Source organism: Erigeron canadensis, chromosome 3, assembly GCF_010389155.1.
Source record: "Erigeron canadensis isolate Cc75 chromosome 3, C_canadensis_v1, whole genome shotgun sequence".
Lineage (NCBI taxonomy): Eukaryota > Viridiplantae > Streptophyta > Magnoliopsida > Asterales > Asteraceae > Erigeron > Erigeron canadensis.
In genome coordinates, this window is record NC_057763.1 from 5,186,552 (window position 1) to 5,249,185 (window position 62,634).

At 32.7% G+C, this 62,634-nt stretch overlaps 2 protein-coding genes and 1 long non-coding RNA gene across 3 annotated transcripts; 2 read left to right on the forward strand and 1 right to left on the reverse strand.

Annotated features, from left to right (window-relative positions):
* Positions 1 to 25,859: 25,859 nt before the first annotated feature.
* LOC122591412 (protein ANTAGONIST OF LIKE HETEROCHROMATIN PROTEIN 1-like) lies at positions 25,860 to 26,729 on the forward strand. The gene has a single exon (XM_043763683.1). The coding sequence runs from the start codon at positions 25,860 to 25,862 to the stop codon at positions 26,727 to 26,729; it is 870 nt and encodes a 289-aa protein (XP_043619618.1).
* Positions 26,730 to 29,282: 2,553 nt separating this feature from the next.
* Positions 29,283 to 34,290, forward strand: LOC122591146 (subtilisin-like protease SBT2.6). Its single transcript, XM_043763363.1, has 12 exons — positions 29,283 to 29,431; positions 29,628 to 29,680; positions 29,969 to 30,179; positions 30,322 to 30,466; positions 30,595 to 30,989; positions 31,221 to 31,316; positions 31,415 to 31,487; positions 31,563 to 31,848; positions 32,150 to 32,475; positions 32,571 to 32,838; positions 33,016 to 33,297; positions 33,379 to 34,290. Exons 3-12 carry the CDS (start codon positions 30,001 to 30,003, stop codon positions 33,783 to 33,785), a joined length of 2,457 nt encoding a protein of 818 aa, XP_043619298.1. The 5' UTR covers positions 29,283 to 29,431; positions 29,628 to 29,680; positions 29,969 to 30,000; the 3' UTR covers positions 33,786 to 34,290.
* A 6,884-nt stretch (positions 34,291 to 41,174) lies between these two features.
* LOC122590618 lies at positions 41,175 to 44,073 on the reverse strand. Its single transcript, XR_006322561.1, has 3 exons — positions 43,823 to 44,073; positions 41,998 to 42,067; positions 41,175 to 41,306 (listed from the first exon to the last, which is right to left on the reverse strand). It is a non-coding gene; the product is annotated as an uncharacterized LOC122590618 (long non-coding RNA).
* Positions 44,074 to 62,634: the final 18,561 nt, after the last annotated feature.

The window sequence follows — 62,634 nt, forward strand, 5'->3', positions numbered from 1 at the left end:
AACCACCAATATTCATATCCGATCAAGAAATATTCGGTCCGTGGCAATACGTGGTACATGTAGTATCTATAAAATTATTTTGACAAAGGTGGTAAACCGAAGAGCAGTTGTACCTGGGGTTGTTATCACGGAATTGCAAGACATAACTATGTTCACATGCTTTTGTTTAGCTAGCGACAATTGCGGTGCCCCCACACACATGTGCCTACTAAAACAATCATATATACTATACGTTTAGCCGCAGAACGCAGCGACGGTGATGAAAGTGGTGGCAGGTGACGGCTATGGAGGTGACCGTAACGATGATGATATGGTTATTAATGTAAAAGTAATTGATATAAATAAGACAATGTAATTATTTTAAGGGTAATTTATATATTTTAAAAACTTAAAAGTTGAAATAGAAAAAAAAAGTTTATTTTATATAAGAATAAAAGGTAACTAAAAATAAAAAAATACTCTTTGTCCCAAGTTTGTTATTTACATTTCTATTATTTATATTCCAATTAATAATTTAGATGCAAATTTTATCCGCCCCAATTTAAATGTTCAAATTTAAGTTGTTAAGTTTTTCTTCTTTAATTTTGATCGTAAGTATTTTTTGTTTGTGCAACATAATGCCTAGTAAAAGTTATATTAATAAAAAAAAGCATTTAAAGCTCAATATATCTATATAGTTTACATCAAGTATTGTGTAACACAACAAAAATTTACGATCAAAGTTTTGAAAGAAATACTTTAAAAGTCAAAATAAAATATTTAAATTGGTACGAAAGAAGTATTTAATTATATACTTATCCATAAAAAAAAGTTTACTCATATATGATGAGTATCTATAATACAATATAATGGTTGTATTTTTTTAAAAACTTAAATTTATAAAAAAGTAACTTATTTTTATTTAATTCTTAAAAAAGCAATATATTTATATTTTAATTTGATTATTAAAGGCATTATGTTTTCAAATAATAAGCAATTGAGGTAACATTATTAGCTTTTATGTGTTCATATATAAAGTAGATGGGAAATAATATATGTTTAAAAAAAAAACTTATAATACGGAGTAATTCTTTGAACTATAGGTGTATAACATTTTTTGAACAACAGTGGTGTGGACTCAGCGACATGCCTCTTCATCTCCGGTAGAGATCGACCACGTCACCAGCACAGTCAATCTGAGGGCATGATAGGCGGTGGATGTCCCACTAATGTTCTGGAGGAAACTAGTTAATGCTAGAGAAAACCCCCATGCTCCACCTCATTAGCAAAGACTTCCCAATATATATATATATATGAGGACAATCAAATAAAAACAATTTTAAAATAAGAACAAGGTAAGAACAATTAAAAACTAAATTTTGATGCATTAATGTAACATCTCAAGATTTTTGTAAATTAACCCCTTTTGTAGTTTTGACAGTAAAATAATTTCCTAATATTTTATTTTTGGATATGAGGTTAATTTAGTTGGAACTTTAATGGATAATGGGTATTTTACCAACTTAATTTAGTAAAAAACGTGGCTTGATGGGAGGATGTCCAGCCATCCTGTTTGTTGTGAGTCACAATTCCATTTCCACCTAATATCTCTTCTTGAAGCTTTTTTCAATCTAATCCCAACCAAATTTTAATTTTCAAGACACTCTTTAAAGATTAGTAATAGCAATAACCTTCCTATCATCTAAGAAATTGAAAAGTGAAGGTTTGATTGTGGTGGTGGCTGAAAATTAGGAAGAAGAAGGGGAAGAAATTGTGACTTGAATCCTTAAATTTATTCTTCCATTTCCTTAAGATAAATCTTTCTTAACCTAGTTTTGATTCTATTAAGAATTAGGGTTCATGGGAAATCCAATTTAGGGATTTTTAGGTTGGAAGATAATCTTGTTATTATTTTCCCAAATTCTAATTACATTTTGATATATGATTATAGTAAGGCATGAATGGGCTGATTTGAGTTGTTAGTGACCATTATGGTCGAAATCAGAATATGGATCTATGTATGTGTTTGTTAGCGCAAAAGTGAGTATGCAAGTGATGGTATGATGGTATCATTGGCTACATGTGATAGTCTTTTGTGTTTTTGTCTTCCTTAGTATATATACTTGTATGCAAGTTTATTCACTAAGCATTCGCTTACTTTTTATTTGTTTACCATTTTGATAGGTGGTTTCGGAAGAAGGAACCAGTTCTTGTGATTTGAAGTTGTTGACATATTGAAGTTGATAGGAATTTGAAGGTATTTTGACTATTCTTGGAAGAATGGTGTTTGATAGAAACCTAATTCATCCCACCTCATATGGCTCTTGGTACATTTTGTGTCATTTTGTATGAAAGTGTTGTAATGTCATCATTTTAAGTCTTGTAATCCTAAATTTGTAAGTTTGTAGTTGACATTGTGTCAAAAGGGTGCTTTGACAACTTGGGTAATTCGGGCAAGTGACCCATTTGGTTTGGTAAACTATTGGTAAACTTTTGATATGTTCAAGTAAAGGTTGGTTACTCATTTGATGTTGTATTCAGTGTTTTTGGGTCAGTTTGGATGTTAGTAAACTGTTTTGAAAGTTGGAAATCAATATAATGAGTTGCAAGTCATTTGGAGTGTCAAAAATAATGATTTTGCTATGTGATCAAAAGTTGCGCCGCAACTCTTTGTAGGTTCGCCGCAACTTTGGTCTTGTCCATTTTTCTGACCTCTTAGGTTCGCCGCAACTTTGAAGGGGTACACCGCAACTTTTTCTCGTTCAGTATAAAACTCAAATTTTGAAACGATCGTAACTTTCAAACCGTAACTTCGTTTTTAACATTCAAGTTATCCACGAAAACGTGTTGGAGTCTAATTTCTAATGGTAAGGTTCTTTAAAGATGAAACAAGACTTGAGTTATCCAAAAGATGGTTTAAAGTGAAGTGATCAAGTCCCGATTTTTAAAATTAATAAAAAAAAATACCTCTTATTTTGGGTCGATTCGATTCAATTAAAAGTTCATAAACTAACATAATATATAACTAACTATCATTATTTAAGTGTTTAACAAGACATTGGTCTGTCAAAATAAAAAAAATCATGTTTTTTGTTTTGTGCATCCATCTTGGATGCATATTCATTAAAATGATGTATCCAACAAAAAATGTGATTTTTTCGATTTTGACGGGTCAATGTGTTGTTAAATACTTAAATAATGATAATTAGTTATGCAATATGTTGGTTTTATGGAATTTTGATGCATCAAATTATGTTTTTAAGTATTATCATTGTTCTAATTTTAAGAGTGTTCTCAACGGAGTGTTATATATATATAATATAATATAATAATTTAAGTAGCTTTAGCTACAATAAACTTTTTTTTTTTATAATCATTTTAACATCAAACTTTTAGTTTTTTTTTTGTTTTGATCACAAACTTTGAATGTTTTATATTTTGTCCTTTAAATTTTTGATTTTTTTTGCCTTTGACCACAAACTTTGATTTAAATATGTTTTGCCCTTTAAACATTTGAATTTCTTGGCTTTGCCCAAAAATTTTGGTGTTCTTTATATTTTGCCACTTGAAAATCTTTTTAATCTTGGATTTTTTACTTTCTCATATTTCTTTCTTTTGATCACCAACAACTTCATGTCATTGTATACTTCTTATAAGCCAACATCAGAACCAAACTGTATAACATAGTAAGTAAAATTTGCTTTTTTTTTCCTACATGAAAACATCAAATATAGTGAAAAACAAAAACACAAAAAATTATGTTTTCTTTATTATTTTCAATTTTAATTGTTCATTTCATTAAGTGTATTTTCTTTTAACAATCTTGAATTTGTTTTTCCTACATAACTTTTTGGAATAAATTTTTAATTACATTACTTGTAAAATATATCTTTACGTGCTTGTAATTTAAATTTTAAGCATCTTAACTTGAAGGATGTTGCATACTCATGATCAACGACTGATTAATCACAGACTAAGGGATGAGTATAACATATAGTGTAATACTTATGCCATGACCTAAACGCCATCTTTTAAATATTTTTTTACTAGACTTTTTTCACTTTTTGATACGTTTTTATAATGCGCGTTTATCATTATACATCGATCGTCGGTCTTATATACGTTGTAGATTTTAACCATCGTTATGTTTTCCGGGACAATACCCAAGATATAAAAACAAGTTCATAACATTAAGAAGATTATTATTTCCCGTAATGATACATGCATTCATACACATCCAAAACAATCATACACATCCAAAACAATTTCTTAGTTCCATTATTATTTATAAAAGTTGGGAACACAATGGGTCCTAACTTTCTTCGTGCCACATATTTAATTAAATGGGACCTAATAAAAAAAAATTGCATGAGATTCGTTAACGTTTAGTCGGTGTAATAACCAAAAATGGTAGTAACCAACCATAAATTAAATTATCTATATTCCTTTATAAAACAAACTCAACCCTTCTCTCTCAATTTAAAAATCTGATATGTTTAATTTACTCTCCATCTTAATAAATTTTTATTTATATTTTATAAACTATGACTAAAATGTCCTTAAAAAAAGTTCAGCCTCTATCTCACCATCACGTAGAAACAAATAGGAAAAAAAACTCTAATTCACAATTCGTTCCTTCCTCCCCCTTTCACATCCCATCGCAAAAGTTCATCATATTGCCGACCACAATGAAATTACTTTTACGTTAGTAATCACACCGTCACCGCCTCACGCCGTTGCATTGCGCGGACACCAATCTAGTATATATATAACTACTGCTCATACCCGTCCATTGGATAGGTAGTCTTAAGATATATAAATCTTATAATAATTGTGAAATAAAAAGTGTATAACCAATATCACAACTTAATGAATCCGAAAGCTAAAAAAGAAATATATGAAAATTAACTCCATATAAATATTGATTTCAGTTTACCTTTTTTTTTAAAACTTTAGTTAAATAAAAAGAGAAACAAAAAGTGTATGACCAATATCACAACTTAATTAATACGAAAGCTAAAGAAGAAACATATGAAAATTAACTTCATATAAATATTGATTTCATTTTATCTTTTTTTTCCAACTTTAGGTAAATAAAAAGAGAAACAAAAAGTGTAGAGTATATAATTTCAAAAATATATATCAATTCATAAACAAAGACCATCTAAAACGTTTTGATTTCTTCGGGTTGTTCTACTCCGAAACAGTTCATACATGCACAACACAGAGTCGTAAATCATGTTTAACATGTGTTAACTTAAGATTTTCAAGATGAACTAATGTTGTCTTATTTTTTGTTGTTAAATAAGAAATCATAATGAACTTATAATGGAAAACAAATTAAATTAAAAGAGATAATAATAATAATAACATAAGAATTCAATGTTAAATAATAATAATAATAATAATAATAATAATAATAATAATAATAATAATAATAATAATAATAATAATTAAAATGAACAAAGTATATAAATTAAAAAACCTTTTTGTTAGTCGATCGTAGCTTTTTTTTTGCCGTAAGGTTTTTGTTATGGTTATAATAATAATAAAGATTTTTTTTATTAAAGGTCGGTCATTTTCTATTAAATAAATATTAAAAAAATAGAGGATTATTAAGGAGGGAGTATTAGGCTAAAGGGAAGGATTAGGGGTGCCAAGTATACCATCAACCCCATCTTTTAGTTATATATATATATATATATATATATATATATATATATGGGGAAAATAAGAACACCGGGAGAACGCTTAAAAACTACATTTTGATACATTAAAATTACATAAAATTAACATAGTGTAATTATCATTATTTAATTGTTTAACTACACATTGGCCTATCAAAATCGAGAAAATCATGTTTTTTGTTTTATGCATTCATCTTGGATGCATATTCATCAAAATGATACATACAACAAAAAATGTGATTTTTTCAATTTTGACGGATCAATATGTTGTTAATCACTTAAATAATGATAACTAGTGATGCACTATGTTAGTTTTATGGACTTTTAATGCATTAAAATGATGTTTTTAAGTGTTCCCACCGTTTCTTATTTTAAGAGTATTCTTACCGGAGTGTTACCCTATATATATGTATAGGGGCAGGTTATTTAGAATCCACCTTATTTAGAGTCCAAAAAAGGTCCACATTTTGAGAACCCCTTTTTTTGCGAGAACCTTTGAGAACTTATCAAATCTAGCCCAACCGATGATTATTCTTTACATGAAAATTGTTTTTTGATTGTTTTCTGAATAACTTATGTGTAATTTTAAAGTTTATAGTTGTGTGGAGGCATGGATTATCATCCGTTACACAATTATGTGGAGATTTGAATTCTTGATCACATGTGCACGAATATTGCTATGATCACATGTATGCAAGTTGATCACATGTAATCATAGCAATATTCGTGCACATGTGATCAAGAATCCAAATCTCCAAATAATTGTATAACGGATGATAATCCATGCCTCCACACAATTATAAACTTCAAAATTACACATAAGTTATTCAGAAAACAATCAAAAAACAATTTTCGTGTAAAGAATAATCATCGGTTAGGCTTGATTTGAAAAGTTCTCAAAGGTTCTTGCAAAAAAAGGGTTCTCAAAATAACTTTACCCTATATATATATATATATATATAGGGGCAAGTTATTTAGAATCCACCTTATTTAGAGTCCAAAAAAGGTCCATATAACTTACACATGTGTAAGTTAAGCTTACACATATGTAAGGCCGTCCATCTTCTCCAGTGACTTTTCCGGCGAGAATCAGGTTCATTACACACGTGTAAGTCGTGGTGGTGGTGGTGGTGGTGACTTACACATGTGTAAGTCGTGGTGGCGGTAGTCGCCGTCGCCAGAAACTCATGGTGGTGATCGGAGATGATGGTGGTGGTGGTTGAATTTTGGGAAATGGAAGAAAATCTAAGGACCCTTTTTAGACTCCAAATAAGGTGGACTCTAAATAACTTTTCCATATTTATATATATATATTATATATATATATAGGGGTGAGTTATTTATAAGACTTGCGTTAAAAAAGTACAAAAAGTACATGATTAAGTTAACTTACTTTCTTCTTCTTCCTTGAGTCCTAACTAATTAAGGATTTGAGTACATAATTGGAAGGGTTAATTGAAAACTTGTTAAAAGAGTTACTAAACATCTTATGTTTCTAATGTACGTACTTTAACTTGACAATGAAAGATATAAATAGTAACTTTCGAGATGCACCACACGATGATAAGGTGCAGCTCACACAACCACTATTTTAACTCTTCGGGTTAATTTTTGCAAAAAAAATATGTGGAAATTTTGGGAAAAAATTATTGAGAGATTTTAAGTTTCCTTAATCTCTCTTTTGGTATTCTATATAAATACCTATTGTAACCTTGATTAAGATATGAGAAAACCAATTAACCTTATTCATGGAAGTCATCATGGTATCAAAGCTCGACTTTTTTTGCCAAAGGATTCACACAGATGGAAGGGGTTGACTATCATGATACATTTGCTCCGATAGCCAAATTGGTTACTGTTCGGACTCTCTTAGCGGTAGCTATAAAGAAAAATTGGGTCATTCATCAACTTGATGCAAACAATGCATTTTTACATGGGGACTTGGACGAAGAAGTCTACACAAAAATCCCACAAGGTTTTGCTAAGGATGGAGAAACTCGAGTTTGTCGTTTAAGGAAGTCACTTTATGGTTTGAAACAAGCAATTGGTATCACAAATTCACCAATGCTCTTCTTGACCTTGGTTTCAAACAATCAAAGGCTGATCATTCGTTATTCATTCATGGGGAAGGCAGTGACTTTGTTGCGTGTCTTATTTATGTTGATGATGTTATAATAGTGGGTAATACCACAATGAAAATGCAAAAAACAAAGGATGAACTTCACAAAAGATTCAGCATCAAAGACCTTGGTAATCTCAAGTACTTTCTTGGCATTGAGGTTGCTCGTACTAAAGAAGGATTAGTGTTAAATCAACGAAAATATATCCTTGACATCTTGGAAGATTGTGGTTTACGAGGATGCAAACCTAACACTTTTCCTTTTGAGCAAAATTTAAAACATGATCTAGCAAAATCTGAACCAAAGGTTGATGCAGAGAAATATCGTCGCATAGTTGGCAGACTCCTTTATCTTCAAGCAACTAGACCAGACATCACTTATTCAGTTAATGTGCTTAGTCAGTTTGTTGCTGATCTGCGACAACCTCATGAAGACGCAGTTCAACGGGTTCTTTGCTATTTGAAGGCTACAACAGGTCAAGGCATATTGCTTTCAAGAGAAGGTGGTTGTACACTTACTGCTTATTGCGATTCTGATTGGCTTGGGTTGTAACATCCCAACAAGGCGGAATCATGGGGGTTACACCAATAGCACAACATGACATAAAAATTTTGTAGAGCGAAACTAAATACATAAATAAGATTAAATAATCCTTACGAAACATTCCATAATACAGGTATCGGCTCAAACATAAACATAACCCTTGATCGGGAATAATGAATCATCACGGATCCATGAAAAATTCCAAGTCCAAACCTAGCATGCAATGAAACCTCCAAATACATCTTTAATCCATATGCTTACCTGAAAAGTGTACTAAACGCGTCAACATAAGGTTGGTGAGTTCGTAGGGACAAGTGATAGGAAACAAGTGTCGGAATAACAACCGTTTAACCTTGATACGAACATAACTAGATCATTAAATGATCATATAACCTTGAAACCTTGATTTGGATCGATAGACGATCACACAACCTTGAAACCTTGATTGGGTCATTAAATGATCTCATAATTGGGATCGTTAAACGATCACCAAGCCTTGAAACCTTTATTGAATCATTTAATGAACCCTATAACCTTGATACAAACGCATAACAATCATACGACCTTGATATACAATTCAATCGAACACATAACCTTGATAACATAGCCAAACAATCATACAACCTTGATTCACAAAGAAAACGAACACATAGCCTTGATAAACTAGCCAAACAATCATACAACCTTGATTCATAAGCAAACAAACACATAACCTTGATAACATAGCCAAACAATCATACAACCTTGATTCACAAAGAAAACAAACACATAACCTTGATAAACTAGCCAAACGATCATACAACCTTGATTCATAAGCAGAAAAATACATAACCTTGATAACATAGCCAAACAATCATACAACCTTTATTCACAAAGAAAACGAACACATAACCTTGATAAACTAGCCAAACGATCACATAACCTTGATTCACAACTAAACAAACACATAACGATCATACATCCTTGATTGGACCGATAAACGATCCCATAACCATGATTTGATCAATATTTGATCATTTAACCTTGATATGAACATATAACGATCAAACCACTGATGAAACACCATGTACCTACACTTCGTACGACTCTGCATTCAAAGAACCTTCGATGCTTATATATAAGGTCACCCGCAGCCTTCCCACCACATCTCCAATTCTTTGAATGCATCATCGTCTTCCATGTATGTAGTACTATCCTAATCTCAACAAACATTCATAACCACAAGCATAATCAATCGAGTAACAAGTTTATACTTCAATCGAACAATCAATCAATCAATCAATCAACAAACGAACAAGGATGTACACTTTTCAGCCCGAATCTCAATTGAGTAGGGAAGGTTACAAAACTCACTTTGAGCGGCTATGAAAAGTTAAGATTGAGCTACAAGCGTACAATATCCGTCACACATTCACAACCTATAGTTATACATGCATACATATTAATATATGTTCATACATTCATGATTCGAGACTCGTTTGATCATAAGAATCAAAATGATGTTTGTTGGATTGATATGAGATTAAAAGGATGTTAGGAATCGATTTGACAAGGATTAAACGAGTTAAAGACATAAAAGAATAAAGCAGGCAACAACATAGGTAAGAATGATTTGACTAAAAAGTCAAAATTGACCAAGAACATCCAAACCCTAATTCGACACTTGAAATCCGATTATGTGAGGTTCAAGACCCAATTCGACATATAATCAACATGATTGAATATAAACAAACATAACCCCTTTCATAATTTCGTTCCATAACATCACTTTAAACTCAACAATTATTCTTGACCCATTTAACCTCACAAAACCCTAATTCGACCTAGACCTCGATTTGAAGAGTTTTAAGACAAGTTTTGAGCATAATTTGGCATAAGTGATGTGTATGAAACTAACCCATACATTAAAATCATTCCATAACTTCAATTAAGCCTCAAATCCGATTTTGACCTAAATTATCCAAGTTGTAAACCCTAAAATCGACCCGTTAAGCTTTTAAACCAAAAATTTGACTAAGGGTTGTTTAGGTTAGACTTGAAACATTATTATAAACATAAAATGGTGGATTTGAGGTAATTTTTACATACCAAAATTACCTTCAAAGAGTCAAACCCGAATTTGACCCAAAAATGGAGAGTTCTTGCACCTTGAAACTCAAATTTTTGATATGTTGTTAAGAAAGATCATGATGATTATTATTCTAGTTTTAATCTTGCTTAAATTTCAATAAATGTGATAGAATCTAGAGAGAGAGATATATGTGTTTGTGTGTGTTCATGGAAGAGAAGTAGAGAGAGAAAAGGGAAGATATAATGAAATGGGTGGAGGAGGAGGAAGAAAAAAGTAGGAGGGATAAGGTTGGGTGGGATCCATGGGTCAATGGATATGGGTAAATCCATGGACTATCCACATACACATTTCTAGCTTATTTATACCATAATTAGCATCGAACATATAACTAAACAATCAACCGATACACGACAAACACTAAGAACACAAAATTAGCCACACTTCAACTCGATCATTTATTATTAGCCAAATTAGTTAATAAAATCATACGTATAATCACATAGTCAACAAGTCAAATTTCGCAAATGTTACATGGGTGTCCCTACATGGGAAGATCGCGCACGGGATATTTACTCATTTTTGGTGGTGCTCCCATCTCGTGGAAAACAAAGAAACAGTTTGTAGTCTCTCGTTCATCGGCATAAGCAGAGTATAGGTCCATGGCCACCACTCTTAGTGACGTTATTTGGGTTAGATGGCTATTAAGTGAGTTGGGTATTCCTTCTTCGCAACCTACTCCCTTGTATTGTGACAACACTACGGCGAGACATATTGCTAACAAACCAGTGTTTCACGAATGAACCAAGCATGTTGAGATGGACTGTTACTTCGTCTGTGAATGAGTGGATTCCAAAGAAATTGTTCCATGCTCTATTGATTCAACTATGCAGATTGCTGATCTTCTTACCAAAGGACTTGGCACCAAACAACTAGCTTTTTTCCTTGACAAGTTGGGCATTCCTGATCCCCATGCTCCAACTTGAAGGGAGTATTGAGAGATTTTAAGTTTCCTTAAATTTTGGTTTCCTTAATCTCTCTTTTGGTTTTCTATATAAACACTATTGTAACCTTGATTAAGATATGAAAAAACCAATTAACCTCATTCATGGGATTTATCAAAAATAAGTACATCCATCGATACTGAGTTCGACCTAAATCTTATTGGTAATCGGTGACAGATTTAGCAATAAAAATCACATGTGTCTAAAAGTAATTCATCAAATTCAAATGTTTCAAAATGTTTACTTCAAAATCTACATAGATCCAATATTATGGAGAACATATGTCGAAACACAATTGTATGTAGGCACGCGTTTTGGTAACTATACCAATTTCGTTTAAAAAAAAATTCATTTGATACTTTAAGCACATCCTTACTTTCTTATAAGGATGACAATAAACCAGGTTTGAGTTAGGTTTAAGTAATCCCGAGCCGAACTCAATTATAATTTTGGTTCCCAAACTTGTTATCAGGCTTGGCAGGTCCCCCATTCACTTAAATCTACCGTGTTAGTTTTTGGGTTTTCCGATGGGGATCGGGTATCCGATTTTGTTTAAATGATATATTGATATATGATATTATAGATATATGCATATATATATATAGCATATATATATATATGTATATAGGTAAAGGTTCACGTGAGAACCATTTAAATTAGAAGAACCATGGAAACTATTATATTATAACTTGATGTTCATATGTAATAGGTATATATGAACATATTCATTCATATATGAACAACTCAAATTATACTTAATATTATCTATGTTCATATGTGAATGGTTCTCAATTAATCCTTACCCTATATATATATATATATGGGGGTGGAGGGGTGTTATATAGGGGACAAGTAATTAAAAAGTACAAGGGGATCAATTTCCATTGTTCGATCAAGGTTCAGATCAAGCATCTTCCTTCTCTTTCTTCCTTCTTCTCCGACGAGACAACAGTCGCCGCCGCCACCTCCTTCTCCATCGACAGTCACCACCTCCTCCTTCTTCCTTCTTCTTCGGCGAGACAACCGCCGCCACCACCTCCGGCAATCATCGTTCTCGTTTTCTGGTGAATACGGTACGGGCGTTGCCCTTATCCGTTCTAAAGTGGTTGTCATTGTACGCATATGGGAATCGTATGGATTTGATGGGCAGAGATCCAAGAGACGGTGGAGGTTTGATACGATACGGGCTCCGCCCTTACTACCGGCGCCGGCGTCGTGGTTGGGGTGGTCAGAGATGATGGTGGTGACGGTTGTTGTCTCGCCAGAGAAGAAGGAGGTAGCGGGTACTATGTCTAGCCGGGGAAGGAGGAAGAAGGATGGGGAAGACTTGATTTGATCCTTCCAAATTATTTGATTGGGCGGTTATTATGAATCCCCTGGTAAATTTTTTTTCCACCCATCCCCTAATTATCTTTCCTCTATATATGGGTATATATCATATATTTACAAGTAAAAATTATAAAATTTATATATTCTTTTATATTATGTAAATGTATTCAGGTTTGGGAATGGTAATTGAGGTCAGATTTGTTGTCAGTTTGGGTGGGTTTAACTTGAAGATTTGCTAAATACAACCTTAATGATCATAATTAACGTGTACAAATTATACGTTTATTATAAAATTCAAAAAGATAAACTTTTGTTACGCGAAATACAAAATTTTAGACACGTTAATTACTGAACTAGAACCTAAACCTACTATGTTATTATTGGCAATATCATCAAACTCAATTATAGACCCAAGAAATCGAATTTTTATTGACAGTCCACGAATTGCACAACTTGTATTGTAATTAACTAGACAAGAAAGTAAATAAGAAACTAAATAACAACAACAACAACAAGTTCAAATGCAATAAATCTATGCAAGTATAATCATATGTATCATTGACTAAACGATGAATACATGGTTGATATTACAAACTTGACTTATAAGAATACAAATGAACAATGTAAATTGCTAAGTCTAGACACACTAAAAACTTGAACAATTACAATAAAAGTGACGCACACTTTTTCAAGGTGACTAACACACATTGATATGTTGCAGTTGTGTTGCCTTTTATAGAGGAGGATTAGGGCAACATAGCCTTACAATGATAGTGACTCGATGGTGGTTGTCGATCTTCTATTGGCTCGATGTACTTGAAACCAGGAGTCTTTGTCTTCTTTACCAAAACGGGTATGAAAGAGAAAACCCCTGTTTTGGTCCCAACTGTACCTTTGCTATTCAAGGCAAATTAAAGTTGGAAGAACCACCATGTGACTTTTATCTTTATCCGGTTTGAATTCTTCCTGCCATGACAAACATTTGGGCAGCATACAACCCGCTGAAAAGAGTCACTGGACTCGCTGAACACTCGCTGACGACATACGTCAGCGAGCAAGTCTTATCAGCGAATCCAAGACTCAACAGATATATTACCCAAATATAATGGATTTTGGTCTTAATTTCCATCCTTACTTCCTTGTTTACATATTAATTCCAAACTTAACTTGTTTTTTTTCAATGAAGTTGTAAGTTTTTAACCACTTAACTATCTTTTTGAATGTTATAATCCTAAAATTTGATATAATAATCGTTTTAACTATTTAGTTTATATTTTGAACAATTTAATCACCAAACTTTAAAACCATGTTTTTTTAATCACTTAACTTTTTTTCAAAATGATGAAATTACTTAGCTTTAGTCGTTATTACCTCTTAAACCTTCAACAGAACTAGGGTTGACAATATTTCGACCCATAATAACCTGCAATATATAAACCATATGATCTTTTTGACCTCAAATAGACCCATCGAATAATGAATTCAATCACTTAACTTTTATTCAAAATGGTAAAAGTTCTAAACTTTAACCAAGTTGATGTTTTTACCCTTCAATTGAACTAGGGTTGAGAATATTTATATTCGTATTACTCACAATCTGTAAACTCATGTGATATATTTGACCTGAAACCAACCGGTCAACCCCATATATGTTGGTATGAAGTTAAACATGACACGTGAGCTTATACGTTTGTGGGTTATTACGAATCAAATTTTGCCATACGTAGTTCGGTTAAAAAGTTAAAGGAGTAAATACAATCTCTCTAGCTAAAGTTGGTTTTACCATTTTTGATTAACAGTTAAATGATTAAAATGATGATGGTTTCAAAATTAGGTGATTAAATCATCCTAAATAAAAATTTAATGGTTAAAATAATTCTTTTTTATAAATTAAGATTGTATCATCAAAACAATAGGTAAGTACTTAGAACGATTGTTATTGTATTAAAGTTAAATAATTAAAACGTTATTAACCCTTTTCTTTATTTATATGCCATCTCTTTAGAATAAGAGATAGGACTTAAAAAATGTACAACATAAAGTAAGTAAGTAAGTAACTGCCCAGTTAACCGCCTTCTGCGGGTTTTGAGCCCCAATATTTTGATGGTGTATGGGGGAGGTTAAGATGTAGGCAGACCTTACCTCTATTTAAGTAGAGAGGCTGTTTCCAGTTTCTACCTAAATGGTAGAAAAGGCCCTCCAACATTTGCATGAGATGAGGATCGAACCCATGACCACTGTTTAAGAGGCAATGGTGTTTACCACTGATCCAACAATACTGCTTATAAAAAATGTACAACATAGAGGTTACAAAAGTTACACCACATGAGTAATATCTCCTCGGTCGATCAATCTATACAATTATACATGCATATATTAAAACGCTAGACAAATAAAAACCAAAATAGCCATCCTACGTGTTGTAGGAAAATATATTTTATATTTTATATATATATATACTAGATTATTGTTCCGCGTAATACGCGAGATAACATATTTAATTAGTGACAAGTTATCGTTTCACAATATCATACATTGACAACTATAAAAAAAAGATGTTGAAAATAGATTAATTAGTATCATGATGCCAAAGATGTAAATTAATTAGTATCTTGCTGTAATGAGTTAATATGCATATAAGCAAATTTTCATTGAAAACTATCGCATGTACGTTCAAAGTTAATGTATGTTTGTATAAACAATTAGTAACACTTCAAATTATTCTATCAAGTGATAATTTGAAATTCAATATAAACAGATTTGTTTAGCGGAATATAAATAAGAGCTCTATATGGATTTGACTTCTCTTTAATTAGTGTAACTATATTAGTCATTTTTTACAATTTTCACGTAGCTTAATGTTTATATAAATACACACATAAAGAAAATTTAACAAAACAAAAGTAGTTAGCATTTGAACTATTTATGTTTGGGATGAAACCCAGTCTTATCGAAAACCTTCTTAATTATCTACTTTTACAAATTTCGAAAGTGTGATTTATACCCTGATAGATTCCCCAAAGGTTTAAGATCTTGCCAATTGCTCACCTTTTGAAAGTTTACTTTTTGTGTTTATAGTTAACCTTTTGAATTTATAAAATTAATATTACAACAATATATTGAGAGTTCCGGATTATGTACTTACAGCTTTTTTTAGAATTTTTTAAAGTATTTTTGTAAAATCATGGCTGAATTTTGTTATTAATATTAATAATATTTGAAATAAATATTGGGTTTATGTAAGAAATTTAAAAAACTAAAATATTTAGGAAATTAAAATCTTAAACTCTTAATATTTGCTTTAATTAACATCACTTATGTAAAAGCAAATTATTATAATACAATAATCAAGATTTGAAAGTTCATAATATAATCTTATAAGAGACCCTAAATTTCAACATCTAAATTTATTAGGAAAAACATATAATAAATAACTTATTAAAAAGTGTCAAGTAATAAATTTTTCAATTTGATAGGATCATGGAAGCAGCTTCTCTACCTATGGTAGGGGTAAGGCTGTCTACATCACAACCTCCCCCATACACCGTCTAAGACGGTATTGGGACCCAAAATCCGTGGAAAACGGCATTGGGAGTTACTTACTTACTTTAATTTGATAGGATCAACAACATAAGTAAATGTTGATTAAGTGAAATAAAACATTTCAATTGGTTAATACTTATTTAAGAAAATCGTATTTTTGTATATATAAAAGTTAAATTATATTTTCCCGCATATTACGCGAGACAATATAAATACGCGAGATAAACGTATTAAGTTTTAAGAATAACATAATTATTAATTATAGATAAAATATATTAAAATACAATTGTATTGTTATTTAAGTTTTATTTGCATCAAAAATGGCTAGTAAGATATATAAATTTTTGTATAATGACAATGTAATGTTGAATACAACTAATACTGGTGAAGATATATAGTAATATTCAAAATTGCTCTTTAGTATAGTTGGTTTTATAATATGGTTGTTATATATTTGTATAATGACGATATAAAAGTAAATATAAACAAAACACTTTATTTACTTTAATGATTAAATTTTAAACCAACTCATTTAGGTGGGTTGGCCACCATGACATCATTGAGAGTCTCTTATCTTGAGGGACGCATGTTCAATTCTTGACATGGATAAGACTGATAATTATAGCTAATCATCGATGCAAAAAAACTCAACATTGAGGTTTCGTAGGTACCAATTCGGTACACGGGATCAAAGGGTTCTCATCGATCTACCCTATGTTATATATATGTTGCCATGTATGATCTTTATCATCAATCTTGATCATAATCATTAATTATAATCCTAATCACTAATATTTAATTTTCCATTTTCTATATAGGTACAAAGATTATATACATGGTACTACTTTTTTTTTTTATTAATTCACTCTCAAATAAGATTGTTTATTATATTATGTTTATTAATTTTTTTGAAAATTATTTATTATATTATATTTAATAATTATATATCATAAGAAAGATTTTTATGATTTATAAATATTTATGTTTCATTAGTCTTGTTTTTATATATACTTGACGTATATCATATATTCATAAACTATAATTTAATTGTTTCTATCAGTTGTAATCAGACAGTTCTTTATATTACCATAATTGTGAATAATAATGTTACTATCAATTATTGCTTTTATATTTATGTTCTCAATTATCTCGTACAACGTACGAGTTTAATCTAGTATCTAATATATATAGTGAATAACATGCTTTTTCTTTAATTAATAAATTAACAGTTATCTATATTGATTAAATAATAATTAGATAATCTAAAAGACTTTAATGTATATAATATAATTGTAAACAATTTGATAACTTAATAGTACAGTTACAATATGAACTCATACATGCATAAATATATATATATATATATTAGTTCATTATGTTTACACATTACACTGATCGATCGATCTATGGCTTCCTACGTATATATATACTTTATTAAATATACAATATTTAGTTATTTAAAATATAAGGACTAATATTATGTTTTCTTAATATTAGTGATTGAATATTAATGGTGGAAAGTGTAAATTAGTGATTAAAAACAAAAAAAGTGTAAATTATTTAAATTAGATGGACTAATGTTGTGTATACTTAATTTCAAATTTGGTAATGGTACTATTATTTCAATCTAAGGGTTGTAATCAAAAGTTGAAACTCATCTAACAGTCCTTGTTTCTATATGAAAGAATTTAGGACCTTGTTATATATATATATATATATATATATATATATATTCGTAGATATAGGAGAAAGATATTTTGAGACCAACTAAAAAACATCCAAAAAAGGACCATTGATTTTCGTAACTTACACACCACCATCATCATCTACTACGATATACATGACTTTTTTGTAAAAACACTACGACTTTCCGGCGACGGGCCCACCAGAAAATCATGTGTAAGTTAACTTACACATGTGTAACTTACTGTTACACATGTGTAAGTAACTTACACATGTAAAGTCTTGTATATCGTAGTAGATGATGATGGTGTACAAAAATCAATGGTCCTAATTGGTCCTAAAATAAGAGGTGGTTTCAAAATATCTCATCCCTATATATATCTATCTATATATCTATTAAAAGAGTAGTTATCCTAATATTTTAAAACCTCTTTCAGTTTAAAGCTATTTTTAAAAATTGACACATAAACTTTTATTCCATGTGTCATTTTTATAATAATTATCTTATTTAAACATATTTAATGAATTCCATAAATTCTATATATGGCAAAGATATTTTAATAAATTCTCATCAAATATAAATATTAATAAACTATTTTGGGGTTTATGGAATTTGTGTCAAAATTATTTTCAAAAAATAAATTTAATAACCGCACATCGTGCGGGTAAAACACCTAGTATATATATATATCTATAACTTATATATATATATATATATATATATATATATATATAAAGTGTTTGGTAATTAGCAACAGGTTGTCTTTTTAAGTTGCCCTTAAAATTCCTTAATCACATGCTTGACTGTTTACAAAATTTTATAGTATACCGAGTAGTATTTTATTTTATATTTTAATTTTCTTTGTTTCTTCTCTCAACCACTTGATTAACAACCAAAAACTTTTTGAAAAGAGAAAAAGTTGTTAACAATTTTCTTTATGTTCTCACAGCACAACATAATCAATAAAGTAATAGCCACCTGAACAACAAAGATGGTTAGATATACGACGAAATAAAAAAATGCAATATATTTACCATTAAAATAAGTCGTTAACCAAATATTTATGGGTTGAAATTTTTAGCCAATGATGTGATCTTTTAAGAATCCTTATTCTTTTTATCTTTTTCTCAAGAAACTAGCATGTTATCCGCAATGCAGTAGTTATCCTGGCAGCGACAATGTGGTGGTGGATTGACCGTTGGTGGTAGATGAAATGTCGAGTAGTGTAGATAATTGATGTAAAAGGGTTAAGGAGGATTTTTTAAATGTTACAGGGTAGTGTATATAAAAATATTTTAAAAGATGATAAGTAAATATATTACATATTTTCAACACTTCTAAATATAGAATGTTATTCTTTTTATAATATAGTATAGAAGTATAGATAGGCGTGTTACTGTAAAAATATATGAATGTGTAAGGATGTTTGCATGAAAAAATTGAATATTTATAAGAATATGATGTTATTTGATAGGTAAAAATGCCCAAAAAAAAAATTATATTACTGGAAATGGTCTATGTAACTATGCCTAATTTATTTTATCTATTTTTAAGGCAAAAAGTATACAATGGATTACATTCTAACATTTAATTTATTATTTTTTACAAATTGGCACGTCATTAACTTTTTATATACCCGCGGAAGAACCCTATAAAAAAATACATACAATTTACAAAAAAAAAACACTGATATAATAGAAAAAAAAAAACATTTAAGGTTTAAATAATTGGATGAATAAAAAATAAAATAAAAACAGTTACACAAACTAACACTAAAAACATAAATACCTTTCTACATCTTCATTTGTTATGAGAAAACTACAAATCAGACATTTTATTTTTTTTTCTTTGATCACCTTCAAGTATATATATATATATATAGCATAATTATAAAAAAAATTTGTAAATATTTTGTATCTTAATATTATAAAGTAAATATATATTAGTCAATCCTCGGAACAAATTACACCAAGTAACATATATATAAAATTTGTATATAACACGATCATGTTTTAAGTGACAACTTTTATAACATTATCCAATCATCATACACAAAAATATATTCTTTTAGAATATCAATCTCATCTTTAAATATATTTTTGAAGATATTTTTGTGACATGAGCTCACAATTGAAAAGGCTTAAGAAAGAGAATCGAATTGTTAAGAATACAAGAAGATGAATATTATTATTATTCTGGAAAAAAAATTTGAGAAATAAAAAGTTAGATAAAAAAAAAGAGTAACTAATATTGTGTTTTAGTTATTGTTCAAAATAAATAAATAAATAAATAAAAAATTGTGTTTTAGTTTGTGACATGAGCTCACGATTGAAAATGCTTAAGAAAAAGAATCGGCTTGTTAAGAATACAAAAAGATAGATATTATTATTTTGAAAAAAATTTGATAAATAAAAGTTAGATAAAAAAAAAGTGTAATTAATATTGTGTTTTAATTTGTAACATGAGCTCACAATTGAAAAGGCTTAGGAAAAAAAGTCGAATTGTTAAGAATACAGAAAGATGAATATTATTATTTTGAAAAAAATTGGATAAATAAAAAGTTACATAGATAAAAAAAAAATGTAATTAATATTGTGTTTTAGTTTAAGCAAATTAATTAAAGTTGGAGGACTAATATCATCTTCTTTTAAAAATTTAGAAGATGATGTAAGCAATATGATCTAAAGGCGGAGAATAAAGATGAAAATTTAATGAACGGTAAAGATTAATTCATGTTGCCATTTAAAGTTTCTCTTTTAATATATACTAAAGATTATTTTGAGAAAACTCTGTCTCCAAACTAGCATTCTTGCTCATAGTGAGCTAAGGCCTCTCCTTATAAGGAACCACTTCTAAAACTATTCATTACTTCCAGATACACCAAGAACACCCCCTCCTTATAACCCCTACTTCTAACCCACTTCTAACACTATTCATCGATTATTATATTATTTCATTTTTATTTTTCACAAAACTAAACAAACACATTTTATTATAATTAAAACACATTACATTAATAATAAAAAAGAGAGTACTGGAAAATAACATGAAATACATAATAATGATACGATTACTCTTCGTCGTCGTCGTCTTTGATTGACATTTTTCCTAATCCACTGTAAGCCGTTTCATTGGCCCACCACTTGTCGTGTTGTGGGCATTTGACTTCCCACGTTGATTTGTCTTCTCCGCAGTTATCGTGGTACGATTCGGCCCAAGTGCATTGGTCGGTCAACGTGTGACCGACCTTAAAATCATGATCGATCGCCCGCTTCACCCTTTTGCTCTTATCCTGTAGCAAATAAGAATATGTCTCTTCGTGTTTCGAGGCCCTGCGACCTGGTGCTTCTATTTCTTGAACGTGTTGGTCGCATTGTTGTCTCTTCTTCCGTAGTAAACCCAGAACCCCAGAGAGTTCATTTTGAAGGAGGGTGTCCTCTTTGACATCGGCCATGATTCGTGTTTTCATCTCATCTTCGGTGAGACGATGTCGGTGAACGTTCTTATTTGATGATGATGAAGCCATTTGGAATAATGAATGACTTAGCAGATGAAACAAGTTTGTATATTAAACACAAGTGGAATGGTGATGAAACTAGTAAATGCTATGGGTTGGTATCTATAGATGAAACAAGTAGGTAGCCGTTAAGGGATTGTAAATGTAAATTTATTTGAACTTTTGAGGGACTGTAATCGTAAATATTTTGAAATGAACGTTGGAGGGACTGTAATTGTAGATATTTTGAATGTTGGAGGAGCGTCTTTGACTTCAGCTATAAATACCGCCTCCTTACCAGATATTTCATTTCAAAACTTAAACTTTTATACATCTGCAATGGCTTCTTCATCAAATGCCCCTTACCTAAAACGACCAATGACTGTCGATCAAGTGAATGACAGTATCATGACTGATATCCTTGATCACCAAATGTTCAAAGTCCAACTTGTTGAAATTGGTCTAAAACTTCAAGCGAAAAAGAAATGGTCTCAAGAACAAATCAAATATATACAAACGTGCCATTGTACTAAGCTTGAGTGTCAATACTATTTGCAGGGGAAGTTTGACAAGATTCAAGAAACCGTGGAAAAAATTGCTTGTGCGGTCATCATCTTGAATGAGTTCATAAACACTGCCAAAGCAGTTTATGCCCAAAAGAAATAAGTAACCTCTTTTAAAATTATGTTGTATGTTTTTCTGCCCTAAGTTTGTAATGTGTTTTAATATTATGTTGTATGAATAAACTTATGTTATTAAAGTAGACTTATTTTATTAAAATACTTAAAAAATTACAATTGTAAAAGACAACACACAATTCAAACTTCTAAAACACACTTAAAAAAACTAAAGCACACTTAATCAAACTAGAAAGTCTACTTCATAATCCAAAACAACTAAAAAGGAACAAAGATAAGCTGCCTGAAGCAGTGCTCGTATCTGAAGCCCCTGTCATGCTTCTCCCGATATATCTGATGCGCCGTTGCATAATATTGCTCATCATCATTGCCGGCCATCTCCTGTGCATTCAACTGCGAGCAAATTGCCTCAAACTATTTGCATTCCTTCCGAATCTTGGTCCAGTGACCTTGAAGTTGAGCCTTGCTTCTTGGTCCTCCAGTAGTTTCCGTGTTGAACATTTCGGTAACGTCGTCCCAAAAGGATACGTCGGGATTATTCATTTCACACCTACCCGTAACAGGGTCTGGTCTCCTCATCACCCAACACCTCGACAAACAAAGATCTTCTGATTGAGTCCACACACTTCTAGACATTGTGAATGGAATGATTTATGAAAAATGGTATATGAAATGATTTATGGAATATGAAAAGGAGTAGAAAGAAGTAATGTGTGAAATGGTAGCGTGAAGTTGAGAATAAATAGATGTTTGAAAGAAAAAAAAAAAACAACTAATAGCCGTTGCATTAAAAAATTAGAATAAATTTTTTTTTTTTACTTCGGGCCCCACTAAACGCTCCTCCCTCGCGTCTGAAATCGGAAGCACCAACACCAGACGCAGCTAGACGCCGCCGTTGCTACTAGCTTCCTCCGCTTCCTGCGCGTCGGATGCGGCCCAGACGCCGGCCAGAAGTCTTATAAGGAGCGGCCTAATTGGATGGAACTCATTTAAATGGGTAAACCCCTCCTTTTGAAGATTTGAACCTGACCAAATGGTGTGTAGGCCTTATCAACATCACCGTTGTCTAATTGAGCTATAACTCCATACTAATTATTGAATAATTTCAAATAACCACTACACTTTTTATTATATACTCGTATGAAATAAAAGGGTTTACTTTATAACATTATCTATTTTTGAGCTTCTTTTAAAAGAAGAAATATAAAATGATATGATAAAATGAGATGGATCGATATAATCGTTTTAATCATCATAAGTATAAGTTGAATGTTTTTAAGACAAAAACAATTTGATAATTCTTTCAAATCATATCTATTCATTTCTCAATCTTTAAAATATTCATTTCTCAATTTTTAAAATAAAAACTTAAATGACTAATTTATTTTAAAATCATTTAAATTTAAAAAATATAGACTATTACTCTATTACTCATATTAAATAGAATTATTTTTCAAATAAAATAGGTGGTATAGTGAGAAAGACTATTTAAAATCCGTTTAGTGCGGGACGTTTTCGTTATGCGATTAGCCCACACCATACGCGTCTGAGGTAAAATTTACTTGTAAAAAAAATTAAAAATTAAAACTCGTATATCCACCTAATAAAGTACTCGTAATAATGTAACACATCACATTGTCATTCGATATCATCACTCAATTAAATGTCACACATTACTTTTTTTCTTTTCTCTCAAATCACCAACTTCTACATACCACCAGTCCACCACCCATGTTGATTACCAACCATTGTTGAAGAATGATAAGAATTCCAATTAAATCACCTTTACAAAACATTGATATATACTAATAAACAAATCCTCCTAATAATTCTTTTGATATTTTTCTTTCATTTCATGTCAAGTGTAATTAATTAATTCTCTCATCTATTATCATCTTTTGATCAGAACATGTGTTATGATCATATTATTATGAAGATTTTTAGAATGATCTAATAGAATGATTAATTATTTTTCGTATGCCAAACTAGTAATAATAAATGGATACACGAAAGGAATCTATTTTGTTTAGGTGACTTAGAACTTAGAAGAGTACAAAGCACGCACTTAAATGTATACAGCCTAATCATTTTTTTACTATTTTTTATTTTTAACTCTTAGACAAAGGTCAAATTCTTCACACATTTATAACATACATATCAAACGACATTGACACAACTTAATTCATAATATAGAATCTAAAACATGTGACATGATGGCGATTTTGATATCACTAGCCATTAGTGTGATTACTTGAGACAACTGATCGATTCGAGTTAAGCTTAAATACAAGTTAGGACCGTGTGGAATGCACATTCTTTTAGCTAATTAACCAGATTCACCAAATTGAATGATTGCACTTATTAGTTGGTGTCTTTTGACGGAAAAAAAATACATATCTTTGTAAAATAGTTACCATTCACATATTCTCGTTTTCGTAAAAATACATATGTTTGTAATAGATGTAACCTTTCATGTACATACATGATTCTTGTCTCAAAAATACGAATTTCCATATATATATATATATATATATATATACATACTAAGTCTTTTACCCCGCGCGATGCGCGAAATATTATAAGTTATTGTTAGATTAGTGTTAATTTAAACCCTTTGACGTAGACACACACAGTAACTAATATTTTGTTTAATTAGTTCAATGCGATTATTATCTATTTTGCAAACACATTAATAAAAACAAAACAATGTTAAATATGAATATATTAAATATATCAAATTATCAAAATGTTTTGGAGATACATGCGAAGATGAGAAATAATGTTTACACGTAAATATAATTTAGATAAAAACGGAAAAAAGAAAATTAGATGATGCAAAATATACATAATTTAATATAAGCAAATAAATAAAGCTACATATATTTAAGAATGACTTTCTGTTGAAACAAAAATATCCATAAACATTTTTGTAGCAAAAACACAATTGCATATCAACGAAAAACCCATTTACACCAAATACTACATAACATTTACATTCTTCAATGTTTATGAAGCTAAAGGGATCATCTTACAACTTCGGGGGAAGGGAGTGGCAAGCGGCATCCCCAACGGCATGCCATGCCGCCGAGGGAACACCGCCGCCAACAATCCGGCATGGCAGCGGCATGGAGGTGAGCGGCATAAAAGCCAGCCGAGGCATGAAGAATCCGACCGTTGTGGGGGAGCGTACGAGGTGGGGCCAGGAGCATATTTTGACCGTTGCGACCTAATTAAAAAAAAAAAATTCCCTACCTCTTTATCTATAAATACACATCATTTTTAACCAAAAAATCACCAAACAAAAAACATATCTTCACATTTTCACCCACAAAATCTCCACATTACTAAAAAATGGATTCCTCTTCCTCATCTTCTTCATTCTGTGTTCCCCCGGAGTTAGACGAATCGTCTACGGGGAGTACTTTTGAGTTCTTTAACCAAGTGTACGCCGAGCTTGAAGATACCGACACCTCTACCGACACTCGTAGGTATATCGATCGAGACCGGGAAGAAGCTCACGCCATACTAATGCGTGACTACTTCGTTGAAGACTCAAAGTTTGACGAACCATTTTTTCGTCATCGTTTTCGCATGAGCAAGAGGTTGTTTTTGAAGATTGTTGGTGATATTGAAGCCAAATTTAGTTACTTTTAAGAGGGGTACGACGCACGGGGTAAAAAAAGTTGCACCGCTCTTCAAAAGTGCACATCGGCGATCAAACAACTGTCTACGGGTGAACCTTCAGACACGTATGACGAGTATTTATGTATGGCTGCTAGAACTTCACGTGAGAGCATGGAGTACTTTTGTGATGCGGTGGTCGATTTGTATCAAAAGGAGTTCTTACGTAGGCCTACATCTCATGACTTGGCTCTCATCACACAAGCTCAAAAAGAAAGACACCACATTCCAGGAATGCTTGGTAGTCTTGATTGTACACACATCGAATGGAGGATGTGCCCTAAACACTTAAAGGGGCAATACACGAGGGGTGATCACAAGGTACCTACTATTATAATTGAGTGTGTTGCTTCTTATGACTTGTGGATTTGGCATTCGTTTTTCGGTCTCGCTGGATCGAACAACGATGTCAATGTTTTGCAGCAGTCGCCGTTGTTTCAAAACGAGTGTAATGGATCCGCGCCAGACAGTTCATTTAGCGTAAATGGACATGAGTACAAGCGCGGTTACTACCTTACCGGTGGAATCTATCCTAGGTGGGATGCGTTTGTTAAAGCTTATCCTCATCAAGTGGAACAAGATGAAAAGAAATTTAAAAGACTACAAGAGGCTGCAAAAAAGGATGTTGAGCGAGCCTTTGGTGTTCTCAAGGGAAAATGGAAGATCTTGAACCGTCCCCTCCGGCTATGGACAAAGGAGAAGATCAAAAAAGTCGTCGCTGCGTGTACTATACTTCACAACATGATCATCAAAGACAACGGGCGGGCGATATCACCGGTTCATATTATGGATCCACCGGTGCCAAGAGTTTATAACCCGGAAGCAAACTGGGAGATAATGGACGAGAACGTGCATCATCGGCTCCGATACGATCTCACGACGCATGTATCGGCTTTAGACATATCATTCCTTGAAGATCCAGCGATGCAGCCACCATCAGTTGCGAGTTTGATTTAGTTGTCTTCATTTTAGAAATTTAGAATTTAAATTTATGTACTTTTTAATTTATGTTTATGTAATGTTTAGTTTAATTTGAATGAAATAATTTAAGTTTTTATTCAAAAAGAAAGTGTTTGATTAAATTAAATGAAAAAGAAAAAAAAAATTTGGGAGGGATGGGAAAGTCATGAATGCCATTAAAAATAGTTGGGAGGGATGGTTGGGAGTGATGAAAATGAAAATTGAGTTGGAGGTAATTGATTGGTGGAAATTAGGAGGGATGGAAAATTGGAAAGCATGACTCCCTTCCCCCTTATCAAACAAACAACCACCCTCATAAAAAGTTTCAAACTAAAATACTAAATCCATAAGAATTTGAAATAGTAAACCTTCTTTTCTTGTAGTTGTGCAACCCGAATTTACTCAAAATTCACTTAGAGGAAAATAAATAAATTATGAATCACGTAACAAACGAGTTTTATATATGATATTAAAATATTAATATTATTAAAAGAGCTCACATAAACATCAAAACATTAAATGGTCCTGTATGAAATTTTCGTTAGAAACTTTGGTAAACATTTTATTGAAGAAAATGATGACAAAATTTATTGTTTTATGCATTAGTATACAAAATAAACTTTGTGCTAGTTGATCGATGGGAAACAATAATGTGTATGGCAATTTTTTTTTTTAATATAATGAAAGAGTATACTTACCTTATAAAATTGAATCTAAATAATGAAATAAATATATTTTCTTCTTTTTCACATATAAATATTGTGGAAAATTTATGGAGACGCCACGTAACATAAATCTTACGTGGCAATTTTTTAGAATAACTTTGAGTTTGAATAATGCTTTAGAAGACTCGGTTTCCTACTGTTTTAATAATTATATATATATATATATATATATATGGGGATAAGAATATAAGGTTGTTAGGTATCTAAGATTAGATATGGAAAACTCACATATTGTTTTTTTAATCTATAAATATCATGGGGGCCAAACATTTAATCATTGATAAAAAAATATTAAAAAATTTGTATGTGAGGGATTCCACATCTAAGATTAGACGCCGAACAACCTTATATTCACTTTTCTCATATATATATAGAGGAAAATTATTTTTATTACAAGGGTTTAAAAAAGTACAAAAAGTACAAGGTATTTCCTCCAATTTCTTCCTTCTTCCTTCCATCTCCGACCACCACCACCACCACCATGATCATCTCCGACCACCATCACGATCCTCCGGCGACGGCGACCATCTCCGGCGAGAGTTACACATGTGTAAGTACAACTTTTTGTTTAGCATTTTAGGGTCTAAAATTTCTAGGTTTTTTCCTTCGCGAGACAATCACCACCAGCCACCATCATCTCCGACCACCCCAACCACGGCGCCGGCGCCGACATCAAGGGCTTCGCCCGTACTGTAGCAAACCGTCATCATCTCTTGGATCGCCGCCCATCAAATCCATACGATTCCCATATGCGTCCCTTGACGGTCAGCTTAGAACGGATGAGGGCCTCTGGCCCGTACCGTATCCACCCGAAAACGAACCTGATTCTCGCCGGAAAGTTAATTTACACATGTGTAAGTTGTAGTTACACATGTGTAAGTGTCGCCGGAGATGGTCGCCGTCGCCGGAGAATCATGGTGGTGGTCGGAGATGATCATGGTGGTGGTGGTCGGAGATGGAAGGAACAAGCATGTATAAGTTAACATAGACATGTACTTTTTGTACTTTTTTAAATGCTTGTAATATAAATAACCCACCCCTATATATATATATTCTTGGGTTGGTATTTGGGGTATAAGTAACTTTTACAATTTTCTTATTTTATAAATGAAACTTTCATTTTGTTCAATGTGTATAACTATCCCGTTAAATTGAACGATTAATATAAAAGTGTATACGTAACACACCATATGAGCTGTCATGTAAAAATTTTTCATTGGTCAACGTAAAAGTTTTACATTAACTATTCAATTTAACGGGTTAGTTATATACAATAAACTAAATAATAATAAAAAAATTGTAAAGGTTCACTCGTAGATACCCATCCGTATAATCTTTGTTCTTGACTTTAACTTTGATCGACTGTTTGAAAAGTTGCGATATTTGTAAGATTCATTTAAAAAATTTGTGTAATGCTAACAAAATACTTAATTTCAAAAATGTTTACATGATTAAAACATTAATCCGTCACATCCATACCCAAAAGTACCCTACATACACGAGACACCCACCCATGAATTATGGGGGAGGCAAAATCTAACTGCATTCTATTCTATTCCATTCCAAATTAAATTAAATAAAATCCAATCTTTGATATTGATACTATTAATTGATAATGACAATATCTAACACTCGAATAACAATAACGCAAAAAATAGTGACCACCATTACAAATTTGTATTTATAGTAGTGTGACAATAAACCAACCTGATTTATTAATGTAATTAATTAATACTTTTAACAAACCACTCCATCTTCTCTTCCATGTTTCCAAAAAGTGTAAAAACCCTAACCACTTTCTTTATCTCACTCACATACACACAAACAAAAAACACACATTTTCACTAAACTTACTTTTTTTTTGAAAATTTAGCCACATTTTATCTAGTGATCCAAACTTTGTTTTACTTTAGCTTATCAGTTATCATCATTTAGTAATGTAGTTGCTTTAAATAAAGTTCTAGTTTAGTAAAGGTGATTACCAAGATTTTTTATTTTTATTTTTATTTTTGTATCAATTTGAATAAAGTTTGCTACTTTTGATATGGGTTTTGTTTGATCTTTAATGGGTCTTAGGCCCCGTTCTTTTTTTACTTAATAGACTTAATAATTAAGAACTTGGTTTTCTGTATAGTAGTGTTTTTTTGACTGTTTTAAGTATGATATGCAGGTTGATCACTTGGTGTAAGTGATAAAGTTTGTGCTGCAGATTGTATCACACTGGTATTCATTTCCTTCATTTTGTTTTTTACAACTTTTTTTTTTTTTTAATAACTATTTACTTAATGATTTAAGCCTTTTGATGTGTTTATGTGTGTGTATGTTAGTTAATAGACTAACATTTAGGCATTTTGATTAAGTGAATATAGATATGGACTTACTTGCTAGACTTTGGTTTATACAAGTGTTTATTTTTTAATGGACAGATATTTAAAACTTAGGTAGTTTGGTTTCTTTTTATGTCATGACTCTACTTTGTGCTGATGTATTCCTTTTCTTGTGAATTGGCAGTTTTTCATTTAATTTGGAAGTAATCGGAGAAGATGATGAGGAGCGTTGAGTCTGTTTTTACGGTTATTTTTTTACTCGGTCTCTTAGTAAATGGAAAATCAGAAGTTTATATAGTAACCATAGAAGGAGAGCCAGTAATAAGTTACAAAGGAGGTGTTGATGGTTTTGAAGCCACTGCCGTAGATTCTGATGAGAAGCTTGATGTCACTAGGTTAGAATTCCTAAAATATATTTAACAACTTTTTACTAGTATTAGTTATGTATATATTTCAAAAAATTACATTCGTTAGAAAGTAAGTTAGTTAGAGCTATGGTTATTGTTTGATGTCTTTCGTTTACTTTTTAATTATCAGTGATTTGGTTACATCATACTCAAGTCATCTTGAGCAAAGACACAACACGATTCTTCAAACTTTATTCGATGATGGAAACTACAAAAAGCTATACAGCTACAAGCATCTTATCAATGGTTTTGCTGTTCATATTTCTCCAGAACAGGTCCACTTTACTTCTTACCTTTATCTGAGTTAAACTTGAAACAAAAGGATAATGGTAGATATGGAACTTGATAAACAAAATAGTATTACAAATTCATTTCTTCTTATACATTTTAATATTCGTAGTAGGCAGAGTTGCTTAGGCATGCCCCAGGTGTGAAATCCGTGGATAAAGATTGGAAGGTGAGGAGACTCACTACACACACCCCACAATTTTTGGGACTCCCCACTGGAGTTTGGCCCACGGGAGGTGGGTTTGACCGAGCTGGAGATGGAATTGTTATCGCTTTTGTGGACTCGGGTATTTCTCCACAACATCCAAGCTTTCAAAATCAAGTTAGCGAACCATATGGCCCAGTTCCCAAGTATAGAGGGAAATGTGAAGTTGACCCTGATACCAAGAAGAGTTTTTGCAACGGGAAGATTATTGGCGCACAACATTTTGCAGCAGCTGCCACTGCAGCTGGCGCTTTTAATCCTTCAGTTGACTTTGCTTCTCCACTTGACGGTGATGGGCATGGAAGGTTTGTGCAAATACATAGTTTTAATCTTGGTGGCAATTCTTTAGTATCAAGCTTTGAAAAATATAAGCATCATCTGCTATTCCATTGTTATGATATACTATTTGTATCATGATTAACAAATAGTACCGCACTTTGAGTCTTTGACTTATAAAGTCAAAACTAGAATTTTAGTTGTCCCTTGTATACATCTTTTGGCATTTGTCTGCCTTCTAAGTGTCATTATTGTTTCAGTCACACTGCTGCAATTGCTGCGGGAAATAATGGAATCCCTGTGCAAGTGCAAGGATATGAATTTGGAAAAGCAAGTGGAATGGCTCCTCGTGCAAGGTGAAGTTTAACCTCTGAAAATTATATTTCAATGATGGAACTTATATCATAATATGGTATTGTTTTTTACATTGTGAATAATGATCATGTGCAAATAGAATTGCCGTTTACAAGGCACTCTACCGGATGTTTGGAGGGTTTGTTGCTGACGTTGTTGCTGCCATCGATCAGGTTTGTATTCATTTTTGTTTATCTGTATTAAGCTGCAAAAAATGTGTCTTTATATCTAATAATATGTTTTAACAGGCAGTTTATGATGGCGTTGACATTTTGAATCTCTCAGTTGGGCCTAACAGTCCGCCTGCCACCGCAAAAACCACATTTTTAAACCCGTTTGATGCTACACTTCTCTCTGCTGTTAAAGCTGGAGTTTTTGTTGTACAAGCTTCTGGAAATGGAGGCCCGGCAGCCAAAACTATAGTATCTTACAGTCCATGGATTGTATCTGTAGCTGCAGCTGTTGATGATCGCCGGTACAAAAACCATTTGACTCTAGGAAATGGAAAGATCCTTGCTGGAATTGGTCTATCACGTATGTTTTATTATTTCAGTCTTGTGTAGTTGGCGGAGGTGGAAATTTGGGCGTCTGGTGTGTTTGTAAGGGTTAAAATACATAATTTTTGGTAGAGGGCTAAACAGGCTGGGCCAGGTAGACTCAAGATAGATTTTGACCAAATTAGTGATTGTTTTGTCTTATATATGCTTTACTAAAATGAATGTAACATTTTAAAAAAGGTTGACCATTTTAGAGACTCATTAGCACCAACCGGGCCATAGGCCTCTGGGTTATTAGTTTATTTGTTCTTACTCTGATATATGATCATTTAATGCAGCTTCTACAAGTCCAAATCAGAAGTTCACCTTGGTTGCAGCTAATGACGTCCTGCTGGATTCATCAGCTGTGAAATCTAGTTCATCAGACTGCCAAAGGCCTGAAGTTTTGAATGGAAATATGGTTAAAGGGAATATCCTTTTGTGTGGTTATTCCTTTAATTTTGTTAGCGGTTCTGCATCAGTTAGAAAGGTTGCTCAAACAGCAAAAAGCCTTGGTGCAATCGGATTTGTTCTTGCTGTAGAAAATGCATCTCCGGGGACAAAATTTGATCCCGTACCTGTTGGCATACCCGGGATTCTCATCACGGATGTTAGCAATTCAATGGTAATTAATAACTAATAAAGAACCATTTTATGGATGTATATACACACATGGTACTGATGTATAATTGATGTTCTTTTTTTAATGTGTAATTACAGGATCTGATAGATTATTACAATGTATCTACCTCAAGGGATTGGACTGGACGAGTGAAGAGTTTTAAAGCAATAGGAAGCATTGGAGATGGTTTGGAGCCTATACTTTATAAGTCAGCACCAATGGTGGCATTGTTCTCTGCCCGTGGCCCAAATATAAAAGATTATAAGTTTCAAGATGCGGATCTTCTAAAACCAGATATTCTAGCGCCGGGTTCTTTAATTTGGTCTTCCTGGTCTCCTAACGGAACCGATGAGGCTAATTATCAAGGTAAATGCTTGATATACTTATGAGGAATTTAAGCATATCTGGTCATTTTTTAATCCTTGGATGATGAGAACTGTCAAACACATCCTATGATACAAACACTATTTCCCGCAACTCCGCAAGACATTATGTTGCGTCCTATTATCTGATTTCCATTGTTTCTTTTTATGGTTGGAACAGGAGAAAACTTTGCTATGATCTCCGGAACTAGCATGGCTGCACCTCATATAGCCGGGATAGCAGCTCTTATAAAGCAAAAGCATCCTCATTGGAGTCCTGCTGCCATTAAGTCTTCCTTGATGACCACTTCAACTACACTTGACCGAGGCGAGAGGCCTATTATGGCCGAACAATATTCGGGTTCTGAAACTATGACTTTCGTCCCCGCGACTCCTTTTGATTACGGGAGTGGTCATGTCAATCCCAGAGCCGCTTTAGATCCAGGTCTTGTGTTTGATGCAGGTTTGTTCCCAGTCTTTTCTGAATTCTTGAACCTCAGGTGTGCATAAACTATTAACTCTTATATTTAATCTATTTTTGTAGGTTATGAAGACTATTTGGGATTCTTGTGCACAACACCTGGGATTGACTCTCACGAGATAGGAAACTACACGCACCAGCCTTGCAACTACACACTTGGCCATCCATACAATCTAAATTCTCCATCCATCACAGTTTCCCATCTAGTAGGAACTCAAACCATCACACGAACAGTCACAAATGTCGAAGCAGAAGAGACCTACACCATCACTGCTAGAATGGCACCAGCCATAGCCATTGAAACAAGCCCTCCAGCCATGACCATAGGACCAGGTGCATCACAGAAATTCACTGTAACCCTCACAGTTCGATCAACAACTGGGACCTACAGTTTTGGTGAGGTTTTATTGAAAGGAGACAGAGGGCATAAGGTCAGGATGCCTGTTGTAGCTATGGGTTATGATCGTTAGGTTGGGTTCAATCCATCATTATATGGCATTATAGTATTCTTTATTAATCTGTTGGAAAAAATAAGAGACGTAAAGAGAAAGTAGTATAACGAAAGATTTTATATTCTTTCGTGACTGTTCAGTTTTGCTAGTGACCCACGGTCGCTGCTGGTTCAGAAGTCTGGCTTCTGCAGATTGTACCGTATGCTTCTTTACAAGTAGTCTGTATATTGATCAGAAAATGGCGAAATATGTGGTTTGGGAAAGTGGAGAGGCATTGGTTCATTAGTTTTGATAATGTGATGGCTGCATTTGTATTCCTCAATAAGTTGTCTGTAAAAATATATGAAGTTTTGGGTTTGCATATGTAGCCATTTTGTTGGCATGTTATGCATAGAATAGTAACCTGGGAACAAATGAAGTTAGATATGTATGTCGGGCTATAGTCATATGTTTTATGCTACGCTATGCTTTATGTTAGGCCATAATCATATTTTTATGCTATGCTATGCCATTTGTGTACCAATCCATGTTTAGTTTGAAAAGAAATTGAGCTTACATATACACAGTATGAAGAGAATCAACTTAATGTTAGCAAACTACTATAATCTAGTTAGATTTTCCTAAGTATTTTGAAAATAGAGATTTGTGGGGAGTCAGTAAATCCCTTAAAAATTATGACTTTAAATGGCATAGAATTACTCCAATTTTGATCCAATGGATATGTAAATTTAGGGAGTTTACATGTCTGAGATTTCAGGTTGGTCGCTTTGGATGATCCAAATTTGAACTCAACATTCTGTTCAAACATTCACTATAAACGTTTATGCCCTTCCCCTCTCTATGCCACGCTTTAATGATTCCTTTGACATTATTGTTGAAATATATAACTAAATATCATTATTCACGAGTACGCAATGGAAGCAAATAAAACCATGTAATCAAATAATTAACCTTGAAATAGGATTAATGAATACCTTTTAACGTAGATGATAATGTGAAGAACTTTAAAAGGATTTGAAGTAAATCCCTCTACGATCGCACACTAGACACCTCTTATATCGTATGCTAGTTACCCGATCACGAACCGAACAACCCTTTGTTTTTATCCCTAATAATAGAACCAACCAAAAACCCGAAAACCCTTTTTCTTTGGGGTTCGGTCGAAGCCAAGAGAGAGGAAAGATAGGAGAGAATTAATGTGTGAATTGAATGAATAAAACCCTTAAACTTAACCCTCTATTTATATGATTAATTTTTAGGGTTTTATACTTGGTAACCAAGTAATCTCAAGGCCAAAACCCTTGATAATTTTCGGCCCCCTCTATTAAGGAATTATAGCCCAACTTTAATTTCCTTATTTCACATTTAACCTCTTTTTAATTTATTAAATACAATTAACCTTTTAACTTATTTAAATTGATTATTTCGTGATCAAACTATTTAATATATTACTTTAATATATTAATTAATAATATAGAGTTACCGTGTCTTTTTGTGTGACCCCGTAGGCTTAAATCATTTACGGATATACGTTCATTTTACGTGATCATATACTAACAGCTCCCACTTGAGCTCGTAATAAATGAAGGTGATAACATTGGTTAGCGTCTTGCAACACGCAAATGCTCCCAGAAATATTTAAGTATAGTTTCTTAAAGTATATTTAAATGGTTGAGGCATTTATTATCCCTTTGTTCAGATACCGTGTTAAACATGAATATGGATCAATGTCATTTCATGATTTAATGATTATGTTTCTCATTTCATCACTACTTAAGATTACCAAACATAATCGAGACACATCTGGATTCATTTGAACATGGCCATGTAAACATCTTAAATAGTCCTAATGAGGGGCCCAGTAGTATCATTCTGCAACTATCAGTTGGAGGAACAAATCCTGTATTGACTACACGTGTCAGTCATCATACTTCACTACACTTTCTGAAAATAGCCCTTTACGTACTTCCTTATTCAGGAGAGTTAGAACTATATCAAGTAAGTGCAATCCATACATGCTGACCTGCTTGTATCTCAAGTCAAAGGATCAATAAAGTAACCATTTACGAATTTCACTTAATGACGCCGATCCATAAAGTGATAAATTCGTTAGTGGGGTAGTACGATATGCATCATATGGATACCATGTGAGTTTGGCGGGACCAGCCATTATATATTCAAAGAATATAACCAATCGCTCAGATTTGTCTTAGTTTAATTATATTCCTATATAATTAATCGACAATTTAGAATATTTAATAAAATATTCAAGGATTAAACATGCAAATATAGGATACAATTAATATTAAATGAAATCAAACATATCAAGTACTTTATTTCATTATGGAAAATATAAATTGTTTAACATCTCTTATCCAAATACCGAAACAACAAATTTACATGAAATAACTAGCTAATTTAAGTCCTATGCCATCGGTATGCCTTTCAAGCTTGGGCCTAGCCAAAGCTTTTGTGAAAGGATCAACTAAGTTAAAATCTGTGTGAACTTTGAGTAATTTGATCTCTCCTAGATCGATCTGCTCACGAACATAGTGATATCTTCTAGCATAATGTCTGTCACCTTACTGAGCTCCGGGCTCGTTGGCAATGATTAATGCACCAGTGTTATCACAGTACATATTAGTGGGTAAGTCACTCGAGGGGATCACGTCAAGCCCGCTAATGAATTTCCTCATCCAGAATGCTTCCATTGCGGCTTCTGAGGCGGCAATGTACTTAGACTCTGTTGCAGACATGGCGACTATGGTTTGCTTCTTGCTTTTCCAATCCACAGCACCTCCGTTAAGAACGAAGACGAATCCTGACTGAGACTTCGTGTCATCTCTATCAGTTTGAAATCCAACATCACAGTATCCGGTCACTTTGAGCTCTAAGTCTGGATTTCCTCCATACACCAAAAACATATCTTTAGTAGCTCGTAGGTACTTCAGAATGTTCTTAACAGCAGTCCAGTGACTTTCACCTGAATTCTGTTGATATCGGCTAACGATATTTTGTGCGAACGCCACATCAAGTCTAGTGCATCTAACCGCATACATAATAGATCTCACAGCCGAAGCATAAGGAACTCTTTGCATACGCTCCACCTCATTAGGTGTATTAGCACCATGTTTGACAGATAAACTAAGTCCTTCTTGCATAGGTGTAAACCTACGCTTAGAATTCTCCATCTTGAATCGCTTCAAGATCTTATCAATATAAGCACTTTGACTTAGTCCAATCAACCGCTTTGATCTATCTCAGTAGATCTTGATTCCAAGAATAAATGCCACTTCTCCTAAATCTTTCATGGCAAAACACTTTCCAAGATGGGATTTAACATCTTGCAACATTGGAATGTGTTTTCCTATGATCAATATGTCATCAACATATAAGATAAGGAAAGTAACATTACTCCCACTAGCTTTGCGATAAACACATGGCTCATCAGGATTTTGAATGAAACCAAACCTTTTGATTTCTTTATCAAACCGCTTGTTCCAATTTCTTGATGCTTGCTTTAGTCCATAAATGGATCTTTGAAGCTTGCATACTTTGTTGGGATGTTTTGGATCAATAAAACCTTCAGGTTGATCCATATAGACTTCTTCATACAAGTAACCATTTAAGAAGGCAGTCTTAACATCCATTTGCCATATCTCAAAGTCATAGTACGCAGCTATGGCTTAGAGAATCCTAATAGCTCTGATGTCCGCAATTGGAGAAAAGGTCTCATCATAGTCAACACCAAAACGTTGAGTATAACCTTTCGCCGCGAGACGAGCTTTATAGGTGTGTACATTTCCATCCATGTCCGTCTTCTTCTTGAAGATCCACTTACACCCAACAGTTTGAGCATTTCGTGGAAGATCAACCAAACTCCAGACTTGATTGTCTTTCATGGATTTCATTTCCACCTTCATAGCTTCAAGCCATTTGTCAGATTCCGGATCTGATAATGCAACTTTGAAATTCGGAGGCTCATCGAGATCTCCTAAAACATTTTCTTCTACCATCACACATAATCTGTCAGTATGATGTCTTGTCCTTTTGGACCTACGAAGTGGAATCGCTTCATCATCATCGACTTGAGGTTCATCACTTTGAACATTTTCCCCCATAAGTTGATGATTGCTAGGAGCTTTAGAGGGTGACACATCTTTCTTTTGAGTCTCATCAAGTTCTACAACCCTCCCACTGTTCTCTTGAGCTAATTTCTTTTCAAAGAGTTCAGCATATTGAGCAACGCGAACAGTGTTTTTGACGGGATCATAGAAGTCGTAACCCATCGTTTCCTTAGGGTATCCGACAAAGATGCACTTAGCAGTTTTGGGTTCAAGTTTGTCAGGCGTATTGCGCTTCACAAGTGCCTTACATCCCCAGACTCTTAAGTAAGACAGATTAGGGACATTTTGTCATAATTCATATGGTGTCTTGTCAACCTTCTTGATTGGAACTACATTGAGAATGCGTACAACAGTCTCTAGAGCATAATCCCAAAATGAAAATGGGAGAGTCGTAAGGTTCATCATAGATCTCACCATGTCTAGCAAGGTTCGATTTCTCCTTTTAGACACTCCATTATGTTGAGGAGTGTATGGAGGAGTAAGTTGTTGGACAATTCCACACGCTTTTAGATAATCCTTAAACTCCTGGCTTAAGTATTTACCACCTCGATCCGAACGAAGAATCTTGATGGTTTTGCCGAGTTGATTTTCTACTTCATTTTTAAACTCTTTGAATGCTTCAAACACTTCATGTTTATGTTTAAGCAAGTAAACATAACCATAACGACTGAATCATTCGTAAAAGTTATGAAGTAGCTAGCTCCTTTTCTTGACACATGTCTAAATGGGCCGTAAACATCGGTATAAATGAGTCCAAGAAGATCTTTTGCCGTTTCCGGTTTATGCTGAAAAGTTTTTCTTGTCATCTTGCCAGAAACACATGACTCACATTTATCAAATGATTCATCATTTAATTGTAAGATCCTTTCACGTTGAAGTCTTTCAATGCGATTTTTGCCAATGTGTGCAAGACGACAGTGCCATAGATAGGTAAAGTCCAAGTTAGTCTTGACTCTTTTGCTAACATTATTCATTGAATTATCATTTAGTGAATCACAACCACGCATATCAATTTCACAAACACCATTATTATCAATAGCATCAAAATAATGAACATTATTTTTAGAAACTGAAATACTATCATCATTAAAAACATTAATGAATCCATTGTTTTTCAACAATGAAACTGAAATTACACCTCTAGTAATAGATGGTGCATAATGACAATTGTCTAAAACAATAATTAAACCGGAAGGAAGAACTAAATGATATTCTCTAATAGCTTCAACAGGTGCCGGTAGACCATTGCCTACGAACAGCTGCAAAGCTCCGGGCTTCAACTTCCTCCTTTTCCTAAGTGCCTGTAATTCATTACAGATATGAGTTCCACAGCCAGTGTCATAAACCCATGATTTACGCTTAGTAAAGGAAAATAATTCAATAGTGAAGATACCTGAAGTACTAGCATCGCTAGCTTGCTTCTTCTTCACATTCAACTCGGCAAGATACTTGGGACAGTTCCTCTTCCAGTGCCCGACTTCATTACAATGATAATAGCTCTGGTCTTTCGCCAGATGCTCTTTCTTAGGCGGAGGGGTTTTCTTTGGTTTGGGGGCATTAGCAGCTTGCTTACCCTTGCTTTTACCATCAAACTTGCCTTTAGCTTGGTGCGATATCTTAACTTTCTTGATCCGAGCCCCTTTTATCATAAGAACATTTGGGTCATTGGCCTTCTTTGGAATCGTCTTCTCATATTTAATGAGCATAGCATGAAGTTCAGTGACGCTCTTTTTCATAGAGTGCATGGTATAGTTTTGCACAAAGCCCTCATATTCCTTAGTAAGGGATTTGAGAATCATGCCAACTTTTACCTCTTTATGATAAACGTACTCCATCGAATCCAATTTGTCAAAAATGCTCTTCATCTTGAGCACATGACTGCTAACCAATTTACCAGATTCAAGTTTCATGTCATGGAGTTCCACGACTAAGTTGAATAGTTCTACTCCAGCTTGTTTTTCATACAAGGATCTAAGTTCTCTGATCATATCATATGGAGTGTAATGCTTGAATTGTTTCTAAAGCTCGGGAGACATGCTCGCAAGCATCAAACAACAAACTTCATTGAATCTAGGGTATTAAACTCTATATTCAGTTCTTCCAGCTGTTGTTGATTCAATGACATCCATGCGTTCTTCAACTCTCAGAACAATTCTCAGTTGACAATACCAGTCACTGAAATTTGATCCATTAAGCTTTTTTCTTTCAAACATTTTTCGAAAAGCATTGGTGTTTGTAGGAGGATTCATTGCCATCTACAAAACAGATTAAGTTCAAAAATCAGTATTTTCGATAATAAATCCTTAAGAAATCAATTACCCAATGTGTATAAAATAAACAATTAATTCCACTAATGCTAGGATCCAATTGACATACACTCATTTCATCAGTTGATCTGCTAGAAATGATTGTACTCAAAAGGTAAGTGACGAGCAGTAATTGCATTACATGTGTAATTCCTAGTAAGAATGGGACCTATAAATGACACTTGATTCATCAAGTGATTTGTAGTCATGTTTTGTCCCATCTTTTGCCATGGGTTAAGGTCTCACCGCTTAACTCGCTTTAAGTCGTCCAACCAAGAATACACAAATTTGTCCACCACTGTGTACCAATGAGTAAAACAACAGCCACAAGTGTCCTTTACGAGTTGGATGGCAATGACTTAGGTTTATCGGGTCAATTAATTTAATGAGTGATCAAAAAGTTATGTTTGAAGATTCATGCATATCTTCTAAACATAATATGTTTATAAAACTCATTTTTATCGCCTTTAAATACAAAAGAGCTCGGTAGCTCCATTTGATCGCACAAAGAAGCGCAAGGGCAAAGGTTTGCGATGGACGCAATTAAAAACCCGCCCTTTTAGAAGGCTAACGTACTCCGACTTATACCTCTCTTAGAGTTTGTTCAAATGGGTGAGCCGGTGTATCTTTTAATTTTAGGGCACCAATTTTATAAACAAAATCATTATTTCAATATAATTTAGTCAAGTTTAATTTTCCAAAAACAATTTTGCACACAATTTTCTTAAAGGGCAAAACTAAACTTACTAAACATAAACACATAACAATTAGGTATCCATCCTTGGTTAGGCCACTATGGTTTAGTATTGGCTCCCCTTTTTCAAGGAAAAGGACCACATACATCAAGTATGTAACACCCCGACTAAGGCGGAAACACGAGATGCTACAGAACGACATGCTACAAAAAATTTAGATATAAAACATCAACATCAAGTTCTAAATGACATTCAAATCCAAAAGATTACATAGTTAAAGTTGACGTTTAGAAACCATTACATAACCAAATTCATAACAAAAGATCAAATGTTTGCATTACTAGTCCAACACGTAACAAGCAAACACAACATCCAAGAGGCGGTCCATAGTGCTAACTTACTGCTCTAAACCTGAAAAGCATAAAGAAAAAGTGTCAACTACGAGAGTTGAGTGAGTTCAAAGGTTTATACTACCAAAAGTAGTAAATCATAAAGTTTCCAAGAACTTCCATCATAATATATGTACCCAAACCGTATGTTCAAAACATAGTATCCATCCATCAATAATATCTATATCCATTTAGCCGAAGGCATAGTTTGATGAGTAAATGTTTGAGCCACTAATAAGACTTTTTCACGTCCAAATAATAATAACAACATTGATAATAATCTGCCACAATGAGTTTATAATAAAAAGGCACATGCTGTCAACCATGTGTAATAATTAATAATAAAGGAGTCGCGCCATGGAGACGACCGATAATATATAAAGTAGATTAAAGCACCCCATGACCGACACTATTGAAGGCGGCTACAGAGGCGGCCAAACAACCTGTCGCCATTGATGTGAGTGAGGGACGCATCCTAGTTGTGCAACTCTCTAACTACAGGCCTCAATGAGTTAATAGTAGTATACATGGGACTACTGTTTGACAATATTCAAGTTCATCATATAACATATATCACATTGAACATACAATTATCCCATATCATAAACAATCTTTCAAAGAATCATTTCATATAAGAAAACAATTTTATTTATCATACTTTTCACCCCGAAAGTAAAACACATCAAAGAGTTTGAAAGGGGGCTATGACTCACTTGTATTGAGTGTGTTAGGGGCTGATCAAATGTGATTCCTTGTCCTAGTTGTGTTGCTCCCCGAACAAGCCTAAACCATAATATATAAATTCACGACATAAGTTTGCGTGACATGAACTAATGTGCCACATCATGAGATGTTTGCTAGTAGACTTGCCCATCTTTGATTGTTATTAGATTATGAAATTCAAGTGCATTATATTGCTCACATTATTTGGTTAGGAGGTAATTGATGGAGAAGATCACTTCTCTTTGTACGTTTTTATACGTTTATTGAAATTTCGGTAGTTTGGCTTTGATTTGTATGATTTCCATTATATACTTTGCTTAATAGTAATATTTGACACTAGTGGTCTTATAATATGCATATTGATGAATATTTTCTGATTTGTAGTCATTTATTTAATTTAATATTATTTAATTGTTTATTTATTCATTTTATTGATTTATTAATCAAATAATTCCTTATAATTATTTTTAAGTACTTAAGTTGCTTTTAAAACTCATGGATAATTATATTTTGATTATATACTGATTTTTATGCTTTTCATTTTGTAGTATTATGATTTATATATTTATTAGTGTAATATTTCTATTAATTTAATAATAGTGATTAATTAGTAATTTTTAATTATTTATTTGTTTTTGAAATTCTCCACACTTGTTACTTGACTTATGATAATTATTTTTCAGAGGTTTTTAGCCACTTTCACCATTGGTTATGGAGATTTAATCAAGTTCATGGTTTACATAATTTATTTATTCATATATATATCTTTTTATTACCATTAAAATTCATTAATTCATATAAATACTTAGGAATCACCACACAAGCTTTTGTCCAAAAATCCCAGGCCTTTCTAGGTAAATTTTAACATATCAAGTTCATATAATCTCAACTTATCTTGTGCCTTGCTTATTTGAGGATTTTAAGCATGAAAATCGTTTACCGAATTAGTGTTTTTAACCTCATTTCTTAAGCAATCTAGGTACTTCAAATTGGATTTTTGTCCTTGTTTCTTTATTTCCAGAAAGTTCATCATATTTTGATAATCCAAGTCGTGATAGTGGTGGTGGTGTGATATGTGCAAATTAGTGCTTCCGGTTAGTGATTATTTAACCCGAAAAGGTGATTTTTGAGCTTAATCTTGCCATGCATCAAATGACTTGAGTTTTACACTTTTGAATTAACTTATTTCCAGTAGGTTCATGATATTTTTATGTTCATTTGATCATAGTGAATGTGTGTGCTAAAAAATTGCATTTTTGCATGTTCTCGGTTCATGATTTTAAGCTTATAACAACTTGTTTTATTTCAATCTTTATATCCATCATATTTTATGAATTTTTCTAGATTATTAATATCAAGATTAAAATTTTTTTTCCACTTATAACAAGCCTAGCTTCATCTCATAATCCAAAAACAAATCCAACCTTCTTAAAACTAGCATGCATGTAATCATCTCATCCTTTTAACAACAAATGTTTATCCATCTTTGATTCAACAACATAAAAACATACTTTTATGAAAATTTCCAGAAATATATTCATCAAAATATATATGAATTTAGTCATCTTTCCAAGGAAAACTCACTTTACAAGCTATTTAATCTATAACAACACTTTTGGGTCTTAAACTAATTGAATCCTTGGATTTTTCTTCATAGATTCGACATGCATGAGCATGGGAAGAAAGATCCTATCAACTTTGCCCTCATTAAGTGTATATTTGAAAGAAAACATGAAGTAAACATGAACTTTTGATAAAACCTTTTAATATGAACAACAAGAAGATTTAATCTAGTAAAAAGGATGAAGATTATACCCTCTTGAACTCGGTTTTGTGGATGAAAAGATGGCAGATTTTCGTGACCCCTTGAAGCTCCAAATAACCCTTATTCTAACCTTAAAACAACCCTTAAACCTTGCTTGAATTAACCATTTAATAATCTAACTTAAAACCCTTATTATTAATAAGTGTGTATATTGATTTTTCTTCCCTTTTTCCTTGCTTGTGGCTGCCGAAAATAAGAGAGAGAAAGAGAAAGGAGAAGAGTTTTGAGAGAGTAAAAGTTGTGTGTGTGTTGGGAGTGTAAATGATTTGAGTGTTATGTGATGTTGTTATGGGAAAACACAAGGATAAAGAAGCTAGTTGAATTCTAATTAGTGGAGTGGTATTGGGACTTGGGGGCTGGTTTTAGAGAGGGAGGAAAGGAAAGGGGTTTTGTTTGAATTTGTATTTTAAGTGTATGTATGTATGTATATGATGTAAGTGCAACTACTTGAACCTAATGTACTAGTTGTGGTCCAAAGTTGTTTATACAATACATATGTATACATGGCCAAAATTTTTGTATGTGTTTATATATTTATATTATTATTATTATTATTTTTTTGTTACTTAAGTCTTGTCATAAACTTGTACTTGTTTGGACATATATATATATATATATACTTATTACCCTTATTCAAACACTTTGATGTGCAATTAAATTTATAACTATATTTTTGAGATACTCATTTTATTTCCATGTCCATACATACTTTAATTGACTTGGTGGTTAAATTGTTGGACATTTTATAAGAACTTTGATTGTTAGCTCAACTAGTGATACTTACGTTATTATTTATAACTTGATTGATCATTGATAAAATTTTTGTTCGATGGCATTTCTATAAACTTAATTTTAGAACTAACAATAACTTAGATTGTTAATTTAGGGTCATTATCTACTAGCTTCAAGTATAACTATGGCTTGCGGAATCATAGGCAACCTAACTAGCACATATATCATATTAAAAAGGAGGGTTGTTACAAAGTAAACTTGATTGCGTAAGCCAAAATTTAATAACAAATTTATCAAATAAACACATAAGGTGCTGATTGGAAAATTCCAGCAGCTTCACGACCCATTTAGGCCTAAGGGATGGCTGAACTGGGCTTAGCACAGAACTACAAAGTTGTAGCCCTATGAGTCTAGTATCTACAGTTCAAAGTACGAGTTCTAACTCCTCACAGATTAAAAGATATGGTCGTTTTAGTGGATTAGTGTCAAGCAACAATATTAACAAATAATTATCACATTGTCAAACAATTAATTATTTTAAGAGTGATCGACATAAATCGTCCTTGTGGTTTACACAAACAATCAGGTTTTATCCTTTAACTTTCAAAACCTCATAGATCATCCTTTATAGACGGATAATGATCAAGGTTAATCCTTCTCGCTAACTGACGTTATCTTGTTTCCGTTAAGACCCTCACGTGTTTACCACGTGAGGGTAATTTTGTATTTAACCACCCTTTGGACTCAGTCTTCAGTCTTCTCTCTCTTTTCTTTAATATAAATCCCCGATTTATATAAAACCCTAAATTAAAAAACAAAAACAAACACAATCCCCATACACATTTCCTTAATCCATGAACAACCTTGATTTTCAGAAATAAATATCACAGGATGTCCATTATATACCATTCGTGTGCCTGGTGAAGATTGGGACCTCGACGCTATCTATCGTGAGTATATGTTTCTTTATTTTTGCTCATTATTTATTCAAGTTTCAGTATTTAACCATATTATTTTGTTGTAAAAATGCAGACAGTTATGCTGGTTTGTTTTCGATGAAGGTTCATCATGGAGGTTTTTTCACACCATGGCCAGGAATGACATATGAAAAGGGTAAGATTAACTATGCCGATTGCATTAATATTGATCAATTTTCAGTTCATGAACTGGACTCCATTATGGAGGATTTAGGTTATGTGGAAGGGCAAAGGATGTTTTATTACTTTTTGAAACCAGGATGTTCATTAGATGATGGTTTGCAACCCCTTGCTAGTGATCAAGATGTAATTAATTTGGGCAATTATGTTGAAGAAAATAACTTGTTTAGTGTTTACATTGAACATGGCATGTCAAATTTAGATCAGTATTTTATGCCTAGAAAAACAAAAGTTGTGATTGAAGAGATCCCTGATGATATACCCACTTCATCTAAGCCTAGACCATCAAAACCCATAAAAAATAAAGGAACTTATAGGAGATTGTTGCTTGATTGGAATGAGAAAGAACCTGTTTTAACCCCTAGTAGTCAAGAGAACATACAAACTGACAATGTGAATGAGGAAGTAAATGTGAATCAAACTGCTAAGGGTAAAGCACCATTAGAAGAACAAGTGGAAAGTAATGGAAGTCATAATAGTGAAAAAAGTGGAGATAGAGAAGGTAGTGAAGGGGAAGACAGTGGAGATAGAGAAGGTAGTGAAGGGGAAGACAGTGAAGATAGTGATTACTTTGCAGATAAGGATAATGAAATAGAAGATGTTGAAGTGGACATGAGAGACTTTCATATGCATGTAGATGCAAATGTTGAGTTCATGGGTAGCAATGTACCTATTCCTACAGATGAAGTTGTTGGTGATGATCAAGAGCTTGAGATTTTGAATAATGAAGAGTTTGAAAGTGCATCTGATCCTGAAGATGAAGCTAACAGAACTAGGAAGAGATTGTTGAGAGGGTTGACAAAGAAAAAGCCAGATAATAGTGGGAAGATTGATAAAACTGTTTTTCAGGTTGGTCAGACATTTGGGAACTCTAATGAGGTAAAAGAATTAGTGAGAATCCATGCAATTGAGACTAGGCGGGAGTTGAAGATTGTAAAAAATGACAAAGAAAGAGTGACAATCTTATGTGAAGGAAAAATTCCTGTGTTTGATGAAGCTGATAGAGTTGTGGTGGATGATAATATAGAACATGCAATTGAGACAATAAAGAATGGTGATGGGCCAAGTAAGTCTGTTGGTCCAAAAAAGAAAGTGACAAGTAAGTCCAGTGGGCCAAAAAAGAGAAATGAAGGTCCAAGTAAGTCCAGTGGGCCAAATAAGACAAATGAGGGTCCAAGTAAGTCAAGTGGGCCCAAAAAAACCAATGTAGGTCCAACTGAGTCCACTAGGTCAAAAAGAAAACAGAATGAAATGCATAGTGAGGTGTTAGGTGAAGAATCCCAACTCAATAAAGGTGGTAGAGGACACAAGACAAACCCCAATGATTTTCAATGTCCTTGGAGATTACATGTGTCCAAACTACATGATTGTGCAACATGGATGGTTAAAACCTTCAAGGAAGAACATACATGTCATCAATCCAGAAGTATAAAGCACTGCACACATACATTTCTTGGGAAATCAATATTACAACAAATTGAAGGTAATTTGATTTATTACATTTTGCATTGATTTATTACAATTTAAATTGATTTATTACATTTTGCATTGATTTATTACAATTTAAATTGATTTATTACATTTTGTTTTTAGGGAATCCTGAAATACCTAGTTCAGCTTTACAAGGAGAATTACAGAGAAACCTGCAACTAGGAGTGTCTCAACAGAAAGCACAAAGAGCAAAAAGAAGTGCAAAAGGTCAACTTAGGGGTGACTATACCAAACAGTACAACATGCTTAGAGATTACATACTTGAATTAACTACTGCAAACCCTGGAAGTACAGTTAGGCTTGAAGTTGAACCACCAATAAATCCAGATGAACCCACCAGGATTTTTAGAAGAATTTATGTATGTTTGGGTGCATTGAAAAGGGGATTCAGGAGTGGTGGTAGAGAGTTGATTGGTCTTGATGGAGCTTTTATGTCTGGTCCATTTCCAGGACAAGTATTGACTGCAGTCAGTGTTGACTCTAACAATGGGATATATCCTATTGCCTATGCAATTGTGGATGCTGAAACCCTTAATTCTTGGACATGGTTCCTAGAACTCTTGGGTGATGATTTAGACCTTGACAGCAGGTCTAATTACACCTTTATAAGTGATAGGCAGAAGGTAACTTGCTTTTGTATATTATTTAAGTTTTTATTAGTCTTACAATTAACTGTGTAATTAACTGTATAATAGGGAATTATTCCTGCATTGGCAAAAGTGTTTCCTGCTGCTGAACATAGGTACTGCCTCAAACATATTCTTGAGAATATGAAGCAACAATGGAGGGGCCAAGCTTTCAAGAACCATTTATGGAGGTGTGCAACAGCTACCACTGTCCAAGAGTTTCAGAATTATATGCTTGAGTTCAAAAGGTATAGTGAGCCTGCATACAACTAGCTAGTGAAAATTCCACCTCAACATTGGGCCAGATCACATTTTTCAGGTACAACATTGATATCCATAATGTGTGAGTTAATTTACCAGTATTTGTTCAAATATGTGTGAGTTAATTTAGCAATATTTGTTCAAACAGGAAGGGCCAAGAGTGATGTATTGCTTAACAATATGTGTGAGGTCTTAAATAGCAAAACAGTTAAGGCTAGGGATAAGCCTATAATTCATTGTCTGGAATACATTAGGGAATACTTGATGATTAGGATAGGAAATGTACAAAAGGTGATTGATAAATGTAAGGGACCACTTACACCAACTGCACATAGACTGTTAGAAGCTGTGAAGGTAGAGGCCAGTGCATACAAGGCTATATATAATGGGGAGGATTTGTATCAGGTTAATGGGCCTTGGTCTGATCAGTGCTTGGTAAATGTTGCCCAAAGGACATGCTCTTGTAAGAAATGGGAAGTAACTGGACTGCCATGTAAACATGCAGTTTGTGTCAATTGGAATATGGCACTTAATAAGAGACCAGTTGGTTCAATTGAGACATGGGCTGATCCTATCTATAAGCTTGATACTTGGAAGTTGATGTACAAGTTTAAGATAAATCCCACCAATGGTGTCAATATGTGGCCCAAATGCCAGATACCAACAATGATCATCCCACCCAAGTATCACACACCTGTTGGGAGGCCCAGAAAGAAAAGAAGAAAAACTGAAGAAGAACTTCAAATGGTAAAAAATGGAAAGTTGTCTAGGAGACACAGGTCAATTGTTTGCAAGACTTGTGGAAATTCTGGTCACAACAAGAGGTCATGCAAATCCAACCTAGCTTCTGGTAGTTAGAACGTTCCAACCCAATCAAGTCAAGCTACTTCACATGTTCCAACCCAATCTGCAGGAAGTCAAAATAGGCAAAATGTTCCAAGTCAAAATGCAGGTACTCAAACTGCAGGAATTCAAACTGCAGGAAGTCAAAATGCAGGAGCTCAAGTCAGTCAAAATGTGACTCAAGGTGGCACATTTGTTGGTGGTTCAAGCAAATCCAAAGCTATTACCAGTCCTGGTGGTACAATTAGGTGGGTCAAAACCAAGACTGGACCAAAGAAGGTTGAATTTAGTCTTTAGATTACTTTGGTATCTTTTGGTCATGTAATTCTATTTGACTTGTGTTGGATAATTTGGTATCTGTTGATGTCTTTTGTTGGATAATTTGGTATCTTTTGATGTAATGCAACTTATGTGTTTCCAAACTTTATGTAATGCAACTTATGTCATTGTCTTTATAACTTTGTTAATTGTCTTTATAACTTTGTCATTGTCTTTATGTAATGCAACTTATGTCATTGTCTTTATAACTTATGTTGTCTTTATAAATTATTCCAGTATTTATCTAAAATGAAGAGTGAAAATGCTAGCATTTTTATTGATTTTTGGAATTACAATTATACAAAATAGCAGAATTACAATAATGCAACAAACAGAATTATAATAGCAGAATTACAAAATAAGTTAATTTATTTTGAAAGTTACAATTATACCCATTTCAGACAACTAAGAATGATACAAGGAACAGAATTACAATAGCAAGCTACCAACAACATTGTCTTCAATCTTTTAACTTGTTCATCTCTTTGTTTGAGTTGTGCTTCAACTCGATTTTTGGACCTAAGCAAACCGGGTATGATTTCAGTAGCACGTTGACACATTTCTGGATCATGCCAGCCAATAAATCGACATTTGGAACCCTGCTAAACCAAGAATGTATGTAGTTGAAATTTTATAAAGAAATTACAATGAATCTTTGATTCAAACCTGATTTGGACAAGCAAAAAAGCGTCTTCCTGGGTTTCTGTCTGTCCATGATGTTCGAAGTATTGCTTGCTTACCACACCAACAAAACACCATTCTTGATTTACGGTTAAGTTGATCGGGTATGAGAGGGAAAGAAATGGTTTTTAAATTAGGGTTTTTAATTTGGGGTTTTTGTTTTGGGGTTTTATATAAATTGGGGATTTATATTAAGGAAAAGAGAGAGATGACTGAAGACTGAGTCCAAAGGGTGGTTAAATACAAAATTACCCTCACGTGGTAAACACGTGAGGGTCTTAACGGAAACAAGATAACGTCAGTTAGCGAGAAGGATTAACCTTGATCATTATCCGTCTATAAAGGATGATCTATGAGGTTTTGAAAGTTAAAGGATGAAACCTGATTGTTTGTGTAAACCACAAGGACGATTTATGTCGATCACTCTTATTTTAATTATCCACCTAAATAGACCTAGTAATCAAGTAATTTTATCATTATAACTAAGTAATAATCATGAATTAATTGCATGTAAAAACTCATGATTATTACTTCCATTTAACAATTAAAATAAAGGTAATTCATAAATGCATGCAATTAACACATTAATCATGCAATAAATCAAAACTTGCAATTAGGATTTTCAAAAAACAATTTTTTTTAATTTAATTCCAAATTTTCGAATTAGGGTTTAAAAAAAAATAATTTTTTTTTCATAATTTATTATAATTAAACCAATTAATTAATAAAATAATCAAAATAATTACATATAAATTCGAAAAATATAAACCCCTAACCCCCTTCAAGTTTTGATTATTAGGTAATTAAAAATCACATGGGTGGCTCGTAATACCACTGTTGGAATATATAACTAAATATCATTATTCACGAGTACGCAACGGAAGCAAATAAAACCATGTAATCAAATAATTAATCTTGAAATAGGATTAAGGAATACCTTTTAACGTAGATGATAAAATGAAGAACTTTAAAAGGATTTGAAATAAATCCCTCTACGATCGCACACTAGACACCTCTTATATCGTATGCTAGTACCCCGATCACGAACCGAACAACCCTTTGTTTTATCCCTAATAATCGAACCAACCAAAAACTCGAAAACCCTTTTTCTTTGGGGTTCGGCCGAAGCCAAGAGAGAGGGAAGAGAGGGGAGAATTAATGTGTGAATTGAATGAATAAAACCCTTAGACTTAAGCCTCTATTTATAGGATTAATTTTTAGGGTTTTAGACTTGGTGACCAAGTAATCTCAAGGCCAAAACCCTTGAGAATTTTCGGCCCCCTCTATTAAGGAATTAGAGCCCAACTCTAATTTTCTTATTTCACATTTAACCTTTTTTTAATTAATTAAATACAATTAACCTTTTAACTTATTTAAATTAATTATTTTGTGATCAAACTAATTAATATATTACTTTAATATATTAATTAATAATATAGAGTTACCGTGTCTTTTTGTGTGACCTCGTAGGCTTAAATCTTTGTTAAGAAGATAAAGATAGTATGTTTCTTTAATACAATCAAGTGAAAGGGCTGAAAATGTATTTCTCTCAAGATAAGGGATCAAAGATGAGGGGGTCACAAAACTGCAATACACCCGTTAGTTCATGGGCTCCTGCAACGGTCATACACTTGGGTATATATCCAAACACACTGCAGTAAAGGAAAAAAACCTTCTTACAAGAACTTTATTCATTTATATCAACAAAAACTGATCACAATGTAGATCTCTTTTGTAATTCGTTGTTTTCACAATCGGTTAGTTATCATCAGATTAGTGGTTTGTAATTAAACTTTATCAGGGTTGTTCATATGAATGATTATTTAAAGCTCTTTTGCTCTTGTTTCTCTTCTATTTTTTCTTCACGGATATACGTTATTTTACGTGATTATATACTAACAATTATGACAATGATGTTGTTCAAAGATCAAATTAGATATATAATTTTTGCCATTTGCAATCAATCTACTTTTAGCTATTCCAGCTTCCAAACTTTCTAAAATGTTGAAGTTTAATGAATTTTCATATTTGTTAGCGACTATTATAGATATATACATTTATTAGTGGGAACACCATTACAAAATACAATTTATAACCATGTTAGTAGAAATAATTCCAAACCTATACTCCATGTTCATTCATAAAATGTTCGTACAACAATGTGCAAAAATCTGAGTACCTATTTTACCATCGAATGTCCATCCATCATATCCGTAAATGATATACGAGTACCTGTAAATAGTGACGGAACTAAACAAGGATTAAATATGTCAAATGAATGAGAATTTAAAGAAATGGAATTGAATGAATGTTTTTATGTTTTGGAAATTCAAGTGACACACAAGTATCGGAGATTTCACCAAATAAGATAATATATACATTTTTAACGGAATAAGATCTTTCGTTTGTGTAAAACCAAGCGTTTAAGGTTTGAGAAAATGAGATAGATTGTGGTACGGTAGGAAAATGTGTTTGTTAGTTGGTATGGGAAAAAAATGTTATTTGGTATGAAAGAAAAACTGATTTAAAATAATTTTTTTTAAAAAGAAAAAAGAATGAAAAAAACAAACAAACAACACAAATCGTGGGATAAGATCCCTTAAAGTTATTACAACTTTATAGGTAAAGTTGAGAAGATCCTAACCATTGGATTAAAATCAAAGGTCAAGATTCAAACTTAGTTTTTGAAATTTAATTTTTGATTTCAATTCAAATATTGAGATTCTCTCAACTTTACCTACAAAGTTGTCATAACTTTAAAAGATGTTAATACCAAATCATGTATGTCATGTACATATACTTGTATCATACAATTAACGGCCAAATAAAAACCCGAGTGGCCCGTGAACTGCACAAGTCCACAAACAACAACTAAAAAAGCACAATTACCAAATCCTTTGTCCTTGTACCTATCTAAGAATGACAAGGCACCTCTTATATCCTTTTAAAATATCACGCTCAATTTTTTTTTTTTCTTAACTATCCAACTCGTTTGTTTTACGAGTATACTAATTCCAAGACAACGTAGTCGTTTCACAAAAGTAAGTCATCTTGGAATTGCATTTGTGAAACTCTGTGCCCACAAAAGCCATATCTTTTTGCTCATAAAATTCACACTTAAGACCATTAGGTATCTTCAACTTTAAAAGTTAATCTTCTAACTTTACAAAAAAAAAAAAAAGGTTAAACTTCTATTATTATGCCACTGTCTTTGTGGTTGTCACAATTATTATCTATAGCCTTCATGTTGAATGTTAAGTAAAAGAAACATGCAAATTTACCAAATTATTTTAATGAATTAAATCATTAAAAACTCTTAATATTAAATTAAATCATCAGTCATTTATATTATAAAATATCTATACTACCCTCTTTAAATCAAACATTTTTATATAAACTATTTACACCATTTGACGACGTCATCATTATCATCATCTGTCACCGGCATCACATCGTCGTCATTATCGTAATATTGTACGGGTAAAATGCTAGTATATATCAAATGGAAAATGATTAATCAACCTAATTGGTGTGCCTAAAAATATGCCTAAAACCTTAGGAATTTGACATGTGGAATGCAATAATTCTCTTTCTTAATCTTGCCCCCTGATTTTTCCACATGTCATCATCTTACAATTAGGCACAACTTTAGGCATACCAATTAGGTTGATTTATCATTATCCATATCAAATATATGATTCACCGATTTATTGTGTTGGCAGGCGCCAGGCGGCAGCTACTTCTAGCCCAATGGGCCATACATAATGGATATATTTCTAACAATATTGGAGTGTCAAAGAGGCTTCCTATTTTAATATAAAACTTTAGTTATCGTTTAATCCAATCCAATATTATTTCCATTATTGTAGTCATGAATCATGATAGTGGATTCGTTTTTATTTTATTGATGATTTTTAATGATTTGCGTTATACAATTAGAAAAATATCTAAATGTGATTTCATAATCAGATTATGTAATAATTTATTCTTATTCAATCTTATATATATATAAATATAACTATAGGAGGATATCTTATGTAATATCTTTATCTAAAGGACAACTATGATTTTTACTTGGCCGTAATTATTTTTAGCAAATGAAGCTAGCTCAACTGGCATATGCATTTATGGTTTTTTTCATAAGTCTTGGGTTCGACTCTTAGAAGTAACAAGTCTGTAGGTTTTTTCCCTGAATCACCTGTAACAGCTTATGGTCTACATCTTGTAGTCTAGAGTACGTGCAGGGCCTTACCATTATATGGTGAGGTGTTCCCCGATGTCGAATACCGACTAACTGTTCAAAAGGCGAGGAGCCTTCTTGATGGTATAGAACACCCAAGCGAGACCCCATAGGCATATAAGGGAAGCAGTGATCAATGCGTATACTACGGCTCTAATTCTGTCATGACTCGACGTGTTGTACCTTACTAAGGTAGTAATAGCAAGAAGAACTGACTCGAGCGTGGTGTTGCCTCCTGCCCACGTGTAGAAGATGTTCGATTTTGGCTCATCACTGTACAAAAGATAAACACTAAATATTTGGTCTTAAATATCTATAAAAATCAAAAATATATTTAATAGAAAATGTAAAATAACGTAATAAGATAATTATAACATTACATAATCTAAATCTACATGTCATTATATGCTCTGTCTTAATTCATAAACAATGCTTTAAAATTAACCATGTAAAACATGCATTCTGATTTGAATAAACAATTTTGACCGCTTCAAATACAAGTCTGTTGTATCCTAGCGCAGTGGTTTCCTCATCTCCAAAGTCCTCCCATGAAGGGATTCAACCCCGGTTCTACCTTAATTAAATGTCGTGCCTTCTGTAGCGGTTTAATTAAGGGTTTTCCTCCCCCATGGTTCCCTGACTTCGTGGATCGGTCTCTAGCGTCTGCATGTCCGTATGGATGTAACGGCTAGCCGTCCCGTGACACGAACGTTAAAAAAAAAATTATTATGTTTTTAATTGATTAATCAAAATATAAGCACTTAAAAGGATACAACCGCCATTTACAATCCATTCCATCAGGAATGTGAAAAAATTTGTCATATCTTGTGGAATAAAAAAAGCAGTTACTATAAGAATGTGATTCCTTAATGAATTACTAATTCCTTTGCTTAAAGCAAAACAAAAATGATTATATCATTCCTTCGTAATGATTAATTCCATTCCTACTGTGATTACGGCCTACCAAACATAACAAGTGTGTTTGATAACCCACCAGTAATGGAATAAGTCATTCTAGAATGAATATGATTTCATTTAGTAACCGCATTTTCCATTCTCCACTAGGCATGTGGTTTTTTTCTCATTCCGCCCGTAATCGAAATGAAAAGACAGTTTAATCCATGTTATATTAATATATCAAACCGTTTCTCCCACAATATCACAACGTGTACTAACATATAAAAACAAAGTGCATAATTGTTATGGTCTTCAACGTGCCCTTCCATTTCGATCTTTTGGGGGGAAAAAACAAGCACCCACATATCTTGGAACACAAATGCACACACACAATGAGATTCTTGATCTCCACGACAATCTACAACTACCTTTGAATAATATGAATGGAAAGCGTGTTAGTGGGGAGATCAAAAATACTTATGACACAAACTTTTTATCATCAGTTTTTTTTTATCGGCGTAAAGTAATGATAATGTTTATATTGTTAAAGTTTAATCACTACAAAAAATTAGTCAATTCTATACATTTTATTCTACGCAATTGAAAAGTGCGTAAAATATTATTGGATCGTTCACACTTATAAATGTGTACAAAATGTCTACATAAAAAAGTGCGTACAAATGTAAAAGTTTCACATTTAAAAGTATGAAAAAAAAAATGTTCACACTAATAAGTGTGGACAAATTTTATATTATATACACTTATAAGTGTGACGATCATTTCTCAGCGGGTGATTTCTTCGTACTTGTGTAAAAATCACTCGCGAAGAATGATTTTTATAGTGCGTAGATATTACCCGCGAAGAAATGATCTTTACATTTAAAAGTGCATACAAATCTAATATTGTACACACTTATTAGTGTGTAAAAATTTTCTTCGCACTTTTAAATGTGAAACTTATAACTTTTTTCGCACTTTTTAGTGTAGACTATTTGCACACGTTTTTAAGTGTGGACAAATTTTATATTATATACACTTATAAGTGTGAAGATCATTTCTCAGCGGGTGATTTCTTCATACTTGTGTAAAAATTACTCGCGAAGAATGATTTTTATAGTGCGTAGATATTACCCGCGAAGAAATGATCTTTACATTTAAAAGCGCGTACAAATCTAATATTGTACACACTTATTAGTGTTTAAAATTTTCTTCGTACTTTTAAATGTGAAACTTATAACTTTTTTCGCACTTTTTAGTGTAGACTATTTGCACACGTTTTTAAGTGTGGACAAATTTTATATTATATACACTTATAAGTGTGAAGATCATTTCTCAGCGGGTGATTTCTTCATACTTGTGTAAAAATCACTCGCGAAGAATGATTTTTATAGTGCATAGATATTACTCGCGAAGAAATGATCTTTACATTTAAAAGTGCGTACAAATCTAATATTGTACACACTTATTAGTGTTTAAAATTTTCTTCGCAATTTTAAATGTGAAACTTATAACTTTTTTCGCATTTTTTAGTGTAGACTATTTGCACACATTTTTAAGTGCGAACAACATAACAAATTTTTTTGCATTTGTAAAAGGCGGTGCATACAAACAACAATTTTTTTACAGTGAATTAATTTTTTATATTTTAGAATTTTAAGTGGTTAATTTTGAAGATTTTCGGCATTTTTTTATTTCTCATTTAGTTGGACAAATATATATCAACTTTTTAAAAAGTTTAGAGTTATTCATAACTGATATCTCATATTTCTTTCAGCTGCATCATCAATGATGAAAAATGCATCATTTTTCAAAGATAATTACATTATATCAATTCAGCAGAACTATAACCCATTTATGTCTACTTCCAATGTAACACGACCCTATTTATACATGATGTGAACGTTAAAGAAGGGGGTATCTGGAATCTTGATTAAAAGGAGGCGGCCGAGCACTCGATTAGAAACTTTTTTGTAGAAAGAAAATATAACAAATCTAAAATAATGTGCTATATGTGTTTTAAACGGTTCTCATGTATTCATACGAATATATATTCAGTGATATAATAAACTTTATATAAAAGGATACCGTGCAACGCGACGACAGTATAGTGGAAGTGGATATTGACGATGATGGTGGTGATGAATAATGTGAGTAATTAATGTAAAAGTAGTTCATGTAAAGATTGTATCAGATGTTTTTTATATTATATTTTACATCGGATGAAGACTAAAAGTAACCTTCAATATATTCGAGCTCAATCGTGATCGTGAGGCTATGGCTATTTATATGAAATAAACGTGCAATATATTCTTCTTGTCTTCAAGTATGCAATACCAATTCAGGTCATCACAATAGTCAATTACTTATACTTTGCCACTCAAGGTCATTCACAAGTTCTCGATCGAAGGTACTAATGAAGACTTGGACCACTCGCTCGGTTGAATGGTTAAAGCGCTCAGAAAGGCAAATTTGTAATGGTCCAAGGGAGAGGTGAAAACACATCTTTTTTAGTATAGACATCGACAGTTTTGGAATGTTTATTGTGTTCGCCAGCTATAACCTATAATGAAAGGTGAAGAAATGAGCCGAAATAGAATGAGGAAGTGTCACTTTATTCAATTGTACATAACATCCTCGTAAGCACACCAAGTTTACATCTTATCGAGCTTACACTTTCTAACTCAATTACTTACAAATTAAGAAGAAAATGTGAGAATGGGCTTATAGACATACCCGGGTTTGATTTTGTTGCTTTGCCGGATCATGGGTTTGATTTTTTGTTGCTTTGCCGGATCACAGGTTTGCACGGGTTGGGCCGGGTTTTGACCTGTCCACATGCTTAATCCGGACTAGTTTGTTCAAATTTCTTGATACTTCCGTTGCTAAAATACTAGTTTGACAAACACATTTTGAAACTTTTAAATGCATACAAATGAATCGTGGTTTTTTGTTTATTTTTAATAAATATGATATAACGTTTTAAATGTTATGAGTGCAGATTTTTCTAAAGTTTTTAAAGCTTTTGGCATTTTGGGACTTTTTATCAACGCGTGGGTAATAGCCGGCCAGATTCAGGTACTTGTCATCCATAGAGCCACCAACAATACAAATAGTATATTTCATGTACTTGTATCGTACCCTAACGACGAAATGAAAAGTGAAAACCCGACTGGCCCACAAACTGCACAAGTCCATAAGCAACAACGAAAAAAGCCCAATAACTATATCCTTTGTACCTTTTTAATTTTTAAAATGTCATGGCTAATTTTACATGTTTAACTAGCTATTGAACCCACTTTCGTTTTACAACGAGTCGATTAAGACGATCCACTCGTTTTGCAACTAGTCCAGAGTTGCATTAGTAAACCTTTATAGCCATAAGGAGTATATCTTCAATTTTATCAATGGAATTCAAACTTAATTAAGATCTATAAATATGATTAGCTTCAAATTTGAAACTTTTATTATTAGGAGATCCTATCTTTATGGTTGTCAGTTGTCACAGTTAATATTAAAAACCAAACATTACTATTATAAGTGTATATAATATAATATAATATATATAATCTATATTATATTTTAAAGCAGATTCCTCTGTCTAACATTTTAAGTTTCACCATTTACCTTTCCAAAATGCCCTTTTATCAATTTTATATTTACCAAACACCCTTTTTCTCTCCTCAAATCTCAACCAATCATCTTTTTTCTCTCTTATCCATAAATCATTTTTTTCCTCCAATTCATTCAAAAATTTTTATTACAAAAACCGTACATCGATAAATTATAAAAATTATATGGGTGTTCTTAAAATTTCATGCTCTTTCATTAGATATGTCATTCGATATATTTTCGACGAATTTTTAAATCTGAGGCCGGAACACGTACAACTAAGACATTTGACTATCATACTCTATGACATATCAACTCCTTTAACATATCACACTCTATGACCTAGCTATCACCCCACTATCTTACCGCCGCAACGCGCGGATACTTACTCTCGTTATATTAATGCTATTTCATTAGAGATGTCATTCGATATACTTTTGACGAATTTTTAAATCCGAGGGTGGAACCCGTACGGTTAAGGCATTTGGCTATCACACCCTATGACTTATCACATTTTATGACCTCAAACCCACCATCTCACCGCCGCAACGTACGGGTACTTACTCTCGTATAAAAAAATCCAATTTTAAAAGAGTTTACACTTGTGCACCAACGCAAATGGTTCTAAACTTGGTCCTGTTTTTCTGAACAACTTGAAGGTGAGTAACATTCACTCTAACTTGACAAAACTTTTAACATGAGTGTTACTTTCTTGGTCTCAATCGCAACCCTATATTTTATTGATCACTACAAATATCAACACATATGCAAAAAATGCCAACCAAACATCGTTAAATAATAGACATTTAACTTAAATTTAAACAAATACAAAACGCAGGCTTGTGAAAAGCATACAAGTAAATGCATATTTTTGGTAGTGATAAATCTAAAAAAAAATAAAAAAATTAGTAACCAAATAATTACTTTTACAACAATAAAGTACTAAAATGGAAAAACCTACTGCAATATGATTGAAGCCTTTTTCTTCATTCATACAATATGGGTCGGAGTGTAACAAGTGAATGAGTGATTGATATATTTTTAAAGTATATTTGAACATTAACCAATTAGTCCACTTGACTTGAGAACGACTGAGTTGGACAGGACAAGAAAGTCGTCTTTTGAAGACTCTTTGATGCACATTTCAAAATTTTATCACCTAACCGTACACCAAAGATTAAAGATTTTCTTACATTCACATTTTTATAATATCGATATTTATTTATATTTCTACATTTGTATACATCATGATAAACATGTTAATTACTTTTCAAACGACGACATGAAAACTTCAAATATGTTCATTACATTTCTCCGATTCACCGACCTTTGTCTAATAAGTAGCAAAAGCCAATTTCCATTTGGGAGATTTACTTGAGTTTCGCATGTTCTCAACTCCACCGTACCACCACACCAAACCTGTTTGGTATCAGATTTTGTATCACAAAATGGACTAGTTAACAGACTTGTTCGGACCGACTTAATTGGCAAGACACCGTCCGTTGTCGGTCATATTAGTGCGCTTCCTTGTTAAGAGAACTCCAATTCATAGGAGTGGGCATTGAACCTAAGCATTGTCGGATCCTTGTAGTGTTCAAATGAATCCAAGTGTGGTGGGAAAAAGTTTATATGAGAATATTTAAATTAAAAGAACCATGATAATTTTTAAAATTTAACTTGATGTTCATATGGAAATAATATATATATGGACAAATTTTGTCACATATAAATAGATCGAATTGTACTTAATATTATATATGTTCGTATATAGATAATTCTCACATGAATCTTACCTTCAAGGGGTAAGTTGTCTCATGTCTAATCTTATATATAAAATTCTCATATATCAATTTTTCAATACTTATAATAAGAGTATAAATTAATTACATGGGCTCATGAATTTAATGACTTAAAATATAAGTATGTCAGGATTTTTATATCTAAATTTACATATGGAAGTATGGGACAATCTGTTATTTACCACCCTCGTTATATATTATATGACATTATGACCTATCACACAAGTAGTGATGATAAAATTAGACCCAAACACTCCGTCCAACCAATGATTAAATATTTGAATATATCTTTTGAGAGAGGAATTTGTTATCCATGAGAACTAAACTCAAAACTTAAGTTAAAATTAGAAATTTTTAGATCAGTTAGGCTGACCAAGTGACCGCTGACTATTATCAAATCTGAAGAGGTCAATTCACCATTTATTGTCAAGAAATTAAACCAATCATTTATGAATAAGTGTACATATTTTATAAATAAATAAATAATCTTTTATTGTGGAAGTTATATCATATATAACATAATACGGGGATGAGAATATAAGGTTGTCGGGTATTTAAGTTTAGGTGTGGAACACTCACATATTTTTTTTTAATTCATAAAAATCATGAGGGCTCATGCGTTTATTCATTAAATAAGAAATAATAAAGTTTTAGTATGTGAGGGGTTCCACACCTAAGCTTAGGTGTCAGACAATCTTATATTCTTTTTTCTCATATAATATATATATATAGAGAGAAAAGTGAGTATTGGGCTGTTATGCACCCAACTTGGGTGAAAAACCCCTCACATACCAATATTTTAGTATTTTAAATAAATATTTGGCCCCCCATGATTTTTATGGTTTAAAAAAAGGTATGTGAGGGGTTTTTCACTCAACTTATATGTCTAACAGCCTCATATTCCTTCTCCGTATATATAATAATATGAATTGAAATTTGATGGAACTACTAGCTATATTTAAATCTAATTGACTAATTGACAAATTAATAAAATGATCAAAATCAAATTAATCGATGACCCTACTACACGGCTATTAATGGACCTAACTTAGAAATGGTCTATGTTGATTCCAAGTTCCAGCTGAAACTCCAAAAAGATATTGAATCTTGACAAGGAAATTGAAATATTAAAGATATTTCGAGTCGTGAAAGAAATTACAAATATAAGTTATGTATCTGCAAATATTTTTAATTAATCGTTACCTGTTATATAAAAAATCAACCATTATTAAAAATAATCCCATATCAATATATTACTTTTGGAATAATCCCATATCGGGATTTAAAGGTTTTATAAAAAGTTTTGTATTTAAACACCAAAAACCATTTGAATTTTTCATTTTTCATAGGTATGTCTTTTTTTATTATTATTGGGAAATGATGTTGCCTCCTAGATTATGTATAGGATTTTATTACATGCATAAATGATTTGTGTATTATATATATATATATATATATATATATATGGGATAAGTATCTTGGAATGTAACAAACTTTGAACGAATGTCTATAGTAAGAAATAACTAAAGTTGTGTGTATTGTATGTAAACAACTTTGAAAAATGTTTATTGTATGTATGGTTGCCACGTATATTTCCTTACATACAATAAACATTTTTCAAAGTTGTTTATATACAATACACACAACTTTAATTATTTCCTACTATAGACATTCGTCCAAAGTTTGTTACATTGTAGTATACTTATCCCTATATATACTAGGGACTCCTTATTTTATGGACCATTAGGGACATGTAACTTACACATGTGTAAGTCGTGGCGGCGGTGGTTGCCATCGCCGGAGGATCATGGTGGTGGTCGGAGATGGTGGTGGTGGTGATGGTGATGGTGGTTGTATAACTTACACATGTGTAAGTCGTGGTGGCGGTAGTCGCCGTCGCCGGAGGATCAGAGTGGTGGTCGGAGATGATGGTGTGGTGGTGATGATGGTGGTGGTGGTGGTCGGAGATGATGAAAAATGAATGATTGAGAAGTGTCCTTAATGGTCCCTAAAATTAGGTGCTGTCATGCACCCAAGTTGGGTGAAATCCCTTTCACATGTTGATTTTTTTAATCCATAAAAACAGGAGGGCAATTATTAATTCATTATATGTTAAATATTAAAAAATTAGTTTGTAAGACGGATTTC

Excerpts from the sequence above, each read along its gene's own strand:
- LOC122591412 (XM_043763683.1), top strand. The coding sequence starts at position 25,860 with ATGGCTGCTAGAACTTCACGTGAGAGCATGGAGTACTTTTGTGATGCG.
- LOC122591146 (XM_043763363.1), top strand. The coding sequence starts at position 30,001 with ATGATGAGGAGCGTTGAGTCTGTTTTTACGGTTATTTTTTTACTCGGT. Across the intron at positions 30,990-31,220 it reads GACGGTGATGGGCATGGAAG|TCACACTGCTGCAATTGCTG; the intron begins GTTTGTGCAAAT and ends TTATTGTTTCAG. Across the intron at positions 32,476-32,570 it reads CGGATGTTAGCAATTCAATG|GATCTGATAGATTATTACAA; the intron begins GTAATTAATAAC and ends GTGTAATTACAG.